Source organism: Lytechinus variegatus, chromosome 15, assembly GCF_018143015.1.
Source record: "Lytechinus variegatus isolate NC3 chromosome 15, Lvar_3.0, whole genome shotgun sequence".
Taxonomy (NCBI): domain Eukaryota; kingdom Metazoa; phylum Echinodermata; class Echinoidea; order Temnopleuroida; family Toxopneustidae; genus Lytechinus; species Lytechinus variegatus.
Genome location: NC_054754.1, coordinates 26,848,855 through 26,920,943, shown reverse-complemented (window position 1 = coordinate 26,920,943; position 72,089 = coordinate 26,848,855). Strand labels below are relative to the sequence as shown.

Below are 72,089 nucleotides of genomic sequence, written 5' to 3'. Positions count from 1 at the left end.
AATTTTTGTAAATTATACTTTGATCAATAAAGATTGAAAGAAAAAAAATGACAGTTAGTAGTTGCAAATTTATAATTTGGCCTTCTAATTCATGATTTGAAGTTGTTGGTATAGAAATGCAGACATGTTTAAGAAAAATACATATTTAGGATGCAGCATTAACGAGCGAACATCTCACTAAAAAGAAAATAGAATAAGATTAGCAGATGAAAATGGAAAAATTACTAACTTCAATTGAAAGCAACATATTTTTCTTACCTTATGCCTGTTGAAATACGCCAGGAACAGTTTCGGCTGCCAATGTGATTAGATTCTAGTTAAGTACTCCGGCAAGTAAGTTGTACAATATCCATTTCCAAAGGACTGTGTGCAATGAATAGCGGAAGTATACCCATATTGCTATTTTCGGCGTCATTGTCATAAAGATATGTTCTTTTCGGGCAAAGGTGAACTGATTTTAAGTGTTTACTCAAATCAGGTCCTTCTTCATCAACCCGATCTATGAAACTGCTGATCCAGCTATTTCTAATTTGGCAAAGTAATCCTATACCTGCTCAAGACCAAGTTTGTTAAGACTCACGATTGTAGTAGCGATGCCATACTGACAACTACCATGGGATTTTTTTTTTAATATTAATTGGGCTGCTGAGCCCAGTCAAGGGGGCGAAAATTTTTCCCCCACCCTGTTCCGAAAGCCAGTATGAATGCCCTGTGTGAGTTGCGTCTTCGGAATAAGAGTACAATATCTTCACAAAATATTTACAAAATTATTTGTGGCCGACGTTCATGGTAACGTTGCCACGAATGAATCAGCACCCTCACATTACCGGTACCCTTATACATCATGTACATAGGCCTCAGGCTTTATCTATACCTAGATCCAATCCGTAAACACTAATTGTCATTACTGACAAGACAAAGTGCTAGGCTATAGGACTATCTCTGACCTGTCTAATGCCATGGACCATGGTTAACTTAGAGCTGGTTACAATTCTGAACTGAACTGAACGTTTACTTACGATAGAGTATATAGATCAATGAGCTTGGTAGCCTGAGTTGGTTTAAAGGTCTAGTCCGTATTATTATTATTATTTACCTTGTCCACAACTTGATGTTCTATTGGTATATTAAACAGCGATCTGACTTCTTCCAGAAATGTAGGGTTATTGTTCTATATTATATCAAATAGTTCCTCTTCTCATTGCTCACTATTCTTTCTAATTCAAGACCTTCCATAGGATATGAGCTGTTCCAAGCAAGCTTGCCTTCTGTATAGTTTCAAAGGACACCTCGACTTCTAAGAACAGCCAGAAAGCTTCTGTGTCTTGTTGTCACAGTTCCTAAGGCTCCAATGACTATTGGTATTACCTTCGCCTTCACCTTCTTTATCCTTCTCAGCTCCCATGCCAGATCTATACTTCTGTATCTTTTCTTCCTCTTTACCCCAAGCTCTGCAGTCTCCTGGAATCGCAATATCTACGATGAGACATTCCTTCTCCTTCAAGAGAACAATGTCTGGTTGTCTAGCTTCAATAACCTTATTGTCTGGATATCAAAATCCCATAAAAGTTTTAAATCATCGTTCGCTACTACAGGCTCCGCCCGATGTTTAATGCCATTTTTCTGCATGGGGTAAATGGTACATTTTGGCCAGAACCCAGTGAACTGCAGCTGCTACTCTACTCTTTCGTGCCTTTCTTTGTACCCACTCTGTGCCATTTTGCTGCATTCACTCACCAGATGAGTTACCGTTTCGTCTTTGTCATGACACATTCTGCATTAGGGAGATGTGTGCTCCTTTTCAACTTTGGCTCTTCGGTAATTTGTTCTAATTGCTTGGTCCCGAGCAGCAAGTAGCATACTTCCCGTCTCCTTTAAACTTCCTCGTTTCCTTTGATCAGTGTTCAGCTATTTCGCTGTCATATCCATAATTCCTTTCCTTTTCGACTGTTTGACTGCTGTCATGACAATATCCATCTGGCCTTTAATATAGCAGTATAGGCTTTGTTCCTCATATCTTACAGCCCCCTCTATTCCAGCCAGACCACGTCCTACCTTCTCTCTTGACACATAGGCCCGAATTCCCAAAGGTGGTTTTTGCAAAAACCATGGTTTGAACCGTAGGTTTTGTTGATTTTGCGATTCACAAAGGTGGTTTCAAACGAAACCACCTTTGTGAATTCGGGCCATAAAGTATATCTGCATCAGACTCTGGGTGTAACATACCGTGCATACTGATAGTCAGCAACTTCCTTTTCTTCCTGTCCAAGTGTTCGAGTTCAAAAGCTTGCTCCATTAAACTATGCCAGTAGCATATCTCGGTAGGGCTACTGCCCAAGTATCAAGAGCCTTCACCATGTTTCCAGCATTTAGTTTGGATTTGAGCACCTTCCGAATTCCCCTGATATACGCTGCCTCAATCTTCTTTTTTTCTTGATGTTTCAACTGATCTGCTTCTAGTAATCCGAGATAGGCTATCTTCCTGAAAGATTCCGCTCTTGATACCAACCTCTTCAAGCACTTCACAATTTCTTTCCATCAACTTACTTCTTTATGCCGTCATACTTGTAATGAGGAACCTTGTGATGTCTGCTACTCCTTACATTTCCATAGACTCGATGATCCAAGAGTGTGGAACCATGTCGTACGCTTTCTTGTAGTAAATCAATGCCATTGCGAGGTTAGTTTTTCTTTTCTTGCTGTCTTTCATAATTCCTTTGTCGATGCAAAGTTGTTCTTTTGTTCCTTTACTTCCTTTTCTACATCCCTTCTGTTCCCATGGTAGTATCTCTTGATCGTACAGGTGTTGATATGTTTCTTCTGATATTATGCCAGTCAGTAACTTCCAGAGAATCCGCAAGCAGGTAATTGGACGGTAGTTTGATGGAATGTTGCCTTTGGTAGGATCCTTTAGAATGAGAACCGTTCTTCCTTTTGTCATCCATTTAGGGGGGTACAATTCACGACAATCTCGTTATTTGCAAGCTCAGCCTTTCATTAATATTTGTGAGCTTTTAACCCAGAAAACTTGCACTCCGTCCGGACTGGCAGCTTTCCATGGCGCCATTTTCCGAATTATATCTTCAAGCTTGCTTTTGTTGATTGTCAGATCATCCTGTGCAACTATAGTTGCACATTCCTCTTTCGATGTTTTCAACCACCTAGCTTCTCGGCTTTGATTATGTGGTTGGCTCCAAATGTTGCTTTAGAAAGCCATTACTGCAGCTAGATCTGGTGGTGGAACTTCGTCTTTCATCTTTCCATTAATTTCTTGTTAGAACCTCTTCCGATTGTTCTCAAGAGATTGTGTCTATACTGTGACACTCGATCGGTGTACCTCTTTACTTTTGCTGTAGTTTTTGTTATTCTTTTTTTAGCTCCTCCACGACATTCTTCATTCCTTTCCTTCTAATACTGTACTTTCTCTCAAGGTACTTAAAATGATTGAGTTCTGCGTTGCTAAGGTGTATCTCTGTCAGTCTTGATAGGTCTGCCCTCCATCCCTTATCCGATTATCAAGCCTCCTTTTCCATGGTGGTAGGCAGTGCTTCCTTGTGTTCTGTTTTCTTTCACCTAACCTCTCTGTTACCAGAACTGCTCCAGCATAAATGAGGTCATCAGTATCCTTAATGCTGTCTGAGCTGATAAACTTCATAACATCGTTGACTTTTCTATCAGTAGTTTCTCTCTTAGTATTTCTTCAGATTAGGAAGGATGGGGTGCTCTCCTTGTGTTAACCCCCCCTTTTTTTTAATATCTCCAAGAACATCTTTATCTCTTTCTACTCTTCATCCAATCTGTCAGTGGTTGGACCCAATCCTCTTTGAAGAGGAGCTATTGTTTCTGTCTGCTCTTCTTCTCTTCCCGGTCTGAGAACTTCCTCCTGCTCATCTCTCACAGGTTCATACACATTTCGTTTGATCCCTTCCCTCTCAACTTCAGTCAGTAACTCATTTCTTTGGATCACACGTACCTGATCTGCAAGTCTTTGCTCTGATGTTGGAAAAAGACCATTCTCTTGCCAGATCTTGTACATTCTCTTGATGCAGCCTCTTTCCTTGTCAGGTCTGCTCTCATAATAGCATTCCATGACATTCATAGTGGCTCTTCTGATCCATTCCCTTCTTGTTTGAGTTTTGGGTCCAGTAGAAGATTGACGACTGGATCCTGTCTGAGCCTCCACATAATCCATACCGGGCGCGAGCGGACTAAACAAGCCAGAACTCTCGTTTTCGCCGTTAACGTATTATTATCATTAATTTGGCCATAAAAACATACAAAAATTTGTACAATGTAAATACAAAAATACAATTTGAAATTGAATAGTTATATAATGATAAGTAGGAAAGAAATAAAAGAGTGAGAAAATGGTTTTTCCATGGGCCAGGGCTCGCAAAAGTAAAACTCAGTACTATTGCCTAGAGGCATGCGAACCCAGAGTATTGCATATTCCGGTATATAAAACTACACATTATTAAAATTCAAATAAAACACATTCAACAAACATTATTAACAAGTATGTAACGCCAGGCAAGATAAGAAATAAAGAGAGGTATTGGGAAGAATTTGAATACCCATGCCGGACTGACTTAAGTAAGAATATGTGTAATGCTTAACATAACACAGCCAAAATAACTTAAATCTGTGTACGGTACTAGAGCCTGAAAAGCAACAATAAAAATAGGAGAAATGTCCTAGACAACAGCAAAAGCATGCCTCCACATTCCTATTAATGACATGTGTCCTCGTCAGGCTCCAGCAATTAACACATAACAAATCATAGAGACAACACATGGTAAAATTACAGGAAACTCGTCCCCTTTGATGAAGAAAAAGAAGAGAAATCAAGAACTGCGTAGTAACAAAAAATAGTACGGGAAGGCGGGGTAAGTTGAGCATAGGGGCAAGTTGAGCCACCAGCCCCAGGCCAATAATGAATGAGTCAGACATTGTGGTGGTGCCTTGTATTGAAGACCCATTGCGTAACCCCTAACCCTACCACATTGTTTTCAACTTTGAAACAAAAAGTACTTTTTTCGAGGGAAGAAAAGAATACAGATTTCAGCCAAAAAAGTAAAAAAAGGGTGTGAAATAGATAATTGCTTTATACACGCACACGTCTTTAAATAAAATAAAGACATAAAAACAACATTGTTAGTCCAGGTATGGATCTTCATTCTTGTCATAGTTTCTTACATGATGTTTGCATAAGAAATGTGTGGATATGAAATTATTGTATTAAAGGGATGGTCCAGGCTGTAAATATTCATATCTCAATAAATAGAGTAAAATTCACAAAGCACAATGCCGAAAATTTGATCAATTCAATTCAAATAAAACATTTATTTTCTTCCATTTCAGTACATTTTTCATAACATAAATTCATACATAAATCAATTTGTTATATAATATATATATATATATATATGTATATATATATATATATATATATATATATATAAATATGTACATATTAGGTTTAAGGAAGAAGGCGTATACCCTAAAAGCTGAGGCTTGTGGCGGGATACGCCTGTAGACAAAAATACAATACACAATACCAAGAAAAAGGGCAGAGAAAAGAAAAAGAAAACAAAGAAAAGGAAAGTGAACAAGAGAGGGAGACGTGAGCGGGGAGGCGGGCATGAATTACGAAATAAAATAGAATGCTCAACAAAATATCAGTGGGGGCAAAGTGTAAATGCCGCAACAACAATTTGTCCATGGTTCATGTTAGAAGTCAAAGGAAACGTAAGAAGGGAAATATTTATATATATAACGACAGAAGCAATTTTTTCATTTTATATTTAAAGCTGATTGTCGACAAAGATTTTTTTATGTAATCCGGAATTTCATTCCATATTTTGGGGCCAGTATAACGAATGTTGTGTTGGAAGATTATTTTTCTATGTTTGGGAATGAATATTTGATTATTTGAACGGGTATCAAAATGATGTATGTTGGAAACATGTGTAAATGAATCACGAAATTTTTGTGGAATTTGAGAATTTAAACATCTGTAGAGAAAATGACATTGTTGAAGTTTGTTGATGTCTTCTAGTTTCAACAATTTTAGGGAATGAAGATCAAGATCGGATAACAAATAACAAAGTTATTGAATTTTAAAGATTTGCATTATTCTGGTGAAACAGTTCCAGGCATGTCTTTATGAATATTCATTAGGTGGACTGATGATGTCTTATCCCCACTTACTCTTTTGTATTGTATTATATGAAATTAAGTTAATTCATTTTTTTTTCTACCAAGAACTAAAACAATGGGATTGACAACTGATTAGTGCATTGGCTATTTATTGCCGTAACTTATTTCATCATAATGGAGACACATCATTTACACATGTATGAAAAAACGAAACATTTATGATTTCATGTAATAACATAAGAAAAATGAAAGTGGAGATGTGACATCATCAGCCCACCTAATGAATATTCATGATGATGTGCATGCAACTGTTTGAAAAAATATTGATAAACTTTAAAATTCAATAACTTTGTTATTTGTTATCCGATTTTGATGAAATTTTAAGCATTTTGCTCTGTGAGTTTGACTAAATCTAAATTTATTTAGATATAAATATTTTCATCCTTGACCATCGCTTTAAGTTAGGACTGGGGTAAGTTGAGCCAGCCAACATGGGGCAAGTTGAGCCAGCCAACATGGGGCAAGTTGAGCCATGGTAATTCTTATGGAAATGTATATATATATATATATATATATATACATACATGTATATATATATAACCTTAAAAAACCATCGATATGCAGGCAGAAAGGAGTTAATTTACATGACTGTTCTTTTCCTCTGAGAGGATGTTAGTATTGATAGAGAATTAGCAAGTGAAAAGACTTTAAATAAAAAGATTGACGTGCTGGTTCTTCCCCCATACATTTTCTACATAGTTTTTTGTGGCTCAACTTACCAGTTGAGCCACTTGATACCTCTTTTTTCAAAGGTGATAGTGACTTTCGGTATGGTGGCAGAAAGTTAAATATGTGTGAAAAATATTTCAGAAGAATCAAATTTTAAGGCAAGGTACTTATTTATACAAGATTATTAATCATATCAGTTCTAACATGCAAAAAGCAAAACGTGTCACAACTTACCCCGACTTCCCCTACTGATATTTAGATTCTTAGATATTATGTGCCCCCAACAGTTTTGCTAAAGAAGGATTTCAACAACAAAAATTAACTGTACCAAATGGATATAACATTATTTATTTATTTGAACATATTTATTCAGGTACAAAAGATCAGCATGAAACTTGTTTTTCATCAATGACCTGATGAAAACAGGTCATACATGAAATACATGAAAATAAAGTCAAAATCTGAGTCAAAGATAACAATACTTAGTAACATGAATAAATAAATATTGTTACTTAAATGATAATATGAATCAAACTAAAATATTTTAAGTTATCAAAAGGGAACAGTTACTAATTATAAAACTACTAATTGTATAATTTATTCACGGATAAAAACACTGAACAATGAAATAATTATGGCATTATAGAATATCGAGTGAAACAATGGCAATCAGTTATAAATGTATGTCAAAAACTATAAAATATCAAAGGGTTAAGATCATTACAAATAATAACAACATGAGAACAATGTTAAAGAGGAGTAAGGGAATTGTGTATTACAACGTACTACTGTGAAGCATTATTCTGAAATATTAATTGAATAAATGTAAGATCTAATTATATACTAAATGCTTACTGACAGATAATTGAATCAAATTTCAATACAGGAAACACAATATTGTTCGATGCACATCATAGATTGAAATATGCAAAGTACATGTAATTACTTAGGATATATGGCAAGCATATCAAATTTCAGGAAAGTATAATGGCAAAAATAAATTTAGTATAAAATTATGTTCTGGAGGTATGGTCCAACTAAAGAGATGAGAAAAGAGGGGGAAAGGATATATGCACTGTATATTGCAGCAGACAAAAATAATTCTTAAAGAAATGTCATTGTTGGTATCATACCACAAATAAAGAGGTGGTGAAAAGGAAAGCATTTGTGAGTTGGACAAGAGTGCTACCTTTAAAGAAGAAAGAAATGAAGAGAGTGAAGTTGAAACAGCACTATCTCTTATTGTTCCAATGGTAAGTTTCACTTTGTAATTTCGCCGGATTTTTTGGATAAATTGAAAATTATACATTTTCGGAAAGCTTATTGTGTAAGGAATCAGAATAAAATTTTTTTCCATTTGCACCGATACCTATATGGCTGCCATCTTGGATCTTTTACAAAATGGCTGCCAAAACAGGGTTTTCGACAATATATCGGCTTCTAGGTACCTAGAATCATGACTCTGGCACCTAAACCACCATTTATGGGGTCAAAGAATCTGTTGGTATCAAAATAATTAATTTTTATCAAGAAAGAAAATAATTTTAATGACATTTTTTTCTTTTCCTATGTATTTCCAGACTCAAACACACATAAAGTCCAAATTAAGTGTTGCAAATGAAGCGACCTGAACATAACTTACAGTAAGGAAAATGTTAAACTTATGTGTCAAACATGCTTTTTATGATTATTAATTATGTGTTTCAGGTCACATTAGAAAGGTCAAAGGTTACTTACGGACGATGAACTTTGACCATGTTTGGGTATCAACTTGAAGTCTTAACCAATGTTTAGTGTTTGAAAGGTCACCATAACCTAGAAAGGAATAAGACAGTATCAACAAAGACAGTATCAATAATCATGTTGCATCAGTTTGTGGTCACATGTACAAGGACAAAGGTCACTTCAGGTTTACGCAATTTCACTATGTTGTTTCACTAATTACCAAAATAAACTTATGCTAGGTTAAGATTTAACTTTCATAATCTCCTCAAAAAGTTTGTAAATCTGACTTTGATCGATAATTCCTCCTCGGTTATAGTAAATATCAATGTGTAATTAATATCAATGAATAGAACATCTAATTTTCTTTAAAATGATACTCTACATGATATGATTATGGTTCACATGGAGGTGCAGTGCCTTGAAATGTAGGGCAAGGTCAAATTTCATAAGTTCACTGTTCTTTTTTCAGTGGTGATGAGTTTCTCAGCGGTTTCTTTTGTTTTCATGCACTTTAACATCAACATGGAATCATACACACCTCTGCACAAGCAAACACATAACAAAAATGCATGGATATTTCAAACCACTTCTCAAACCATGTTATCTCACAGAACCATCACTACAGAAGCAGGGGCTTGATTTGGATGGATTTTCATCTCTATTGACACAGACAAAAGAATCGTGCTCTGTATTGACACTTCATGACTATTTCTCCTCGCCCTGCAGCTTTTCAATTCAGACCTCATCCAACACTTTTGAATCCTGCTATTTTCATGATGTCATGATCATAACAAGCATGGTATCATCTTAAAGATAATGAAATGATCTTTTGAACGATGTAAAACATGTATTGTGCAAAATTGGGATTTGGGAGAAATTAATGGCCAAACACAGATTTCCAAACTTTTTTGAGGGGTTTATAATGGTAATCAAGTAGGCCATCAGTAAAATAATGAATGACTGTCGGGTTACTAGGCGAAGGTCAAAGGTCAATCGGGGTCAACTCAATTAACATATTTAAAAAGGGTTAGGATTTTATTTATTTTTAGACCATTTTTTGAATCAGCCAGGATAAACATCCGGTTATAAGATATAAGAAATGAGATGAGAAAAGAGGAGAATAATTTCATGTTACTGGTACAAGGTAAAAGGTCATGTCCAATCAACTAACTTGGACAAATATTAATATTTTGTTTATAACCTGAAAAATACTTAAAAACAACAAATTTAACCTGTTTGCATAAACAATATATTGAATATCACAAAGGTAATTTAAAGTCAACAAACTTTATTATCAAATAAAGAGATTTTCTTTGTTCTTATAAGAAAATAAATATTTGTAGGGCAGATCTTTTCAAAGCCATTGCTCCTGTCACATGTTTATTGGATTGTGTAGTGCAGGCAATCTGAATTTAACTAAGTTTAAGTTGACAACAATTTATTGACACCAAATGACCATTGACCTTCTCTAAGTAACATAAGTAACCAGACAAGCCAGTCATATTCATGAAATGTGTCCTTGTACTTTCAGAGTTGTGATGACATTTCAAAAAGACAAAAACTAATCCTTAGTTAAGATTGAAATGTTTATACCACAACATGATATGGGTAATGAAGTATCAATGTTTTCCTTTCATGAGTTTCAGGCTGTCACATGATCAAGACCAAAGCCGGGACCAAAGATAATTTCGTTACACTTCGTAATTCCGATGGTTCTTTATTCCGAAGGTTCGTAACTCCGAAACACGTAAATTGCCTATACCTCGATGTTCGTTAATCCGAAAACGAAAAGCGGTTCGTTAATCCGAACATTTGTGGCGTTATTCCGAAAACGAAATAAGGTTCGTTGTTCCGAAGGTTCGTTAATCCGAAAACGAAATAAGGTTCGTTGTTCCGAAGGTTCGTTAATCCGAAAACGAAATAGGGTTCATTATTCCGAAGGTTCGTTAATCCGAAAACGAAATGAGGTTCGTAATTCCGAAGGTTCGTTAGTCCGAAAACAAAATAAGGTTCGTTAGTCCGAAAACGAAATAAGGTTCGTTAATCCGAAAATTAGATAAGGTTCGTATTTCCGAAAATGAAATTAATTCATTTTGGTAACAAGAACGGTGCTGTTCTTGCAAGATAACACTAATATAATATTATGCAATGATAAACTAACGAACCAATCACAGCCAAAAGGGAGTCTGGGTGACTCCCAAATGGGAGTCCAGCAAATGATTGTCTCTATGTCAATATTGACTCCATTTAGGGAGTAATCTGATTCCCCAGGGCAGTCAGATGACTTCCAACATGGAGTCAATTTTGACATAGAGTCAATCGTTTGCTGGACTCCCATTTGGGAGTCACCTCAACTCCCCTGGAGAGTCGTCATGACTCCATTTGGGGGGTCATCCAGACTCCATATGTAGGGTCTAAGAGGGATAAGAAACACATAGGGCGACTATTAATAGGCATGAAGCACCTGACATGTCAAAGATATAGATATTGAAATTTAACATATGCAAATAATAAGGAACATTACACAATGATGTTCTTTAATGGTTCCTGAAGGCAAAGTTTTTAATGGTTTAAAATTCTGCACATTTTCTGGCCCGCATAAAATACAATTGTTGGACAAATTTTGTAAAACAATAAAATACATAATATGCACTGAAATCTTTTAATGGGTATTCAATAAGAATGCAGAAAATGAGTATCTAGATCAAAACTTAGCAGTTTTGGGCCTTTATTTACAAATTAATGGCAAATTAAGTAATTTCAGGCATTAATTAGTATGATTAATTAATTGAAAATCAAGCTGAATAATTGCCAAATAATTACGTATATATAATTCTAAACATTCAAAATCTTTCTGACGTATTCATAAGCCTTTACCGAGTAGAATTGTAATGTGAGTGCAAATGACTTCAGCTCCTCAGAATAAGCAGATGATTTTTTTCCTCTCTATGCACTCAATGATTCTAGTCATCACTTCTTTAGGTATGCCGTCTACAGTCCCTTCAAGTAAGGCTACACAATTTGTAGAAATCAGCTTATCATTCCGTAGCTCATCGACGACACCATTCATGGTCTCTACCTTTCGTTTCAAACGGCGTGTTCTTTGATGGACTACTTTTAGTTTCTTTCTGCATTTTTCCAGTCTGTCTTCGGACAAGTGTAACCTGCACTTCAATTTCCGTGGCGAATCCATTGTAGCATAACTGTGCTCAGCCAGAGGATTAGCTGATGTACTTTGCTGTGGCAGTGGACGAGAATGAACATCTGGTTCCTTCAAAGGTGGTGCAGAAACACGGACAGCAGGAAATTTCCGCTGGGTAACTTTCTAAATATTTGATAAAGAAAAGAGATGAAATACAAAATGTAAAAGGAATATCCCATGCAAAGAGCAATTAAACTATGTTGATTAAAAAAGTCCAATCCATAAATTGTGGTCCTTTAATAGTCGCAAAGAAAGATTCATGCTTGTTTTCTTTTTATATGTAGCAATCATAAATGTGATTTCTGTCAACTGGTGTCCATTAGCCGGTTTTGGTATTCTAAATGTTAAAAAAGAATACATATAATTTCAAATGATAAAATACAAAAAATAAAATTAGTGGTTATACAAACGACAACATCGGCTTGCTCATTGTATATTCATAATGGCATGCATAGAACAGTTACACCAAAAAAGGCAAAGCTTTAAAATGTGTTTACTTTGATAGTCGTTGTCGGATTTTGATTAAATTGTCAATGCTTTGTCTAATTTCACTTTATCACTTCACATCATGCATTTTTCACAGCCTGGGAAGTGTTTAATAGAACTGACTGTGTACACTCACAATGATTATACTTCAATGCAAACCACACATACATGTTACAACATACCTTTTGTAGATGATGAGGTACATGTATGTCAAAGATTGTTGGCACAGCAGAATCAATGAGCTGAACACGTAGTCCAAACCTATGGAAGCTCTCTTGTGTGAAGTGCTTGGAACATGAAAGAGACCTGGCTGTTGGCATCCATCTGTCCCGACGCATGTTTACCACCCATTGTCTCAACAGATCTGGGTTGCAGTGAGGAAATCTACAAAAAAAATGTGATTGCAATTATTCGAAGAAAGGGTGACATGAAAAATCAACATGATCAAGAGAAAGGTAGACTAGGAAAGTCACGTCTAGGCCAAAAGCTTTGGTCTCTGTTATGTTGGTTGTTCTGAACTCCGTTAGCTCCACTCACCAAATATATACAGAGACCGAAGTTCTAGCTCGATATGTACAGGAACTTAATGGCCATGTGTTTACGTATGAAGTTCAGATAAAACTGGAAAGTGAAGTTGCACGACAGCCGAAGACGTGGTATACCATGGTCACATTTGTTCTACGGCGGCCGTACGGCGAGTCGAAAACAGCCGTTTTATTCATTTTTATTCAAACCACCTATATTTAGCTGGCACAAAAATGTTAAAACGGCTGTTTTTGACTCGCCGTACGGCCGCCGTAGAACAAATGTGACCATGGTATAAGTCACTGTTTTTCTGCCTTTTCAGTTTATTTTTCCCTGTCTTGATGGATTTCAGGCCAAAACGGAATAATACTCTTCATTTTGGTAGTTCTTTTTACATATTTTCACGAATTAAAGACATAAATCGATGAGCCTCGTCGGGAGGGGGGTTGCATTGTTAACCCTAATAGTGGCTGCACAATTATAGCAAGCCGTCTCACTGTGTAGGAGTCGAGAATTACAAAAAAAAATGTTTAAAACTCCTCAAAACAAATAGCTACCATCTGTTGAAGTCTCGTGCAAGTTTTATTTTCAATTAAACATTTCTCACCGTCCACACGAGATTTATCAAAATCATAAATACCCACACACAGTTAACACAAAGAATTACGAACCTCATTTCGTTTTCGGAATAACGAACCTTCGAAATTACGAACCTTATTTCGTTTTCGGACTAACGAACCTTCGGAATTACGAAACTTCGGAATAAACGAAGCTTCGGAATTACGAATGTATGCGGATAATTTAGGGTTAATGAACTTTGACCATGTTTGTGGTATCAGCATCAAAGTCTTAACCAATGTGAGGATTTAAAGTGTTAACATAACTTTGAAAGTGGAGGAAAATATTTCATGAAAAGGGTTATCAAATTGACAAGGAAAAAAAAGGGTCTTCAATCGCAAATAACTAGCAATGACTAGCGCAGGCGCGGATCCGGGGGTGGGGTGAAGGTGCGCTAGCCCCCGAAGGATTGATTCTAAATACAGGTTAAAACCTTTTTTCTTTTTGCTTGTTAATTTGCTCGCGGACGAATTGTTGACCTTAATTTTAGGTGAGAACCTTTTTTGGTCTTTTTTTTCTTGTCAAATTTCCAGCGCCCGGGTAAAATGTGCCACCCCCTTTTTTAAATCCTGGATCCTGTAGCACTTCATAAAATTTCAACTCTGAATTCGCGCCTGTAGTGCAATTTAAAAGATTATGATGACAGCTCAGATATCATTTAAAACAGTATTTGCAAGCTAATTAATGATCGCATCAAATTCAGAGAGCGTAAGGAGCCTATTTCCGGATTATAGAGACACTTCATGAAAAATTTGATCATGATAAAGTTATTGGATTATATATTGTATTTAATCACATGACCTGCTTTGAACCAATTATTATCCCCCGCATTCTTTACAAGAAAAAATCCTTATTTACATTTGTGACGTGCACGTATCCAGGTGGATGTGATGGCACAAAAAGGGAAATACCCTTTACTATCATAAGATACCCTAATTTGTTTGTAAGAATGAAGGTTTGGTGTTTGGTATATAAAAATTTTGTCTTTATTAAGGACTAACCCTTAAAAAAATTCAACAACGAAAGTCAGATTTTGGCGGCCGATCTAGGAAAAAAATAATAGAAATATTTTTTTCCAAGCGACGCTCCTGTCTGTATGCATGCATGTATACATAGGGTATGGAGTATCGATCATTTCATTTATTTATCAATCCTTATGTAATACTACTTCTTTCACTAATAAATAAAACAAGTATTTGATAAAACAAATTGTGTAGATTAACTACAAATGTATAACAGATACTGTAAAGTGCAAAGCTGACCTGCGAAGGGAGTAAGGGGCAGAATGAATAACAAAATAATTGTGCTCGCTACCACAATCATACTAACCAGGGACTTATTGTGCCGAGACTGCTTCAAACATTGACATTGTATGAGAGAAAGGGGGGGGGGTGAAAAAACAATATTTGCAAGAGATTAAAGTGCGACCGATTAGACTGAGCAAATAATAATGGAGACTGGCATATTCCTTTCGAGTTAGGATGTTTTCATTCAGATTGTTGCACGCTCATTGTTTTCTCTCATGTACTGAATTAGGACGGTGAATTGCCAAGTAGTCTAATGTTGTCATGTAGTCTAATGCCATTCTTTCTATCCACATTTCGTCTAACAACCATTTGATCCAAGCATTTGGTCCAAATATCACTTGTCTAATCATAGTCTCAGTAATGAATTAGTTAATCCAGTGTCTACAGCTATGAGAACGGACTGGACAAGTATTGGAGAAGTGAACCAGTGAAGTTCAAGTTCGACGCTGACCCACCAGGACATGATCCCGCCAACCTAAATGGGAGAAAGAATTTGGAACTGAATACAGAGTTATAATGACATTGTTCAGTATATTCCCTAAGTATCCTAAGTAGTATCAGTTCGTCTATGACCACTTCGTCTCATATTGGTCTGATACTCATCCATTTTCATTCATTTCACCCAATTAACACCGAGTCCAATTAGACCAACTGGTATATGGACTGAATGGATATTGGACCATCTGGTTATTAGATGAAATGGTGAGTTGACTAAATGGATGTTAGACCAAGAGGGTAGTGAACAAACTGATGGTAGACCAAATGATAGTAGACGAGTTGGTAATTGGACGAATTGGCATTAGACCAATTGAAAATAAACCCTGGATTATGATGGATCGCGGTCCATGGAGGCGGTTTTCCCAATGCCCATATACGTGTGTGAAAGTGTGTGTGTGTGGTGTAAATATACAATAAACAAGTGGAGCACCTCTGGTCGTCTTACCTGCATCAAGCGATTCAATATAACCGCAGTGCTGACTTTGAAACTATAAAATAATTATTCACAAAAAACACCAGTCATGTAATGATACAATAATACGTTCATTGACAATAAAGACATTTGACCTTGATCATGCGACCTAAGACTTGTCATTGATACTTAATTACCCCCATATCCACATTTTATAAACTATATCTATCAACTTTAAAGGGTTGTTACATCAATTTAATAATTAAATGACCTTTGACCGGCGTCATGTGACCTGAAACTCGCACAGGATGTTAAGTGATACTTGATTAGTCTTATGTCCAAGTTTAATGAACTAGACCAATAATCTTTCAGAGTTATGATGGTAATTCAACAAATATCCCAAACTTGGCCAAAGTTCGTTGACCTTAAGTGACCTTTGACTTTGATCATGTGACCCGAAACTCGCACAGGATGTTCAGTGATACTTGATTCCTCTTATGTCCAAGTTTCATGAATCAGATTCATAAACTTATGTTTATGAATCTGATTTATAAAGTTATGATGGTATTTCAACAGATACCCCCAATATGGACAAATTTCACTGACCTTTGACCTCAGTCATGTGACCTGAAACTCGCACAGGATGTTCAGTGAAACTTGATTACTCTTATGTCCAAGTTTCATGAATCAGATTCCTACACTTTTTAAGTTATGATGGTAATTCAACAGATACCCCCAATATGGCCAAAGTTCATTGACCCTAGATAACCTTCAACCTTGCTCATGTGAATTGGAACTCAGGCAAGATGTTTAGTAATACCTGATTAAATTTATCTGTAAGTCTCATGAACTAGGTCCATGTATTTTCTAAGTTATGATGACATTTCAAAAAACCCAACCCTCGGTTAAGATTTGGTATTGATGCCGCCACCGCCGTCGGAAAAGTGGCGCCTATAGTCAGGTTAATATTTTGATGTTGATCGCCCCAACATGGTCTAAGTTCATTGACCCTAAATGACCTTGGACCTTGATCATGGACCTGAAACTCAGGCAGGATGTTTACTAATACTAGTACTTGATTAACCTCATGGAAAAGTTTCACGAACTAGGTCTATACACTTTCTAAGTTATGCTGTTATTTCAAAAACTCAACCCTCGGTTAAGATTTGGTATTGATGCCGCCACCGCCGTCGGAAAAGTGGCGCCTATAGTCTCACTCTGCTATGCAGGTGAGACAAATATACGGGTAAATATATGGTTTGACCCGGAACAAATTGCAACAAATGATTTTTCAACGTTATTTTGTACTATTTGACCTCAGGAATAACATACTAAAAATCTACCAAAATCCGCATCCGGGAAAATGGTTATTTTTAAGATGGCGTCCAAGATGGCCGCCATTCACTAAAAATTGATATAATTCACTCATCATCCACCCTAGAATCCTATTTAGTTTCATATTCCATGGTCCAATGGGTAAAAGAATTTATTTATACAAGTTAGAGTGAACATTAGCACTCCAGGGTACCAGGAAAATCCAAGATGGCGCCCAAAATGGCTGCCGTAGTCTAAAAAATTCATCTATTACTTACTTAAGTGGCTTTAATTTGGTTTCCATTCGATTGTTTTAATGATGAAGTAGTACGATGGGACAAGTTACAAGGACAGCCAGTGGTCTGGTGTGTCCAAAAATACAAGATGGCTTCAAAAATTTTTAAAATAGCTATTAATTCTTAAAATTGATATAGCTCATAACACATCCACTTGAGAGATATAATTTTGGTGTCTAGACCATGGTTTCAATGATCAAATAATACATTGGTACAAGTTGCAAGGACAGTAAGTGGTCCGGTATGTTAAAAAATCCAAGATGGCTTCCAAAAACGGAGTAAGAAATGCTGTTTCTACTAAAAAAAACTCAACATAGTTTGTTCAATATCCGGGAATATTATTTTTCTTTGCCTATACAATGGTTAAATGGGTAAAATAATAAATTGGGATCAGTTACAAGGACGATTGGTAGTCAAGTATGTCCAAAAGTCCACGGTGGCTTAAAAAATAGTATCAATCAGCCGCGATGGTAAAATGCACATGGTTCATGTTTTATTCGTCAAGGGCATATGATTTTGTTGCCAATATAATGGCTTCAAAAGGCAGAAAATTAGTTATACAAGGATAGTCATTGGTCCAGTATGTCGAAAATCTAAGAAAGCTTCCAAAATCGGAGTCTAAAATGACTGTTGTTACTTTAAAAATGGACATAGTTCATTTAAAACCCACCTAGGAGATATGATTTTGGTCTCTAGACCATGGTTTCAATGGTCAAATAATACTTTGGGACAAGTAAAAAAAAAGGGACAGTCAGTGGTCCGGTATGTTCAAAAATCCAAGATGGCTTCCAAAAATGGAGTAAGAAATGCTGTTGCTGCTAAAAAAAAAAAACAAGTGGAATGCCTCTGGCCGTCTCACCTGCATCACGCGGTTCAATATAGCAGCAGTGCTGACTTTGAATACTACTCTGACTTTGAATAATACAACTTGCATAAGATGTTCAGTGATACATGGTTACTCTTATGTCCACTTTTTATGAACTAGACCAATAAACTTACAGAGATATGATGATTATTCAACAAAAAACCCAACATGGCCAAAGTTCATTGACCTTACATGACCTTTGACCTTGATCACGTGACCTGAAACTCGAACAGGATGTTCAGTGATACTTGATTACTCCCATGTACAAGTTTCATGAATCAGATCCATATACTTTCAAAGTTATGATGGTAATTCAACAGATACACCCAATTCGGCCAAAGTTCATTGACCTTTGACCTTGGTCATGTGACCTGAAACGCGCACATGATGTTCAGTGATACTTGATTACTCTAATGTCCAAGTTTAATGAACTAGACCAATAAACTTTCAAAGTTATGATGGTAATTCAACAGATACCCCGATTCGGCCAAAGTTCATTGACCCTAAATGACCTTTGACCTTAATCATGACACCTGAAACTTGCATAAAATGTTCAGTGATGCTTGAATGCTATTATATCCAAGTTTCATGAATCAGATCCATAAACTTTCGAAGTTATGATGGGAATTCAACAGATATCCCCAATTCGGCCAAAGTTCATTGACCCTAAATGACCTTTGACCTTGGTCATGTGACGTGAAACTCATGCAGGATGTTTAGTGATACTTGATTAACCTTATGTCCAAGTTTCATGAACTAGGTCCATATATTTTCTAAGTTATGATGACATTTCAAAAACTTAATCTCAGGTTAAGATTTCGATGTTGATTCCTCCAACATGGTCTAAGTTCATTTACCCTTAAAGACCTTTGACCTTAGTCATGTGACATGAAACTCTAATAGGATGTTCAGTAATACTTGATTAACCTTTTGGCCAAGTTTCATTAACTAGGTCCATATACTTTCTAAGTTATGACGTCATTTCAAAAACTTAACCTCAGGTTAATTTAACCTCAGGTTAAGATTTGATGTTGACGCCGCCGCCGCCGTCGGAAAAGCGGCGCCTATAGTCTCACTCTGCTTCGCAGGTGAGACAAAAACCCAACATAGTTTGTTTAAAGGAGAATGAAACCATTGGAACAAGAAAGCTTGTGTGAAAACAGAAAAAATCAAAGAAACAGATCAACGAAAGTTTGAGAAAAATCGGACAAATAATGAGAAAGTTATGAGCATTTGAATATTGCGATCACTAATGCTATGGAGATAGCAAATTGGCAATGCGACAAAGATGTGTGATGTTACTTGTGAACAACTCTCCCCATTACTTTAGTATATATTTCACTAGAATTGCCTCTTTTATCACATCTATCCATAAATCATGTGTTCTGTCTACATGAGGGCATGTAATACACATATTTAAGAATACATCATGGATAAAGAGTTTGTATCATCATAAGAAAAAGCAAAAAGATATATTTTGAGGGTATTTTATAGTCCACCAAAGGGAAAGTTGTTCACCAGTGACATCACACATCCTTGTCGCATTGCCAATGTGAGGATCTCCATAGCATTAGTGATTGCAATATACAAATGCTCATAATTTTCTCACTATTTGTCCGATTTTTCTCAAACTTCTTTATTCTTATTCTTTGATTTTTCCGTTTCTACGCAAGCCTATTTGTTCCAAAGGTTTCATTCCCCTTTAATATCCGGGAATATGATCCGGTAAAATGACTGTTGTTACTTTAAAAATGGACATAGTTCATATAAAATCCACCTAGGAGATTTCGGTGTCCACACTATGGTGTCATGGTTAAGATAATACGTTAAGACTGGTTACATTTATATGCAGTTGTCCAGTCTGCCTGAGAGGGTTGTTAAAAAGGGAATCTAAAACGACTCATATCATTCAAAAGTGGTCAGAGTTCTACAATATTTATCTGCAAGAAATGTTGGTGTCCAAATTGTGGTATGAAGGGTCAAATAATACATTCGGACAAGTAACAAGGATGGTTAGTACTCCATTTTGTCAAAGAATCCATGATGATGGATTCAAAAATTTCATCAAAATGGGTGCTGTTACCAACTCATGAAGCAATATGATAACTTGTCCCAATGCATTTAAATGTAGGCACCAAGATTGTTTCTAACAGGTAGATATTTTATGGAGCAGTAGTCACTTTACATGCTTTAGAACCCATTTTTAAGCCAACTTGGATTTTAAGGCAAAATGGATAGCTGCATATCATGGTAACCAGTCCCAAAGTATTGTTTGACCCTTGAAACCCTAGTGTAGACACCAAAATAATATCCCCAAGGTGTATTTATAATGTTCTACATCCACTTTTACGTAACAGCAGTCATTTAAGACCCCCATTTTTAAAGGTGCCAGGTAAAAATTGGCAGAGGTAAAAATGGCAGAGGTAATAATGGCAGAGGTAAAAATGGAAAAGGTAAAAATGGCAGAGGTAATAATGCAGTCGACAAGAGTACGGTCATGGATGATAATTATTATGATGTAGCCAATCTTTATCATTTTTACCTCTGCCATTATTACCTTTGCCACTTTTACCTCTGCCATTTTTACCTTTGCCATTTTTACCTTTGCCATTTTTACCTCTGCCATTATTACCTCTGCCATTATTACCTCTGCCATTATTACCTCTGCCATTTTTACACCGAGCCTTTTTAAAGCCATCTTTGATTTTTGGACATACCTGACTCTCATTTCAACTTAACCCAATGTATTGCTTGACCATGTAAACTCTAGTATAGACAGTAAAATCATACCTCCAAGGTGTATTTATAATAAACTATGCAGACTTTTAAGTAGCAACAGTCAATTTAAACCCCATTTTTTGGAAGTAATCTTGGATTTTTTAACATACAGACAACTGACTGGTCTTGTAACTTACTGTAGTGTATTACTTGACCCTTTTAAACCATGTGTTTAACACCAAACTCATATTCCCCAGACAGATATTAAGCAAACTATGTCCTTTTATAAGTATCATCAGACATTTCTCCATTTTTGGAAGCCATCTTGTAATTTTGGACATACTAGACCACTGACTGCCATTGCCTTGTCCTAATGTATGATTTGAACCTTGAAACCATAGTTTAGACACCGAAATCATGTCTCACAGGAGGATTTAAAATGACCTATGCCCTTTTAAGTATCAACAGCCATTTCAGAATCAAGTTTTGGAAGTCATATTGGATTTTTGGTCATACCAGACCACTGACTGGCCTTAAAACCTGTCCTAATGTATTATTTTGGCCCTTTAACCAGTGGTTAAGACACCAAAATCGCATCTCCCATGCCGATATGAAATAAGCTATCTCCGCTGTCAATTCTTGGAAATTGATTTAGGCTAGAATGATTCTAATTCTCTTTAAAGCATGCACATGCTCTGTATACTTTATTCTGTCTCAAAAATTGTGTTCTTCATACTAATCAGTCGCTGATGAGCCGGTTACAGCCCGATAGACCGCGGGTCCGATAGACCGCGGGTCCGTTAGACCGCGGGTCCGATAGACCGCGGGTCCGTTAGACCGCGGGTCCGATAGACCGCGGGTCCGATAGACCGCGGGCCCGATAGACCGCGGGTCCGATAGTCCGCGGTGTGTGTAAAATTATGATCAGGACAATATAGTGAAATCCATGTCATCAAGAGGTCAATGATACGAGTCCATGGGGTTCTATAACGATGACCCACAGGACAATCGCCCCCTGACATCTACTTCAAGGAAAATATTATCCCCATATTTTTATCGGCGGGGACTGTTACCCCCCCCCCCCCCGAAATTTACCCTAGCTAGACGCCATACGGAGCCTCTAAAATGCCATCGACTTGACGACATGGCGAGATACTTTATCTTGCCATGTCAACTAAATAAGCTTATTATGTCCGCATGGCGAGATCCATACGTTATCCTGCCAAGTCAGTCCACTTATAAAAAGTTATATGTCAACATGGCGAGATATTTTATCTTGCCAAGTCGACTTAAATAATTATGTTACATGTCAACATGGCGATATATCGGGATTCTTACCGGGAATTGTACACTTCATATCTCGCCATGTGGACATATCGACTTGACAAGATAGAACATATGATGTCGAAATAATAACCTTATTAATTACTTAGGCGGCGGAAGCAGGGGGGGGGGACCTTTCCTCCCTAAATTTGAGGTGGGGGGACGGTCCCCCCTAAATTTTTAGTTGAGAACCTTTTTATTTGCTTGTCAATTTGTTTTCTACGTCCCCCCGTAAATTGAGGTAGACCCCTCTAAAATATTTTTGTCCCCCCCTAATTTTGGTTGATAACCTTCTTTTTTTTCCTTGTCAAAAAATTTTGGTGGTCCCTCCTAAAATTTTGGTTGATTTGCTCGTCACATTTTTACCTGTGTCCATCCCAAAATTTCAGGTGGATCCCCCTAAATGTTTTGCCTTCCGCCGCCAATGATTAATTAAGACATGGTAAGATAAAATACCACGCCATGTCGTCACGTTGATGGCATTTTCACAGCTCCGTACTAGGGGTAATTATCTGGGGTAATTGTCTGGAGAGTAAATTTCCGGGGGGGGGGGTAACAGTCCCCGGCGGTAAATAATATGGGGATAATATTTTCCTTGAAGTAGTTTTCAGGGGGTGATTGCCCTAATTGGGTTGTTATAGAACCCAGGCGCGGATCCAGGATTTCGTGGGGAGGGAGGGGGGTCAAATTTGACCTGATGTTTGGCGCTTATGTGTTCTTTTCGAAAAATTGCACCCACTCCCATTTGTGGCGGAAGCCATAAAATTTAGGGGGTGTCCACCTGAAATTTTGGGATGGACACGGGTAAAAAATTGGACAAGCGCCACCAAAATTTTTTGACAAGAAAAAAAAAAAAAAGTCATCAACCTAAATTTTAAGGGGCCACAACACACGTTTCAGGGGGGACACGTGAATTTAGGGGGGGACGCTTGAAAAAAAAATTGACAAGCAAAAAAAAAAAAAAAGGTTATCCAAAAAAAATTAGGGGGGACCGCCCCCACCTAAAATTTAGGGGGGACACGTCCCCCCCCCGTCCCTCCCGGTTCCGCCGCCTATGCCCACTCCCTCCCGGCCAGGCTAACTTAAATTATCTTATAATCACATTAAAAAAAAAAATAAGACCATTTTTTTATGTGTTCTTGAAAAAAATCCATGAATACATAAATACCAAAAGGTAGGGGGGACACAGGGGCGGTTCCAGCTTTCGCCAATGGGGGGGGGGGAGGGTGGGCGGAAATTTGTTTCAGCCATATTTTCCCCGATCGGCAGCTTGAAGATAATTTTTGTTTGTTTCTTTGACGGGGTAGTCCTCATTAGTCACTTTTTGGCTTTATTCTTATAAATTAATATATAATATCATAATCCTCATTTATATGATGCCAGCGCGAAGCGCGAGCTGAACATTTTTGAACTTTTTTAAAGAAAGCATGGAAAATTTCAATCAGTTTTTGTAATCGTGAACAGGATAGCCATGTAATTTAACGATTGATGCGAGCGCGAAGCGTGAGCAGAAAAAATCGAGATTTAGACCTAAAAGTGGGCCACTCTGTTCATGTTTTGTAAATCATCAAAAGGATGGGGTCTTCCCACATTAATAATGCGAGCACAAAGCGCGAGCAGAAAATTTTTGATATTGTGAACTGAAACTGGATAATGATTTAAATTAGAGAACAAGTTGGGTATCTGAATAAACATGCGCGAGCGTGTTTCATATTTAGACCTAGAATCTAGGCAATCTAAATACAACTTTAATCGTAAAAATTTTGAAACTTTGATCGTCCGATCTGAAAAACAGAGTCAATTTCAGCTTTATATTTCAAGCACTTTGTAGAAAAATTGTAAGCTGGATATTGATCGCACTTAAAAAAGAGCTGATATTATTATTACTTTGAGTTTTGACATAGGACCGGGACATCCTTATGACATGCCATCATATGAAAATGATGACTATCTTCCTATTCCTCTTGCTAAGCGCGATATGATACAAAAGGGACAATTTAATTATTAAATTTATATCATGGCATAAAAACTGGACATTTCACTTTTGTGATTATGAATAGGATGCATCAGTTAATATATTTTAACCATTAATGCGAGCGCAAATCGCGAGCTATAATTTTTGATAAACTGTCATGAAAGGGGGATTTTAAGTAGTTTGTTGTATAAACAATATTGAAACATTTATATAACTCGCCAATCAAAATGCGAGCGTGCAGCGCGCTAGCTGATGCGACTTAACAATCAGACCAGAAAAGGGATATTTTGCAAAACTTTATGGAATACACGAAAATAGGCAGCAAATGTTAACATTCAAACCATAAAACTTACATTTTTACAGAGCACTTTTTAAAAACCAATTTGTAAATTACACAAAATAATGAAAGTTCGATTTCCGAGGTGAAATATGTGTTGTATATTGACTTCCAAACTTGATATTCGAACTCCATATTGAACAAAATATGTAAATCACCTAACAATGACAATGCGAGCGCGAAGCGCGAGCAGAAATGTTAAATATTCGTTATGGCCTGGTCGAAAAGGGACCTGTTAAGGATATTTTGCAGTTAGCCATAAAGACGATACATATTTCAACGATTAAACCGAAGATTTTTGATATTCCAACCCCCCAATGGGACATTCGATTCATGTTTGTCAATCATGAAAAAGGATGGGTAATTTTTGGTATCTTCCTAAAATAATAATGCGAGCGCAAAGCGCGAGAAGAAAATCTTTGATATTCTGATCTGAAACTGGATAATTTTAGCCCCTTTTTCTTTTCTTTTTTCCCATCTTCCTTTTATTTTCAATATTATTCTCTTCCTATTTTTTCTTCTTCTTTTCCCCTTTTCCTTTCTTTTCCCTTTTCCTCTTTTTTTCTCTTTCCCCTTTACTTCTCCCTTTTTCTTTTTCTTTCCTTTCCCCTTTTTTCTCTTTTAATCTTTTTTTTCTTCTCTCCCCCTTCCACTCTCTCTCTTTTCTTCTTTTCCCCTCTTCCTCTATCTCTCTTTTTTCTTATCTTTCTTCCCATCTTCCTCTCTACTTAAACATTCTTCTCTTCCTTCCTCTTTTTTTCTTCTTCTTTTCGTCCTTTTCCTTTCTCCTTTCTTTTCTTCTTTCCCCTCTTCCTCTATCTCTCTTTTTTCTTATCTTTCTTCCCATCTTCCTCTCTACTTAAACATTCGTCTCTTCCTTCCTCTTTTTTCTTCTTCTTTTCCTCCTTTTCCTTTCTCCTTTCTTTTCTTCTCTTCCTTTTCCCTCCTCTCTTTTTTTCTCTTCTTTCCCCCTGTTCTTCTCCCTTTTCTTTGTCTTTTCTTCCCCCCTCTTACTCTCTTTTCTATTATCTTCTTTTCCCATCTTCCTCTCTCTTTTTATTCTCTCCTTTTCCCTTCTCCCCCTCTTTTTTTTGAGCTGGGGGTGGGGGTGGGGCAGTTCCCCCTCGGCCCCCATGGAACCGCACCTGATAGAATCCCATGGTCTCGTATCATTTGACCTTTGGACCTCTAGATGACATTTGATATATCTGATCATAATTTTACACGCACTGCGGACTATCGGACCCGCGGTCTAACGGACCCGCGGTCTATCGGACCCGCGGACTATCGGACCCGCGGTCTATCGGACCCGCGGTCTATCGGGATGTCCCCGATGAGCCTTAGGGTGAAACAGTCTGTAACTAGCTCAGTTAAGCAATCCATATATACAGTATATATATATATATATATAAATATATATATATATATATATATATATATATATATATATATATATATATATATATATATATATATATATATATGTGTGTGTGTGTGTGTGTGTGTGTGTGCATATAGGCATATGTACCGTATGAGTAAAAGAAATGACACCTCACGAACAAAGGAAAATATCTTGAACACATATTAAATATAAAGTATAGTGTCTGCAAGATTATCTTCTCCCAAATAATTTGATACAATGTTTATTTGGTATGTAGACAAGGTACTTATTTCTACAACATTCTAATGTATGTTATATATAAGTAAAATTATGAGAGCAATTACATTCATTTATTTAGTTATTTCCCCTTTAAGGATACTCGTAGCATAGAATGATTAAGAATGTTCCAGAAAGCTCTATAGTACAGCTTTGTTAGACATGAGTAATCTCTGGTATGTCAAAAGAGAGACAATACAAACTGCTAAACAATAGACTGCCTGCAGTGAAAATGACAATAGGATTAGCTATTTTATTTACAATTGTTAATTTCAATGAGGTCATTCAAGAGTCTTCTAGAATCTGACTGCTCCTGAAAGAAGGAGAATATTCTTTTTATAATGAATACTAGAAACTTCCCGAATAGTTGAGATTTCAGGCGCGGATCCAGGAGGGGGCCGAGCCGGCCCCGGCCCCACTATTTTTTGACAACCTGCAGAAAAAAAGTGTACTCTTTATCTTGATAGAAACTGCGAAAAACAGAAAGAAAAGTAAGAAAGAGGTATTATACCCATGATGTGTAATTTATGGCCTCGTAATGGCCGGTCCGAACCCGAAAGGAAACAAGAAAAAGGTGAGGGGAAGAATTGGAAAATAGACTTTATTAAAAAAATTTCGCTCGCGCTTCGCGCTCGCATTGCCTGTGTAATGAATCCTATTCAAGAGGATTAAATGACACTTCATATATCCAGTTCTGAAATCAATTTGCACACAATATTTTAGCTCCCATATCAAGCTTTCGTTATTTTGTTTGATGTACACAAATTGTTATATCAAAAATCGTTGTGCGCTCGCATTGTTTGATTTGCGAGATACCTATCCTCTTTGGAATATTCTTTCAAAAATTCGTCCAAATGCTCCTTTATCATGTCAGTATATCAAAAAATTAAGCTCGTGCTTCGCGCTCGCATTAATGGTTTGAGACACTCAGCTTGTTCTTTATTTAAATATAAACACGCTTAGACTGTCCAGTTTTCAGGTCGGAATATCAAACATTTTGAGCTCGCACTTCGCACTCTCATTATTTAATTGGTGATACTTGTATCCTCTTCATTAATCACTAAAACAGTCCTAATTGAGTCCCTTTTCACGTAACTGTAATAAAATTTCGGCTCGCGCTTGCATTGTTTAGTTGGATACTTATCTTTGTTCATGATTATAAAAACTCCTCAGAATCTTCAGTTCTTAAGGTCATAAAATATCAAAGAATTTTAGCTCGCGCTTCGCGCTCGCATTATATATTAAGACCACATAAGATACCTTATCTTGTTTATAACAATAAAAACTAACATATTATTAAAACTTGAGTCTTTAGTTAGGACTACCCCCTAAAAAAAAAAGATTATAGCGGCCAATCGAGAAAAACTTTGATGAAAATATTTTTCGGCCCCCCCCCCCTATCGGCGAAAGCTGGATCCGCCCCTGGATTGATATATACATGTATATAAGCTGGCAGTTTCTGGCAATCACATCACATCATCACATCAGAGTTTCATGCCGGACATTATGTCAGAGCATATTTTATTTCCACCTGGAATACAACATTTATTTTCTTTGGAATTATTTGCACGCCATCAATGAACTGTTTGCAGTTACTTTGAAAGAGGAATTCTAGGCGGATCCAGCTTTTGGCGAAAGGGGGGGGGCGCACTGCCGAGCGGAGCACATATTTTGGCACTTCACCGGCGCCATAAAAGAAAATTTTGGAAAAGGGGTAAAGTCTGGCCCTGTCAAATACTCTTTTCAAAATGTAGGATAATATTTCCGGTGGGCAAGACTCGAACATATTATTGAAAAAAAATAAAAACGATAGAGTAAACGGACCGACCTATAAAAGTATTTGGTGCACATCTCACATTTGTACATTTTCATAGTTTTCATGAAATGTTAAGGAAAAATGCGTTTTCATAACAGCTGATCAGGAATTTGCCCCCCCCCCCCCTTCCCCCTTGCTGTGTACGACCATTCCCTGAAGTCCACTTAAACATATCTCATTATAACAGAAAATATGCATCAATTTAAACATATAATCTTTCTAAAACATATAGAGACAGAGATTGAAAAACTTATTAAAGAAAGGAAAAAGCAAAAAGTAACACAAATTATGCATGTTATGTGCGATTTCAAAACCTCGTGTACTAACCCTTTTATTGCAATGAGGCCAACATTTTTATATATTAATTGAGATACAATTTTTTAAAACGATACTGACCTGAAAACAGGAAAAAGGTGCCTGTTTAGGACTGTTTGTAGTAACTCATGAGGAGGATACATATCACACTACACAGATAATGCTAGTGCCGAGGGTGAGCTGAAATTTCTTTATATTCTGACCAGAAAGCTTAATATTCTAAGCATTTTTGGTATCAATGATTAAGATGGGTATCTAAAAAAAAATAGATGCGAGCGCGAGCTTAAAAGTTTGATATTTCGATCTGAAAAAATGACAGTTTAATGGACGTTTCTAATAAAGAACAAGATTATATCCAACAAAAGATTATTGCAAATCGAAGCGGTAGTTCTTTTGAGGTTCAGAACTGAAAACGTGACATTCTATTCACCTATTTAATCATGAAAAGTATGGGGTTCTGCTACAGAAATGATGCGAGCGCGAAGCGTGAGCTGAAAATGTTTATATTCCAATCTGAAAAGCGGACAATTTGAACACGATTTCAAATAAAGAACGAGTTGTTTAGTTCAACCTCGTTTGCTGATTTCTGTGTAACATTACCATCTTATTGTATTTTTGCACATGCGGAATTATTGGGGAGGGCAAAACGATATGTTTCCCCCCCCCCCAATATTTTCATTGGTGGGGCGATCCCCCCCCCCCGATCGACGCCTTTGCGTATACAATGATGCTACATCATGAATCATTTGGAATACATCACCAATCCAGGTTTAGGTGTAGTAGTAGAGTAGTGGTAGTAGTAGTTGAAAAATTTTATATTCCAATCTGAAAAGCGGACAATTTGAACACGATTTCAAATAAAGAGCGAGTTGTTTAGCTCAATCTCGTTTGCTGATTTCTGTGTAACATTACCATCTTATTGTATTTTTGCACATGCGGAATTATTGGGGAGGGCAAAACGATATGTTTGCCCCCCCCCCCATATTTTCATTGGTGGGGCGATCGCCCCCCCCCCCCCCGATCGACGCCTCTGCATATACAATGATGCTACATCATGAATCATTTGGAATACATCACCAATCCACGTTTATATATTATCATTCAATTTTCATGTACATAATGTATAGGCCTATATAAAATTTGGTATTTATATATATTGTGGTGCTAAATGATGAGTAATTTTTATCTAATAACTTTGATGAAACTGGATATAATGCTTATGACCTTATTTATGGTCTAACGAATATACGTCTGGTTGCGTAATACACTCCCGGTATAAGCAACGGGTTTTAGCAAAGGTTTGGACTAAAATATCGAATCATCTTCACATAACACTATAGTAGCTGTCTTACACAAAAAGCCAAAGAGGTGGCACAGTGTGGAATGTTAAAAGAAGAAAGGTGACTGAACTTTTCTTACTAAAGCATTGGAAAATAAGATCAAAATTAAAGGATTGCTCTATACTTTTGTATGATTCTGGGATTTTTTAAATAACGAATTAAACATTTCATGACATCTATTGGCAACTGTCCCGCCCGCGGGGGAGCGAATATTTTTTCCGTACATGGGAACGCTATGGTGCATGAATTATTCATAAATTGAGCTAAAAAAAACTGAAGTGCGCAGGCGCTTTGACTTTGCGATCGTTCTAAAGCTTCATTAATTTGTACATGAACGAATTAACGAGCACTCTCCCCCTGACGCTTTCTCAAGTTTTGATTTCTCTCTTCGCCTATCTCTTACAATCTCCCTTCCCCTCTCTGTCTTCACCCCGTCTTCACATACGCTCTCTGTTTCTTTATGAATCATGAATGACTTGACTCACCGTAATGTCCAAGTCACCCCATCCATCTAAATCTGTTTCTTTCTCTATGATGGTCAAGTTCTTTCCCCCCTCACTCTTTCTTGCACTCTCTGTTTATTTATGAAACATGAATGGACTCGCATAATAAATAATCTGAATAAATTACTCCAAAAAGAATTTACCACGATATGTAACTGGGTAGAATCTAATAACTTAGAATTGAATTTAAAGAAATACAAAAGTATGTTGATTGGGTCAAAAAGGAAAGTTAAAATGCTAATTTGATTATAAAATATAAAAAAGAAATTATCGAGCAGGTTCATGAATTCAAGTATTTAGGTGTTGTTCTTGATGATTGTTTTTCATGGAACAAACATATTGAAAAAGTATTTACGAAGATTTCAAGAATAATTGGTTGTATCAGACAGATAACGCACAATATTCCGCAAAATACTTTAATCATGCTATACAGTGCGTATCAAAAAAAGTTTACACTTAGAAAAAATCATGTAAAATTATAAATTTGTAATATCCTGAAGATTTTTCCACATTTTCACATTGGTACAGATCCATTTAAGCAAATGACGATGTAGCTGTCCAAAAATATTTCCGCTTGAACGGGCACCAATTACTTTTGAAAAGTTAGTGAAAAATAATTTGCGCAGAACTTTGAAACAGTTATGCGAATAAAAGTAGACCTTAATCATGAAGAACACGTGCAATTTAGCTAGTAAAGTTGATTTGAAGATATCTTTTTACCTTTTTAAACTTTTTTCTTGCCCAACACACTTCGAAGAGGCCATCGTGATGATATTTGCTTTACACTGAGGTGTAATTTACATGAAATGGCTAAGGCTTGATTTTCATTTGGTTAATCATTGTCAAGCTTGGGATAGTGTGGAGAAACAAATATTAAATGAAAAATGAAATGTAACCCACTTTAAATGATGAAAATTTAAGTGAAAAAATGCTGGAGATGTCTGATATAAACTTTTGTTCAGATGCAGTTATGTCCTCAGATCCAGCTGGCACGAAAAGGGTAAAGGTTGCCAAGGTTGTGCTTACTACGAGTTGAAATTTCAATCTGTGTGGCAAAATTGTTTCAAAGTGCTTGAATGTATTCATTTTATTTCAATTGACTAAAAGTGCAAGGGAAATGTATGAGAAATGTGTCGCAGGGTAAGTGTGATTTGAAACCTTTACACAGCGTGAAAATGAGCATTTCTGCGCAAACAGATTTCTGCGAGCTTTACAAAAATCGACAGTGCTCACTCAAGTATAACATTCTGTCAAAACTTTTACTTTCATCGGATAGATAAGACCCAAACCCAAGATTATATGTTGAAAAGATACACAGCAAAAACGGTGGTGTTGACCGGTGTACATAGAGGACCACACCAGTTATTTTACACCGGTGTTAAATTGGTGGTGTTGGTTTCACACCTATAGGTGTTATTACAACACCTTGTGTTGTTACATTTACACTCTTTAGTGTTATGTTTAATCTCTAGGGTGTAATTTTAACACCTCAGGGTGTGGTCCTCTATTAACACCAATCGGTGTCAGTTTTAACACCGCAGTTTTTACAGTGTATGTATTTGTCTTATTTATTGTGCAAAGCCCCTTGGTAGAGCAGTTTTGTAACTGAAAAGGCTACCCTGCTGAAATAAAACGGAAATAATAAAAAATAATGTCCTCACCAATCCCCCTCCTCCATCTCAATCTCTGTTCCTTTTTCTGTAGTGTCACCCCCCCCCTTACTCTTTTTTTCTCTCAACCTCCCTCTCGCAATCTCTCCCCTTCTATTCCAACTCACCTTTTCCCTCCATCCAACCTCGCTCCCCGCTCAAATTTGTCGATCTAAATATTCGCATAGCTGAAGTTTTCCTCAACTGTCAAGAAAACCACGAGTCTCAAATGTAAATTTCTCACTCTGAATATCATTTTCCATTGCTATATTGATTTACAGAATCACGTTAGGTTTATTTCTGAATAAAAAGGTTTTTGTCCTAATCTAAACCTAAACAATATAGATAATATTATACGCTACTTACATGCAGTTTAAGTCGTGTAATCTTCCAGGTTTGAACCCCTTCATTCACTTCGCTTTTACCAGACGTAGTTGATTAATTTGTCGACCGCTAGGGTCAAAGTGATTTCTATTTTGTCTTTTTGAAAACTCACAATATTTTTCTATAGGCCTATTTTCTTTTTGTTGTATTGTTCTGTTTTTGTTTCCTTTGCTTATACACATGTAACAGGGCCCCAGCCTGGGAGAACAGTCCGCAGGCTATTCCCTGTATAAACAGGACTTGATAATAATAATAATTATTATAATGATAATGATAAAAATAATGACAATAATAATAATATAATTATTAATTGAATCAAAAGTTCAAAACATCAAAGTAGAGAAGGTAAGTAATAGCAAAATACTGCATAAGATACACCGTTCCTATATTTACACAACATGCCAAAACTGTTATCCTTGCTAAATAATCAATGTATTCGAAATATGCATTTATTTAATAAACACTCTATTAGATGAAGCACGCATCACGAAGTAATTAATGATATGCAGGGCAGCAGATGTAAACAACTTAAAAAATAGATTGAAAACACTAAGTAAGAGCAACATCATGGACAAAAAAAATAATTGAAGAAGATCAAGTTTTGAAAATGCTGTAAACGCCCCAGGTATGGCGCTCTCTAATGGAGAGTAGTTTAAATATGCCCTGGCATAAATAACTATATTTATAGCATTGTTTTATAAGATAATGTTTGCGATGCAATTGTTTCACTGAGTGTTGCCAAGTAATTGCCAAGCAATGACCCGTTTTGCATCGCTGAAATAAGTTCACCCTGAAGAAAAGTCTGGTTCAAAACACACACAAAAAAATGGTGAAAAGATGACAAGATGTTATCTAAAATGCAAATATTTCAAGAATTCATGATGATTAATCTTTTTTTCGGGAGTAAAATGATTTGCCTGTAGATATACGGAAGGCACAATCAAAACTATTTGATTTCTTTTAACATTACATTTCATTGATATATTATTTTTCTGTTATTTTCATGACATTTTTTGTCAGTTTAGCGTTTTAATGAATCTTTTAGGGTTTATTTTTCAGCTCCCTCAATTTAGTTGATATTGTCACGAAATGGATTTTATTTCGTGTTAGGAAATTATCTTTGGTTGATTTATAATGATTTTGTCGTAGCTGGCGATATTACATGCATGTTTCTACAGTAATAATGACGTAGAGAAGACATTGAAAATTATACATGTTTTGAACCGTTTTTGTGGAATAACAATTTCCTGGAGATGCTTAACTGATTATTATGGTTATCACTAGCTTGATCTAAATGAAAGCTTTAATTTGATATGTCATTCATGCATATCCGGTTTTGGAGACCAAAGTTATAGCTGTTTTAAGATTGTAACAGAGGTTAACTATAACAGATATTGTATAATTAATGCATAAGTACAGTAAGTTGTTGTACTCGTGAGGCTTCGCCGGTTAGCTTTTGGGAAAGGGCACTTCCAAACAACAAGGTCCAATCTGGACTAAGTCTGGAGCAGACGGGTTGGTCTGAAGCGGATGGTTGCTGGTCTGGAAGCAGACGGTCGGAGGTCCGGAGCAGACAACGGGAAAAACTACAAGTAGAGCAGAGCCAATGGGTGTGGTCGTGGGAACCTGACTGCAGAAGGACCCATACATATGGTCGAAGAACCAGACGTCGTTTCCGGTACTGAACAGAGGTCCCTGGTTGCAGTACGGTAACAGACGAGGTTGCGGTACTGACGTGGTTGCAGTACGGAATCAGACGTGCGTGGTTGCAGTACGGAATCAGACGTGCTTGGTTGCAGTACTGAACAGATGTCAGTGGTTGCAGTACTGAACAGACGTTGTTGCAGTACGGTATCAGACGTGGTCGTGTACTGAACAGATGTCAGTGGTTGCAGTACTGAACAGACGTTGTTGCAGTACGGTATCAGACGTGGTCGTGTACTGAACAGACGTGGTTGCAGTACGGAATTCAGACGTGGTTGCAGTACGGAGCAGACGTGGTTGCTGTACTGAACAGACGTAGTAGCTGGTCGTAAGCAGACGACGGAGGAAATTAACAGAGTCCATGGGTATGGTCGTAGGAGTTTAACTACAGAGAAACCCATACCTATGGTCGAGAGAGCTTAACTACAGGAATCAGATGCATATGGTCGTAGGAGCTTAACTACAGGAATCAGATGCATATGGTCGGGTGAGCTTTTGGAGCTGATAACAAAGAGTGTAGCCGTCTGGAGGTTGCCTGGTGGTGGTACTGACAGGATCGAGGCGTGTGCAAGTGTCAACTGCGGCAGTATATCTCTGCCAAACGGATCCACGACTAAAAGTTTGGAAATCGACGCGGCGACACACCCGCCGGCGGCAGGCATCCTGACAAGAGCGAGCTGCCGGCGGACCGAACCCACGCCGCCGCCCAGCGGTTCCGTCACAATACGTTAAATTAAGGTTAAGTGCATTTCAAGAGACAAAGTTGATGAAAGGTCTTTTCTTGGAGAAGAGATTTTCAAAATTGAGGCCGAATGACAGAAACTCCTTTAATACTTCAAACAAAGTTTCAGTCTGTTTGTTAATTTAAGTTCATGCTAGAACTTCATTGAAATCGAATGAAAAGAAACAGAGATGGTGCGAGAGAGGCTGGGTAGGGGGAGAGAGATTGTTTGCTAGAGGGGGTTTTGGGATTTAATTTCAACCTCTATGGTTGATTACGTTTGTTGGGCCTGAACTTGGTAAAGAGGACTTCGTGAAACAGCGGACAAGTAGCTCACTATCTCCGATTCAGTCAAGAAGTTAGACTTATAACTGTGTTGAGAAACGGGCCCCATGATGTCTAATCTACGATGACCGGCGTGAAGTTGGTTGGATATTCGATATTCAAACTGTGAAGTTGGTTGGATATTCAGGTTCGATATTCAAACGCGTGTGAAGTTGGACAGATATTCAATATTCGATATTAAAAAATTAGGGGTTTTGAAAGCTAGCTAGGGGGTTTAAAAGGTGGAACACGTCTCGGGCAACCATAAAATAGCTGGCTTGCCCTAATACGAGGATTTTTTAGGGGACAAAAGTCAGTGAATAAAAGGGTTGGAAATTTCTAATTTAATTGTTTTTTCAAGGGGCCCCCAGGGATATCCCGACGGCCTAGCCAGGGTAACCACCTATCCTAACTTGTAGAACTCGATTCGGGTAACAAGATAAACACCTGCTTGACCCGGCGTATGTACATTAAGGGGCTCAAATTAACAAAATTAAAGGGAATAAAGGGCTATTTAGACCATTTTTTAATTAAAAAAAGTATTTTTTCAAGGGGCCCCCAGGGATATCCCGACGGCCTAGCCAGGGTAACCACCTATCCTAACTTGTAGAACTCGATTCGGGTAACAAGATAAACACCTGCTTGACCCGGCGCATGTACATTAAGGGGGCTCAAATTAACAAAATTAAAGGGAATAAAGGGCTATTTAGACCATTTAAAAAAAAAAAAAAATATTTTTTTCAAGTTGCCCCCAGGGATATCCCGACGGCCTAGCCAGGGTAACCACCTATCCTAACTTGTAGAACTCGATTCGGGTAACACGATAAACACCTGCTTGACCCGGCGCATGTACATTAAGGGGGCTCAAATTAACAAAATTAAAGTGAATAAAGGGCTATTTAGACCATTTTTTAATTAAAAAAAGTATTTTTTTCAAGGGGCCCCCAGGGATATCCCGACGGCCTAGCCAGGGTAACCACCTATCCTAACTTGTAGAACTCGATTCGGGTAACAAGATAAACACCTGCTCGACCCGGCGCATGTACATTAAGGGGGCTCAAATTAACAAAATTAAAGGGAATAAAGGGCTATTTAGACCATTTTTTAATTTAAAAAAGTATTTTTTTCAAGGGGCCCCCAGGGATATCCCGACGGCCTAGCCAGGGTAACCACCTATCCTAACTTGTAGAAATCGATTCGGGTAACACGATAAACACCTGCTTGACCCGGCGCATGTACATTAAGGGGGCTCAAATTAACAAAATTAAAGTGAATAAAGGGCTATTTAGAGCATTGGGAACTACTGCCCCGACTTCCTCCCTATCTCTTAGTGCCGGCAATGGGAAGAGTAGAAAAAAAAAACAATAAGAAAAGGGAGAAAATGAAATAGAAGATATCATTTATTCTACTCTTTTATATTGTATTAATTATATTTGATTTTTTATACAAAATTATGAAAAAACAATAAAAACTTTAAAAGATAAAAAAATAGAAGAGAGAGAAGGGAAAGGGACTCGGAGAGAGAGCAAAGAAAAGGAGGGGGGAATATAAAGAAAAATAGGGAGAACGGAGAGGTCATAATAGTATGAACAGGATACTTTAGGATTGTGCCCCGAGCAACTTTGAGATTGTTTTAGACATGCATGGTGTGCAGAAAATGAACATCATATATCTTTCATCTTCCTTTCCTTTCTTTCCTTTTGTCATTTCTTTTTTTGTTCCCAGTTTCAGAACTTTTTGGGGGGCTTGGGGCAGTGTTATCGGATGGGGTCCGGAACAATAATGGCACAAGGGTTTTTATCCTATAAGGAGGCAAAATAACATTCTCGGTGGGGGGGGGGGGTGACACACAATTTCTTTAAATCGAGCGAGAAGTGCGAGCTAATTTTATTTCAAAAATAATGGTGTCCCTCCTGACTTGAAAAGCGACCTGTTAAGGACTAGCTGTTTGCATTAATTGGGTCATGAAGATGATATCTCACCAAATAAATAGTGTGAGCGCGAAGGGATGATACCTGGACGTTCTAAGCACCTTTTTTGTCATCATGAACTGAATGGGTATCTAATTCGCTGAAAATATTTCAGTTATGAAAATTGTGGACACGCAGGATATGTATCTCGCTAAAACAAATAATGAAAACTCTAATGACATTGGATTTTTAAGACCCATGTAAATAGATAATTTACTTATTTCAATTATTAGTTACTGCGAGCGCGTAGCGCGAGCGACATCGTGAATTTTATATAATGACCTGAAAGATCTATGTTAGTGACCAAAATTGTCGGGAGCTAAATGCTAACGGTGAATGGATGAGAAAATTTTCAAAATTTTAAGAACAAAAAAAAAAGTCTTGGAGAATTATGACAATGCTTACTAAACATTTTTTTCTTCAAAATTTCGGGGGGTTGGGCAACTCACTGGGCCTCATCCTTTGGTGCCACCACTGGTCTGGGGCGGAGCCCCCGGAACCTCGTGATATTTTAAAACTTTGCAGATGGCCAACATTTTTTTATCATATCGCGGGTATATACACCACATATTATATTAAAGGGATGGTCCGGGCTGAAAGTATTATAGCTTAATAAATAGAGTAAAATTCACTTAGCAAAATGCCAAAAATTTCATCAAAATCGGATAACAAATTAAGAAGTTTAAATTTTAGCAATGTTTTGTGAAAACAGTATGGTCATGATATTCATTAGGTGGGCTGATGATGTCACATCTCCACTTGTTCTTTTGTATTTTACTATATGAAATTAGGTCTATTCAAATTTTTTTCCTCCAAGAGCTAGAAAAATTGGATTGTCCATTGATTTATTGCATTTGATATTATTTTATTGCTGCAACTTATTTCACTATAAGGGAGACATTATTCACACAAGTATGAAATAACGGGGAAAAAATTATGTATTAACACGTTAAGAAAAATGAAAGTTGAGATGTAACATCCACAGCCCATCTAATAAATATTCATGATGATTGTTTTCACAAAATATTGCTAAACTTTAAACTTGTTTGTTTGTTTTATTTCATAACAATATAGATACAATAACGGAGGATCGCCCAATTCAGCTGTATTTGCAAAATACTGCTGTTCTTCCTTGGGGTTCTACATTTACCAAACAAAGTAATATACACCAATAAAAATACTAAAAGAAAAACATTTCCAAGTAAAGTACATTGACAGAAAAGTGTTCAAAAAAAGCTTACTAAAACTATGAAAACAAAAAGAAAGAAGTAAAAATACAAATGCTCAATCTAAATAATCATAATAGAGTATGAAAGCAACTTAAAGTTGGTACATTATGAATTTCATTGAGCAATCGATTATAAATTGATATCCCCGATAGAAAAATGTCCTTTTACAATTGTTAGAATTTGGCTTGGGTAAATTAATAACAAATACTTTAGTATTTGTTTTCCGATTTTAATGAAATTTTTGGCATTTTGCTCAGTGAATACCACTCTATGTATCAAAATATAAATATTTTCACCCCGGACTATCCCTTTAAGTTCAAAGCAGTTCAGTGCGGATAATAAACGAAATATATTAAAGCAGCAAAACATAGCAAAAGTGGAAAATTTGTATAAGTCACCAGCGAGCGAAGCGAGCTAGAAAATCTTGGCCTTTTAAAAAGATTTTAAATATAAATTCAAATTATGTGATGGTCGCATTGGCAATTTAGCCGATCAATCAATCAATAATTAGTCACGCGATATCGTATAAAAGAGACATGTTAATTCATAATACAATTATTTTTTAGGGGTATAACTCCGTCCTTGTTGATTAATTGAATTGAAGGCTACACGTGCCATAGAAAATGTTTCCTGAGAATTATTTGAAGATTAGAAGAACGTTAAACTCATATTTTCAACAAGACGTTTTGTATCGATATACGGCCCCATATTTTTTCGGTATGCCTATTTTCTGCAAGAGCATGCAGAGACAGCCGATCTACAACAAAAGGCTAAAGATAATCATTCGACCCAACCCATTCTCATTTTTCTTACTTTGTAATCTGATTACAAAAAAGTAAGTATGTATAATGATTAGACTGATTCGAGAAGAAAAATATGGTTAACATCTCAACAAACTTTGTGCGAATAAAACAAAATACATGTATCACTCGGTTTTCGGAACTATGTTAGTGGCGGAGGAATTAGGACTGAGTGTCATTAATGAATAAAATCTGCTGATGAGATGCTTTACCGAGTTGCCCCTAAATGTGCATGCGCCGGGTCAAGCAGGTGTTTATCTTGTTACCCGAATCGAGTTCTACGAGTTAGGATAGGTGGTTACCCTGGCTAGGCCGTCGGGATATCCCTGGGGGCCCCTTGAAAAAAATACTTTTTTTAATTAAAAAATGGTCTAAATAGCCCTTTATTCCCTTTAATTTTGTTAATTTGAGCCCCCTTAATGTACATGCGCCGGGTCAAGCAGGTGTTTATCTTGTTACCCGAATCGAGTTCTACAAGTTAGGATAGGTGGTTACCCTGGCTAGGCCGTCGGGATATCCCTGGGGGCCCCTTGAAAAAATACTTTTTTTAATTAAAAAATGGTCTAAATAGCCCTTTATTCCCTTTAATTTTGTTAATTTGAGCCCCTTAATGTACATACGCCGGGTCAAGCAGGTGTTTATCTTGTTACCCGAATCGAGTTCTACAAGTTAGGATAGGTGGTTACCCTGGCTAGGCCGTCGGGATATCCCTGGGGGCCCCTTGAAAAAACAATTAAATTAGAAATTTCCAACCCTTTTATTCACTGACTTTTGTCCCCTAAAAAATCCTCGTATTAGGGCAAGCCAGCTATTTTATGGTTGCCCGAGACGTGTTCCACCTTTTAAACCCCCTAGCTAGCTTTCAAAACCCCTAATTTTTTAATATCGAATATTGAATATCTGTCCAACTTCACACGCGTTTGAATATCGAACCTGAATATCCAACCAACTTCACAGTTTGAATATCGAATATCCAACCAACTTCACGCCGGTCATCGTAGATTAGACATCATGGGGCCCGTTTCTCAACACCGTTATAAGTCTAACTTCTTGACTGAATCGGAGATAGTGAGCTACTTGTCCGCTGTTTCACGAAGTCCTCTTTACCAAGTTCAGGCCCAACAAACGTAATCAACCATAGAGGTTGAAATTAAATCCCAAAACAAGTGGGATAATGTAATACAAAATACCGGTAACGATGAAAACCATAGCACATGCTCGATCGCATTCGTCGCATGCATGCATCATACACGTGCGTGGTGGTAGTACGCCCTCTATTGCCCTCTCATTTCCAGTATGTTTGACGTGCTGTACTTTTATTTCTCAGCTCTACAGAATTTCTGTGCTCTCCAGAATTTCTGCAGTCTCCATTTTCGACGAGGTAGCGCTATTTGCGATGGACTATAATTCAGTCGTTTTGTTTAATTTTGCGGTTGTCTGTATTTCTGAGGTTGCCTCTATTTCTGTTGTTGTTTATGTTTCTGAAGTTTTTGTGTTCTGAGGTTGTCTATATTTCTGTTGTTTATGTTTCTGAAGTTTTCTTAAATTCTGAGATTGTCTATATTTATTAGGTTGTCTACAATTCTCTGGCTGTCTATATTTTTGAAAATGTCTTTATTTCTGACGTCTCTATTATTCCTGTAGTTCTCTTCAATTCTGCGGTTGTCTATATTTCTGAAGTTGTATTTAATTCTATGAATGTCTTTACATTTCTCAGTCTTTCTCTATTCCTGCATGAACCTATATTTCTGTGATTGTGTTCAATTATATGGTTATCTACGTATTTTTTTTATCATTTATTATTCTTTGCGATTGTCTTGTTTTTGTGTTTGTCCTTATTTCTGCACTAATGTTTGATTCTGTGAATTTCTATTTTTTAGTTATCTTAATTATTTTGAAAATTTCTTTATTTTTAGATATATTTCTGCATTTTAGTTTATTTTCAACGGTACATATATATTTCTCAAATCGGTAATTTTGGCACTTATGGCCGCCCATAGAAGCTTGTGGGATTTTATCTAAATAAATAGAGTAAAATTCACAGAGATGCTGAAAAATTCATCAATATCGGATAACAAATAACAAAGTTATTGAATTTTAAAGTTAATGACTATTTTGTGAAAACAGTCATATGAACATCGTCATGAATATTCATTAGTTAGGCCGATGATGTCATATCCCCACTTTCCTTTTTCTTATGTTATTACATAAAATCATAATTATTTCATTTTTTCATACATGTGTAAATGATGTGTCTCCATTATGATGAAATAAGTTGTGGCAATAATAACTAATGCTCTAAATCATTTGTAATCCAATTGTTTTAGTTCTTGGTAGAACATTTTTAAATAAATTTGGTCATTTTGCCTCCGACGAAGATTCTGCTAGGATCGAAAGCTTAGGCCCCTTTTGACTCTCTTAAATAAATTTCGTGTAATAAAATACACAAGAACAAGTGGGGATATGACATCATCAGCCCACCTAATCAATATTCATGAAGACAACTGTTTCACCGAAATAATGTTTACAATTCAATAACTTCGTTATTGATATCCAATTTTGATCAAATTTTCAGTATTTTGCTCTGTGAATTTTGCTCTATTTATTAAGATACAAATATCTTCAGCCTGGACCATCCCTTTAAATTCGGGATTTGTGAGGTGTCAATTTCCTTTACTCACAGGGTAGATCTGCGACTCACCTTGAACAATCCTTTCTTCTCAAGGATTGATAGTACCCCAGTCTTCACCTCTCTTCCTGCTGATGCAAGTATTGAGCTGGATACATCTCCCTTCGACAGCGCCATGGCCTAGATCGTGACACAGGGTCTACAAGGTAAGCAACATATTGTATACTAAATTTCATTATGAACAGGATTCGACACAATCTTTGTGAAACTTTTATCCATTATGTGGCAGTTGGAACTAAACTGAAAATTACTCAGTTACTTAATACAAAATGAATTGATGTATTACTACGCCTTAGGGTTGATAATAAAGGGGGGGGGGGGTAATCACGTACTTATAATTTTTTAAGGTGATTCAGAACAGAAGGATTTGAGAGTTTCAGAATAGTGTCATTTATTGATAGTCACCATTACAATCAATAAGGGTCACACTGTGTTTATGGTTCTTAATTTCTCCAAGGCATTCTAAACGGTAAATCATAAAATTCTCCTACACAAACTTTAATCTAGGTACAGACCCTCAGCTTTCGCATATTGCACAATACGGAGTCTGAAGTTGTGAGACTAGATTCACTCTGTACTATGACTGGCTCTTATTTTGACAAAGACTAATATGCTTTTCACACTGCACATTTTGTCCTTAACCCCGGGAAATTGGTGGGGCTAAGGGGGGTCTTAGCCCCACCAATTTCCCAGGGTTAAGCTAAGCCCACTTTGTTTTCACACTACGTTTTATAACTTCTGAAGGTTTCCATGGCGAAGAACAATAGTGTAGTAGATTTCACGGTACACCATGTATCTTTCTTGGGCAAATGTTGGTCCTGAAAAGGACCACCCAATCTCGACGTTTCGACAAGTGTGTTCTTGTCGTCCTCAGGAGAATGAGCAAAGTTTGTAAAAGCAGGCCTTATATACTCTGTCGAAGTGCCGTCTGCACGGTATCTCGCAGGGTACATGTGTCTGATTGGCTAGATAAGTCACATGACATCCACATATGCGGACGTGGGTGACAACACACAAATTGGGCGCGCAAAACCAGCTACGACCGGAAATGCCGTCATTTATCGTTCCCGCTAGGATTAGCATGAATGACAAAGGCCACCACTTCCGCCCGTGCGCTGCAGTGCTCACACGTGTGTGTGGAAACTCCCGGTAGGCTAATTAGGCAAATTAGCCCCTTTGTCTAGAACGGTAAGCCAGATATTGCTAAGTTGGAGGCCGCTGTCTTGAGGGACAGTGTTATGTTCCTCAATCTCCAACGCTTCTCTGACTCTCCGCTGATGCCAGTAGGGGACACGGGTGACTAGTCTACTTTCATCCCAGAGGATCCGGTGATCATGCGTATGAGCATGATCGATGATTGCAGACTTGTCCCTCTCGTCTCTCCTACAATGGGCCCTATGTTCCTTAATCCGAGTGTTAAAGGAACGACCCGTCTCTCCGATGTGAACTTTACCGCATTCACAAGGAATTCGGTAAACTCCAGGGAGGTCCTTGGAGTTGCGTTTGTCCTTATGGCTGGTGAGGGCAGATTGAAGCTTATTTGAGGAACTATGACGAACCTCAATGTCGGCTTCTCTCAAAATCCTCTGAATCTTGTGAGAGGCTGCTCCCAGATATGGAAGAATAACTCTCGCCTTGGGTTGTCTAACATGAGGGTTCCGCGAAGGGGGAAGCTCAGTGCAGATCTTATGTGAGGGGTAGTTGTTACATTTCAAAACACGTTTGATATGTACAAGCTCACCTCTCAGGTGGATCTGGTCACTAACCTCATGTGCTCGTTTGACTAAGGTCTTGTTGATGGATCTCAACACTACGTTTTAGCAAAGTGGGCTAGCGCGGTAAATAGTACGGTACTATCTGGCCCTGCAAAAAAGCAGGGTTAGCCGGCATTGTGGTGCATGCTAGCACCACAATTACGGTGCTAAGAGCTGCAGTGTGAAACGAAACAGGGCTAAGGAAACGTGGGGCTTAGCATTAGCCAATCACAGAAGTCGAAATTGCACGTTAATCGCGCTCTGAATGGTAAAATCATCAATATTTATGAGCAAAAACCCCGGTTGAGCGGATAGTATTTGGTTAAGAAAGACAGTGTGAATCGAAAAAAATGATAGTATGGGGTTAAGGATAGTATGGGGTTAAGGAAATGCAGTGTGAAAAGCATAATAGAGTTTGGCCTGTAGTCTTCATTCTAGACATGGTATTGGTTAAAGTGTCAAATATGAGTCTGTGCTTGCAGACTACACAGACTTTGCCGTTGTGGAGTTAGAGGAAAGGCCTCGGAGTGTTTCAGGAGCTACCCCACTAGGTGGTTTCAGACTGCCTCGAAGTTCGTCAGTTCCAGGTATTCTCTGATCGGGAAATTTACCCCGATCAGAAAATACCAGGTATTTTGGTAATGTGAAAGCAAACTACGCGTAATCTCCCCGAAAGAAAATACCCGCTAAATAGTAGGTACTTGGCGAAATTACGAGAACTTTCGCGGGGATTTTTCCAAGGTCGCAGGTATTTTGGCGATGTGAAAGCAAATTACGGGAACTTTTAGCCCAGCGTGTCGTTTGGCGTCGTTGGGCGCGGGAGCTGTGGGTGGCTGCTGGGCTAGTGATTTTGAATATCGCGCCTTGCCTGCTTATCAGACCATACTATGCGCATGCTCGTAACTTCAGGAACTTATCCCGAAGGGTATGTTTCGGGGCGGTGTGAATGCAAGAATAATTAATGGGTATTTTTTAGCCGAAAACAGTTCCCGTAATTTAACGGGGATTCTTGTGATCGAGGCGGTTTGAAACCACTGGAAACACTCAGTTTGTATCAGTTTCAGTCCGATCCTTCTATATATGATTCCAATTACTTGTGGTGTGCCACATGGTTTCCTACTTGGCCCTAATCTGATTTTTACTTATATAAACGATATCCACCATATATATACATGTATATATATGATTTCAACCATCAGAAAAGGAACGAAAGGGAAAAAATGTATAATTTATAGCAGAGCTTAACTAATAGTTAATGATTACAATAGTAATAAATATTAGGCAGGAGTTTTTTTTTTCTTTTATTTATTTTCGTCAACAACATATTTGTCAAGAACTTGTCATCTTATCTTTTTGTCTCAAACAAGTGTACTTTTTTGTACATAAGGTATACCATTTCTCCACTCCTCGGTAGGGTTCCAAATAGAATTTCAAAACTAAATTGCTATGCATTTTCGTTTTCACTCCGTTTTCATTTATGTACTGTTCAACAAAATACCAATCAAGTAACTTGATACAATCATAACAAGCCAATGTCATAACAATATATAATGGGCATTAAATCGACTTAAAACAGACATACTAAAACAAGCATACTACGTAGGCTTTCGCATCGGGTATCCATTTAACACCTGTGTGGAGAGTTGATAAAATCACTAACTTCCTTTAAAACATTAAATTAGCTTACCTTCTATAAATTAAATCTCTAGAAAGATACCAGGAAATAATCCATGTCAGTTGCCTATGTTAAAAATGGTTCAAGTGAACTTCGAACTATAATTTCAGTCACAGCTGCAAAATCGACGCCAGTTCGACCAATATAATTCCGTTATGTTCATTGTACCATCGACGGGTTAGGAGTTGGCTCCTTTAGTGTGGCCGTATAGCAGATTCGACTGGATAAAAAATACCCGTTTTGCTATTTTTCGGTGCAATTGTCAGGCAGACAATAACCGTGGTATTTCAATGTCACCATCAAGTTGTTTACGAATGTTTTTTTTTTCTCAGTGTCTTTCTTCACCAACCTGAGTTATCAAACCATGAAGCTATATCTAATCTCGCAAAGAAAGCCTTACATGTTTAGTTCGTAATTCAGTTCAATGCAATTTCATTTACTTAACATATGTATAAAAAAATAAAATACAATGCAAATTAACATATTAAATGCATACATTTATCAACGCATAAATACAACAACAAAATAAACATAATTTATACTTTCATATATAAAAAATCAATATATGGTTAGAGGCAACCAAAAAGAATAAAATCTTGTAGGCAGGTACCCCTTTATAATTACACAAATATTAGATTTTACATAAACAATCCAATTCACTTAGACGTATATACATTCATACATCAAACACAGGATCACCCACACCCAGCACACATCCATGATCTATTACACTCAAAAGAGAGAGAGAGATGGAGAGATTTCAGGGCCCTGGGAATGATTTTTTTGGGGGCGGGGGGGAGGGGGTGTACTGATGTAAATTTGAAAATCTTTAAGATTTACGATTGTGATAACTATTCCATGGAAATCTTGATTTCAATTGGCTGCTCAGCTAGTCCTGTTACCAAAGCGAGCATCATCGTCAGTTCTTAATAAAACCAGACCATATCGCCCCAAGATGGGCAATGGAAGGAAACCATTGTAGACTCGGCCAAAAAAAATGTCCTCGACTATAAAAATCATATAAACCTGTCAATGCATGAGAATTATTATTATGGTAAATTTACCACACGATGGTGACTTGCACGGAATCCTTGATTCTGATTGGCGGATAAGCATCGTTACCATGGCAGTGAACCTACCCAAAAATAGTAGGGGGCACAATATCAAATGTCCCCCTACTATTTTTGGTATTTTATGATGGAAAGAAATACATCATTCAAAATCGAAATAAAACGTGTATTTTGGACGAGATGACCTTGCTTTTTTGAGTGATATAACCCCTTTTTTGGCTTGTCGAATTTATTTTGGTCGAAATAACCTTACATTTGTGGTGATAACCTTTTTTTCCAACACCTGGTCCCCTACCTTTGGGGAGATATTTCCGCCCTTGATCATTGTATAATTTTTGTTCATATCCGTGATTTTCATGCATACATACATACATCTCAAAATAGATGCAAACTCTTTGATGATTGCATTACCTATGTAGCGCGCGAGTAGCTGCGCAAAAAACGGGCCTACTTCGGGATCATAGAGACCCTTCTTGAAAATGTGCTCAGATGCATGAAGGTTTTGAATTGTGTGCTGCATTTGATTATTCACATGATCTGTGCATCTACCAGATTATGACGAATAAGTGAGTGTGATGACACAAAGGACCATCCTCTGCACCGTCGCCCCTGCCTCACGAAGAGGTTAATTGCTCGAACATGTGTCAGTGTAAAGGACCTCAATTACAAATTCAAGTTAATTTACTTTGATGTGCAGTGCTAAATACAACCCATATCAGGGGATAAGTTGCCAATCCGTCCACTGCCAACTCGTCCACTGACCACATGGTCTACCTTAATTTAGTTCAATGCCATTCTGTTCATCAACACTTCACCTAACAACCATTATAGTTCAATAACCATTTGCTCCAAAAGCATTTGGTCCAAGTGCACAATCATCATGTTTGTCTATGACCATTCGTCTCGTAACCAGTTGGTCAAATATTCGTTTTTATTTTCATTCATTTTGCCCATAGTCATGAAAGTGGTAACTTTCAGCAAACAACTTCAATTCAGCCTTTCACCTTCCTTGGGGTAAAATGTGTTCAGTGAGGGCGCCGTAACACAAAGGTTAGCGATTGATCACTAAATGAAATGACCAATCAAGATCCTCGTTGCATGTGCATTTTGCTAAGTAGACTTGCTATGAACCAATCAGAATTGCTCTTTGAAATTAGCGATCAATCGTTAACCTTTGTGTTACGGGACCCTGATCATGCTGATGACAAAGTCCCACCAACGAAACCGACCTCAGACCGATTAAAGCCATACGTTATTACCAACTAGAGATGCTCGGCGGGTCGCGCGGCCGAGCACAGTCAAAATTTGACAAATAAATAAAAATATCATAGCGACAATTACCCTGCCCACATTTTGCCTGTGGGTACCAAATTTGATGACAATAATATGACGCAGCAGCGCGACTCTGCAGAACCTAAAGTATTGTCCAGTATCACCTGTTGGGGAATACAATTAGAGAGTTATCTGGATATATTTTGTAAACCTAACCCTAAAACACCCACCAAAAATGATAGGCATCTTCGCTTCACCTTCTGATATTGCATTTGTGTGCCAACTGTTATGACAACCTGGAAAAAGCCAAGATACAGGTTTTACCAAATTTTCCACAATATGGTTACTATAGCAACCATGTCTCCACCCACTCCAAAATCAATAGGCGGCTTTGCTTAATGGACCTTCATGCCACATTCAAAGATGATCGGGGAAGAAATGCAGCTGATAGAGCGCTCACAAGGAAATCTCTGCGGCGGACGCGTCGGCAGCGGCGCACGAGGCCAAATCAAAAGTATATCCTCCGAACTCTGGTGATACAATGACTTACCATCGGTCGGTTTGGAGTCAGTTTCATTGGTGTGACTGTAACTTCATGCATTTATGTGTAAAGAAACACGGAAAGAAACCAAATGAGCGAGAAAGAATAGGAATTTTGGAAGCCTTTATGTTCAAGATGAAATGTCTGGATCTCCCGAGGGATTGCATTGAATGACTTCACTGAAGCTCGTAGCATTGTCTCTGGCGAGCATTGCAGAAATTTTCCATGAGCTTTTAAAAAAATTATGGGATTCCCCTATTACACATTGCGAAACGAATTTACCCATATAATACAATATTAATTTATATTTATGAACATGAACTCTAAAGTAATAAATTGTTAAACGTATTTTAACAAGTTATATTGAAATAGTAAAAATCTTTGAAGAAATGTGTATATTCCAGTCAAGAATCGATCTTATGAATTTTATCTTCATAAACCCTAAACCCAATTTTCCATTCTTCACATTTTAAACGCAAAACTATCGAATTATCAAAACCAAGGTATTATGTTTAAAATGATTATTTTTATTGCAGTACCTAGACCCAACCTCTCTAACTAAGCAATTTGTTTATTTTACTAAAGAAATAGGTCTTGTGACGGCTCATATACCCTATCCATTATCTAAAGCCATGCAGGGTTACACCAAAGCCGAATTCTTCCGAATGAAAACACACCCTTCCCCACCGACACCCCCCCCCCTACACACACACATACAATTATATAGAAGGGAAACAAGCTGAGAGAGGCGAGAGATATCATAAATAGAAGAAGAAAGAACGAGAAACGATACAGGAATTAATCGAGATTGTGAATAGAAAATGAGAGAGAAAAAGGGGAGAGAAGTAAGAGAGAGAGAAGAGGAAATAATATGTTATATTAGATAGCCAAGACAGATAGCCAAGCGCGATTGGTCAATTGCGCGTCACGTGATATGATCGAAATCCGTGTATTTCCCCAGCCGGTCCACCTTCGATGAATATATTGACCAACCGGTCCGTGAATATATTTTTCTACGTGATGGCGCCCTCTTGTGGATTAGATGTTACCATGCTTTATCGGCCTGCCTTGGGTCCTGGACCTGGACTGGGCTCGAATTTAGAGTTAGATCTAGGGCTAGGCCTAAACAAAATTGATTTGATTAGAAAAGGGTCATTCACTGCGTTAGACTAACGTTACTTAGATATCTATAGATCAAGATCTAACGTTAGATCTATACCAGTTCAATCAATCACTGTGAATATCATAAACATGCCGCACGCATGAGGCCTAACTATATTTTCATCATTAAAGGCTATCTAATATAACAGATATTGACTGATGGGATGTGTAAAAAAAAACATTCTTTGGACCACCTAAAGGATTAATATTTTCCCTCGTGATCATATTTTCCCTCAGCGCTGCGCGCTTCGGGAAAATATAACCCCTCGGGAAAATACAAATCCGGCGGTCCAAAGAATGTTTATATTACACACCCCATCAGTCAATATCTGTATAATATATGAGAGAGGGAGAGAGAGAGAAGAGTCATATATTATCGTAAATCTATAAATCTACTAGGACTTTGTGTATTTTTTCTGAAATAACACTCCTGAACTAGGAAAGTGCCCGGGAAAAGGGTTGAGCTTTATTGCTAAGTACTTTAATCCGGGACTTTGATATCTGGGATATTCCACAACTTGATATAAACACGGAATAAATTTATAGCCATGAAAGAGGAAAACTGGGGTTGAAGAATAATTTACATTGACGAGTGTTGTAATTATGTACGGTTAAAGGACAAGTCCACCCAGAAAAATGTTGATTTTATAGAGAAAAATCAATAGCATACCACTGAGAATTTCATCAAAATCAGACGTAAAATAAGAAAGTTGTGACATTTTAAAGTTTCGTTTTATTTTTCACAAAAACATTGATATGCACAACTCTGTGACATGCAAATGAGACAGTTGATGATGTCCCTCACTCACAATTTCTTCTGTTTTTTATTGTTTGAATAATATAATATTTATTTTTTTACAGATTTGACAATAATGACCGATTTGACTGAACCATAAAGTATTTAACAATGCTTATACATGTTCAGGGGTAATAAATCGTTGTTTCACTTGACAATCAGGAGAAAATTAGAATATTTCTTATTTCATACAATGAAAGACAAAAGAAATACTAGTAGAGAGTGGATGACGTCATCAGTCTCCTCATCTTATACCAATCAGGATGTGCATAATAACTGTTTCATGAAATAAAAAAATTAAATGTCATAACTTTCTTATTTTACAACCGATTTTGATGAAATTTTCAATGTTATATTTGTAAGAATTTTCTTTTTTATTCAAATCAGTATTTTGTTGGGGTGGACTTGTCCTATTTTTTTATCTTTTCATTCTTTTTGGCAAGATTCCAGATTTGTATTTGTATGAGAGTCCATAGAAATCAGATCAAGTATGGGTAAAATATTCTTGTTTTGTCTTCAAAAATGGCATACTTGGAGACCTATATGGAAATTACGAAACAAGTCTAAGTATGCTAAAAAAAATATGTACGCATAAACTTTATTTCATTTTTCAAATGAAGTTATACAATCAACATAAAACTGACAACAGTACTGTTCGATTCGTAAAATATACATTTCCAGTATATATTTCGGATATTATAAGCATGACAAAAGATAAAATATATCTCGATTCAATTCGATTCGTGTTAGTTTCATTCACCTCGACACAAAAGATACAAAACAATTCACAAAAATGTAGTATTTTCTCTATAGGTAAAATCCACTGTATATAAGGAAAAGTCATTATAGCAAAAGCCCATGACAACATTAAACACTAATTATGAATCCAGAACTATCAGTCTGCATCACTGGCGTAAATCCCGGGGGGGATGGTCTGTACAAACATCCCCCCCCCCCCCACTTTTTACGGAAGAAATGAAAAAAATCACAAGAGATAATTGTTTTGTTGGTGAAAATTCTTCCTAAAATACCGCTTAACAAATAAAACAATATCATTGGATCATAAAATGCAAATAAAGAGCCAGTTCACCATTTGCAAATGAAATACTTTTGTCCTTATTATAACATTGAAAAGAAACCCTGTGTCTTCCAATTCATCAAAGTTGGGGTTTTGGGGAGGGATTAAGATGGAATGTCAAAACATTTTGAATGTAACCTCTAATAATACCATTAAACCATCATGGGGTAAAAAATGATTACAATATCGGAGGGGTATTTGCCATATGGACATACAGTGGTGTAACTACCGGGGGGGGGCATGGGGGAAAGGAGAAATTAGGGAGAGAAGAAGAGAAACGTAGTGGGAAAGAAGAAACTATAATTCATTACAGTGTTATATTATAATTATTTATGTTACATTACATAAACATTTTCATAATAACTTTATGAAACACAATTTGCCCAGGGCCTACGACTTCATTGTTCCTGGTGCTCGCATTGTCTGTTTAACAAGATATATAATCCTGTTGTACTAAAACATCACGTTTTCAAGTCAATATAAACCAAACATATTTTCTAGCACTTGAGTTATCATATATTGACATATGCTTATTTTACATGACTCAAAAAGTGATTGCCCCATGTTAAGGTCTCCGTATATAAACATTTTCTGTCCGTGATTACGTTCGCATAAGTGGATTGGTGAAATATGTCTGCTCTTCGTGAATTCCTAAAATCAGTCCTTAGAATGCCCCACTTCAGGTCTGAATTATCTAAATTTTCAGCTCGCGCTTCGCGCTCGCAATATTTGATTGGTGAGATGCGTATGATAATCATGATTGCAATGACTACAAAGAGTGTTTCATGTGTTCAGATGTAATTCTAATAAAATCAGCAAGCGCTTGGCACTCGCATTAGATGACTAGGGTGAGATATGCATACTCTTAATGGATTCCTAAAATATATTCCTTAAAATCTCGCTGTTTGTGGTCAAAATATACGAAAATTTCAGCTCGCGCTTCGCGCTCGCATTGTTTAGCAAGACAGGTACCTATCTTGATTACAAAAATTTGATTATAATGTCCCTTTTTAGTTGTGAATATAAAAAATCGACTCGCGCTTCGCGCGCTCACTCAGTGATTAAATTTTTTTTTGCTGGTGCCCCCACAATGACGTGACCCACGGAATGCCAGTGTGGACATATCAATGACAATTCCTTGCATATCTAAAAACATGACTGCAAAAAAATGCCAAAATATTTCAGTCATCCCCCCCACCCATCAACACGGATTTACGCCAGTGGTCTGCATTAACTTTGGTGGCGTTTCATAATAGTGTTTTTATAGTTTGAAATTAATACTACAATAGATAAATTCGACTTCGAAGCTCTGTAACTTCTGACCGCCATAACGGGGGGTGGGGGGCTTCCAAAGAACAACAAAGGTACCTTCAATGAATTATGCAATTAGCCAAGTGCGTTGCTATATCAGTTATAAAATTATCTTTCAAGTCCCCAATTTAGAAATTACCATGAAAAACAGCACCCAAACCGAATTGGTGTATATAGGTCTACGAACAAACAAATTGGCATGTGAAGTGTAAAAAAAAATCCAACTGACTATTTTATAACGGTTTGATAAAGTATGAATACACTTCGAAGAATATCATATAAATATTGTGACAAAATGACATTTCCAGTTTTTACACTAAACTGCTAAAAGGTATTTAAAGCAAATCGTAAAATTTGTGAAGTTGAACTAGGCACGGATCAAGGGGAATGTTAGGGGGTGCGCAATAAGGTTCGGGCGCACACCTTATACGATTGGTCAGCGACCCAAATTCATTGAAATAAAACGTAAGATTTAATGCTAATATTGAGTCATAAAATATCTTACTGTGCAATATTCTTAATTATATAGTACGAATACCTATTTTCAAATCTGTGACTGATGTGCTATTATCCTTATCAGAACAAAAACGAATTTAATATCTAGTCGTAATAACGTCATACCGATCGTACGATTGCCTTTAACAATTTGAAACTTATTTGGCCTTTACTCCAAAATAATCACTTGCAATCATCCAAAATTTTATATTAGTATTCCTTCAGTTGATTTGAATCTCATGTTAAAATATACTTATCATTTGCATATTCGAAAACTGAGCGAAGTGCGATTTATTCTAAAATCAGATTGTGGACAAGCCGTAATGTGTGTGTGGTGGTTACACTTCGTAGTTCCGAAGGTTCTTTATTCCAAATGTTCGTAATTCTGAAACACGTAAATAGCATATACCTCGATGTTCGTTAATCCAAAAACGTAAAATGGTTCGTTAATCCGAACATTTGTGGCGTTATTCCGAAGGTTCGATAATCCGAAAACGAAATAAGGTTCGATGTTCAAAGGTTCGTTTGTCCGAAAACAAAATAAGGTTCGTTAATCCGAAAACGAAATAAGGTTCGTTAATCATTACGTTTTCGGACTAACCTTCGGAATTACGAACCTCATTTCGTTTTCGGATTAACGAACCTCACTTTGTTTTCGGACTAACGAACCTTTGGAACATCGAACCTTATTTCGTTTTCGATATAATCAACTGGGTCTATATTACAAGACTACACTGATCAGAATGTTGCATTATGGGTAAGAAACCTGTCTAGATTTGAGGAGTTGATGACTTGAGTTGGGGCTATTAAGGCTTCTGGTTGGTATAATCTTTAAACGACTACTGTAAGGACATGCAGTTAGGTTATAGTAGACAGCGTTGTACATGTATAAAACTTTAAAGAGCATTTTTACTGTAAGTTTTCCTTTCATACTTTTACACCTAATTTGGCAGGAGGCAGTTGTCCGACTGACGGACTGAGGAATCGTATTTTCCATTTTCTTCATTTTTTTCCACACGTTTGGGTTTATCCAGGCCCAGCTAGGGTGTCTGTGTTCTCTGAAATAAAGTCGCGAATCGTCTATTTACATGCCCTCTTCTTCAGATGTACTCTGATCAGTTATGGATTCACACATTTTGTCTCTAAACATGTAGACAATATCAACTGGAATGAACACAAGAACTAGCTCGCATCCTGATCGCCTAATCTGGTCCAGAACCTATTAAAAACGAATAACATATGATATTTATGATTATATAAAAGGGGTAATAATAAATCATGTTATTATCATGTCATGTTAAATCATTACTTTTATCAATACCAACATTATTACTCGACCTTATTGTTATTATCATCATTAATTCTACTATTTTGTTGTTGTTATTATTATTATTAATATTATTATTATCATCATCATCATCAGCAACAGCAGCAGTAGTAGTAGTAGTATCATTACCCTTATTCTGATATTCATCATTCTCAATTAGGCCTACATTATTATTTTTCAAAATCTTTATTGATTCAATAAAGCAAAAATATGTACAATATTCATCGTGTACAACTAAACGGTTACACTTTGTAATTCCGAAGGTTCTTAATTCCGAAACACGTAAATTGCTTATACCTCGATGTTCGTTAACCAGAAAACGAAAAAGGGTTCGTTATTGTCCGAACATTTGTGGCGTTATTACGACGGTTCGTTATTCCGAAGGTTCGATAATCCGAAAACGAAATAAGGTTCGTTGTTCCGAAGGTTCGTTAATCCGAAAACAAAATAAGGTTCGTTGTTCCGAAGGTTCGATAATCCGAAAAATGAAAACCGGGAAAGCAGAGGCAGAGGCAAGTGGGGGGGGGGGGACACCGTTGCTGTTCAATTGTTGTGAGGATGGGAAGGCAAGGGCGGCCGAACGAATTTTCGTATGGGGGCTAAGCCCAAAATGTCAGAATTGTCATTTTGGTGATATTTTCACCTTGAGATTGTCATCTGCGTGAATTCATTGTGTGTATTATAGTAATAGAGAAAAGCCTTTTTGAAGTGACTTCTGATTATGGAAAAGATGTATACAGTTCGTCCCAGAAAAAACGAAACCGAGATTTGCGATGATTTATCATAACTTAATCATAAATACAATAGACAAATGACCTACAAATGGAAAGCTTAGAATCTCCTCTCTCATCTGGTATTACTTAGATTATTCCTCATTCACGCATGAGTGAGTAAAAACAATTCGAAGAAAGGATACCAAAAACTCATTTGGCGGGGGGTATCTGAATGTCAAAAAGAAAATCACATGACTAAAAAGTTCAATATCTGCTCTTTTCTTTGATACCTTAATCACAGAAAATGGTCAAGGAATTAAAAAGTTATGATCCCTCGAAACAATGCTTGTATTTCTATAATTTCATTAAATAAACGTGTTTTCACCGGTTTCCCACAGAAGCTATCGCACGGTAACAAAAGACTTAATGCATGGCTGATCGTCAACAAAACGGAGTGTCGAGTGAGTTTGAACGCTAGCCTGTAAAACCTCTTCATTTTATGAAATTATTGAAATTCAAGCCTTATTTCAAATAACCAGAACTTTCTTATTTCTTGACCATTTTCTGTAATTGAGGTATCAAATAAAAGAGCAGATATTGAGCTTTTTAAAAATAAGGTTTTCTGTTTAAAACCCAGATAAGGCCCGCCAAGTAACTTTTTGGTATCCCCTTTTCTAATTGTTTTTGCTCACTCATGCGTAAATGAGAAATAATTTTAGTAATTGCAGTTGAAAGAAGAGATTCTAAGCTTTCCATTAGTAGGTCATTTGTCTATTTTATATATGATTAAGTTATGATAAATCCTCGCTAAATCTCGCTTTCGTTTTTTCTGGGACGCACTGTATATAGGCTTTATTTTTCGTGAGAGAGTATAATGATCGAGCGGCTTCGAAAAACAAATTTAAAGCTGAAGTTGTAAAACTCGGTTTTTTTGGGGGGTCAATTATTCTTAAAATGGCATTATTGCGAGGTATTGCGAGCGTGAATCACAAGCTTAAACTTTTGGGCATTTCAATAAGAAATGAAAATAAAAAAATCCGAGGTTTCTTTTTTTTTTAAGGGAATTTCCCCATTTTGGATAAAAAGCATTTCCCTTTCTTTTTGCTTTTTGGGGTATAAGTGCCCCCTGCCCCCCTCCCCGGCGGATCCAACTTTCGCCAATAGGGGGGGGGGGCGAAAAATATTCACCCATATTTTCCCTGATCGGCAGCTCAAAGTAGATTTTTGTTTGTTTCTTTGAAAGGGTCGTCCTTACAGTCAATAATTAGCTTTATTCTAATAAAATAAAGCAAATATGTAATAACATCATAAGCCCTTTTTAAATAAAGCGAGCGCGAAGCGCGAACTACATTTTTTCATATGATGGGCAGTATGTTTGTGATCTTCAAAACGAGATGCCTATGTAAGTAGATAATAACTGCGAGCAAGGAGCGCAAACAGAAATTTTAAATATAAGCTCTGACCTTATCTAAAAGGGACTTTTTGCAGTTAGCCATGAAGACGATGCACGTTTCAACCAGCAGCGGCGGAACGTATTTTCCTTGGGGGGGGGCAAAGCCAAATAAGGCACTTATATGCCAAAAGGGGCATTTTGGTGCAAACAGATATTTTCCCCATGAGATTATCATCTGTGTAAAAAGGTTGTGCGTTTTGTAGTAATTAAGTTGAGCAAAGTTTTTTTAAGTGATCTCTGATTGATAAGATATATATTGAGGTTATATTTTTGCGAGCGTAGCGAGCGAGCGGTTTGAAAAAAAATCAAATCTGAAGTTGTAAAATTCGCCTTTTTGGTCAATTACTGTTAAAAGGGCATTCTTGTGAGATGTTGCGAAAGAATCACGTGCTCAAACTTTTGGAAATTTCATGTAGGCAAATAATGATGATTATAATAATATAGATATTTACCCAGGGAAGCCACTTCAGTTCTGTTCTCCCAGCTATTATTATTACCCCGGAGCTTGAATGTTCAAGTTCTTGTCTTGTTACATGAAATGTCTAATAGTTTGAGCTCGCGATTCGCGCTTTCAACATCTCACAAGGCTGTCCTTTTAACAGAAATTAGCGCCATGATTGACCAAAAGCGAGTTTTACAACTTCAGATTTGATTCTTTCCTAAATACATGTATATGTTATCAATCAGAAATCACTTCAAAATGGCTTTGCTCAATGGCTTTACTACAAAACACACAACTACTTCACGCAGATGATAATCTCAGGTGAAAATATCCGTTTCCACTAAAACGCCAATTTTGACATTATAAGTGCCCTTTTTTACTTTGCCCCCCTAACGAAAATACTCCCCACCGACCTGCCTCCATTTTTAGTAACAAAAAATTGCCCTCTTCATAATGTTAAACAGTCCTTATAATGATCAATTCGATTTCACACTTGCATTGATTTGTTTCTTTAGATACACGACTCGTTGTTTTTTCTCTGGGAAAATGTAAGGAAAATCCCCCCCCCCTCCGCATTGGGGAAAGCTGGATCAGCCCTGGGAGGTAACGGAAGTGAACTACAAAGGTTTCACTCTTTTTTTTTTTAATTCGGAACCCCTAATAGAAAATCATGGCTTTGGCCCTGATATGCACGAACACATAAAACCCATATATGAGCATCCCTCATACACACACATAGGCCTACTGTTCGTTGGTACGAATTGAAATGCATTCCATTTTTAAATTTCACATGGATTATGATAAAAAAACGAACATTAAATGTTAAGCTGTTATCATTTTTTATCGTCTTTAACATTGTCAACACTACGCGTAACGATCAATACAATTTTATCAACATTTATATTCTTTATTACCATTTTTATTATGATTATCTTTTGTATTATTATGATCATCATTAGTATTATTTTTATTACCAGCAGAAGCTGTTATTAAAAATGACATCCCCTCCAATACAAATCCTATTATCTGGGGGTTACTCGAACGCGACCAATAAACTTAATCCCTGCATCCTTAAATAAAACATTTGCTTAGGCAGCAATTGCTCAGATAAAATCGAAATTAAGCCTATGCTTGATCCGAGCGATTGGCCACAACACATGCATCACGATCGTTATTACTATTATTGCCTAATATTGTGTTATCTTGTAATAGAAACACCGTTTTTGTTACCAAAATGAATAAATTTCATTTTCGGAAATACGAACCTTATTTAATGTTCGGATTAACGAACCTTATTTCGTTTTCGGACTAACGAACCTTCGGAATTAGGAACCTCATTTCGTTTTCGGATTAACGAACCTTCGGAATTACGAACCTCATTTCGTTTTCGGATTGACGAACCTTTGGAATTACGAACCTCATTTCGTTTTCGGACTGAAGAACCTTCGAAATTACGAACCTTATTTCGCTTTCGGATTAACGAACCTTCGGAATTACGAACCTTCGGAATCACGAAGCTTCAGAATTACGAATGTATGCGCAACAGGACACATCAAGATACATCAACATTCATCGTAATCATTAAATACATAACAACTAAAACTAAGTCTTAGTTTAGTTCAAGATTTATAGTAAAAGGTCTCAATTTTTGTATAATGATACATATCCTTGCCCTTTTTAAACGCAATAAACTTTTCAACATTTTCAACAAATTTCAATTCATTTATGAATAAAGCTTATGAAAGTTGTCGTTCTTGATATTTTGTTCTGAAAATAGAGTATTTTACAAATAAAATCATTGTGTTTGAAAGATGTTGAAACTTACTTGGGAAACCAAAACACATATCAATATTTTAAAGTTTGTGACAACTTATATTCAACCAAGTTCAACCAAGTATTTACATCCATCCAAAATTTAGAAACAATAGGGCATAAACAGAATAAGTGCATCATCGTTTGTGGTTCATTTTTACAAAAATTACACAATGGTGAATTCTTCACACCTATCTTAAATAAATATTCATTTGTGAATAGACTTATAGTGGAACATTCTGATTTTTTAATCTAAAGTAACCCAATAAATAGTAAAAAAAAATATATTTTGCCATTGGATCAAAAGACTTAGATCTACACTTAAATCATTAGACCAATTTTCACACTGCTTAGTTTCTGATATATCTAAACAATGTTTTTTTAATAAGTTTTGAATAGCAGGATTTAGTCAACTTCTTATAACTTATGTTTATTTACTATCTATTTACATCGTCAGATTCATTATTTCTATCACTTGTTCTTAAAGTATTTCCCATTCTTTTTTAAACAAGAAATCAATGAAAAATATTGTAAATAATACTTTTTAGGCAGATTAAAGTCGTCTTGAAGTTTATGAAAAGTTTTAAACAATCCATTATTCTTTATCATATCTTTTACACATAAAATACCTGCTTCAAACCATTGTTTAAAAAAATATTGTTTTACCGTCTATTTTAATATGAGTTATTCCACAATGATTGATTTAAAATATCTTTATATTTGACTGGGTTGAAGTATCTGTAATGAGACAATGAATTTATAAACATCTTATTCATGCGTTTATCCAAGTCTTTACTTGTAAAATTACACTATGATATATAATCCCCGTCTATCTTATTCATAATTATACAAAAAATAATGTCTTCCAGTTACCTTCGTTTTCTTTGTCTAAAATTCTTTTTACCTAAGCTATTTTCAGTGCCTGACAAAACATTTCTGTATGAATCATTTTCAATCCACCATCACATATTTTTCTTTTTATACGATCTTTCTTATCCCTCAAATAAATCGAAAAAGTTTCCTTTGGAGAGAATTAAAAAAAAACTGTTTTGGTGGATTTGGAATAATACTTAATACTTCGGAATTATTAGAGATTTGATGACAGTTATCTTCCAAGCTAATGATAACGTTCTCATATTCCATACTTTCAGTAGATTGTCAGCCTGTTGTATTTTATCATCGAAACTTAAATGATATAATGTCAAATTCATCAGAAACATGTATCTTTATTCATAGATAAGAGAATGCGTCTTTTACACATTTACATTTACCTTCTTTGAAATTATTATTTTTAACATTATCTAGCCGTATTACGTTACTCTTCTCAATGTTTATGTTTAAACCTGATATATTTCCAAAAGAAGCTAAGATGGAAAATTTTTCAAGATTTTTCTTCGTAGCTGATAAGTATATATATGATTGTATCATCTGCGTATCGACTGAATCGTATTTCTTTATTTCTAACGTATATCCCTTGTATCTCTGTAGATTGTCTTATCAGACCCTATGAGAAAAATATATGGGGAGAGTGAATTAGGCCTACATTAATAATTTCAATGAACCTACTTCTTCTGGCGAGCTATCCAAAGAGACTGGTGACCTGTTTATCTCAACTAAGCTCCAATTTACGAGCATTCCACCGTTGACTACACTTTGTGCTTGAGGCCGAGAAGGGTTACCACTCTTTGCCACCAGACCATCACAATCCATGGATGTAACCTGAAAGAGTTCAGTATATATTCGTGGAGATGCATCTGACCTACATTTTCATTTTCTATTTTCATATAAGTTCGCATTCAATCTTATAAAAAAAAACTTTTCATGTGAGATTCACCCTGGTAATAAATTGGTTTTATCGAAAGCAGAATAATCAGAAAAAAAAATCATGATTAGCACAGGTTTTATGGAAATCCGTCAAGGCAATACGGAGTTTTGATATTTGTGACGAAAAATCCCTAACTTGCCATTAAAACAAAACAAGTGGAATGCTTCTGACAGTCTTGCCTGCACTAAGCAATTCGATATAGCAGCAGTGCTGACTTTGAAAACGGCTATTGAATAATTATTCACAAAAACCACATATGATGATAAAATATGTCCATTGACCCAAAATGACCTTTGACTATGATCATTGTGACCTAAGACGTGTGCAAAACAATCATTCATACTTGATTACCCTTATGTCTATGTCATTAACTACTAGACACTGTGTAGATCCATAAAATTTCTAATAAGTTATATGCTAATTCAACAAATACCCAAAACACGGCCAAAGTTCATTTACCTTAAATGAACTTCGATCTTGGTCATGTGACGTGAAACGCGCACAGGATATTTAGGGATAATGGTTACTTTTATGATTAAGTTTCCTGAACACTCTAAAAAATATTGGGTAAAAATGCTCCATGAGGGTAATTATGTGTCCAACCAACATTGGGCATTTTGGGGGGCATTTTTATTTGTCCAGTGTGATGAAAATTTTGCCCGTTCTGAAGTAATTGCTGCTTATTTTAAAATCTTACTGGACAATATACTTCCCGCCTTTGGTAAAATACTGCCCACAATAGGTTGGACACATAATTACCCTCGAGGTGGTAAAAATTTTACCCAATATTTTTTTTACAGTGAAATAGATGACAATTCTACAAATAACCCCAACACTATCAAAGTTCGTTGACCCTAAATGACCCTTGACCTTGTAACCTGAAACTAACACAAGATATATGGGAATACTTAATTGCTCTTATGTCTAATTTCAAAGTTATGACGACAATTCCACAAATACCTCCAACATGGCCAAAGTTCGTTGACCCTAAGTAACCTGTGACCTTGGTCATGTGACCTGAAACTCAGGCAGAATCTTCAGTGATATACTGTTATCCTTATGTCTAAATTCAATGAACTAGGTCCATACACTTTCTTTCAAAATCTTAACTTTGGTTACGATTTTGATATTGATTCCCCCAACATGGTCTAAGTTCATTAACTCTATGACCTTGGCCATGTGACCTGAAGCTCAGGCAGGATGTTCAGTCCATGGACCCTACCACAAAGTCATACTTGATTACTTTTTATGTCCAAGTTTCATAAACTAGGTCTATATTCTTTTTAAGTTATGATGACATTTCAAAAACTTAATCTTGGTTAAGATTTCAATGTTGACGACGCCGCGGCGTCGGAAAAGCGGCGCCTTTGGTCTCGTTCTGTTATTGCAGGCGAGACAAAAATGGAAGGGTATTTTGTGCGGTGGCTATATCATCAGACACATCATTTCATACCCTCTTCTTTGAGAAAATATATTAATTCATATTCCATTGAAAAATATAATTTATGGGGTTTACAATAACTTTCTTATTCTTTCATTGATTTTTATCAAACCTTCACCATGTTTTTCTTTGTTTCTGCTTTAATCAAAACCAACTTATCCCTTATAGTTAACTTCCTCTATTAAAGGAATAACATTCAGTTTAAAAAATAGCTATAAATGACCCACGGGAAGTCTTACCTCATTGCCTTGACTGTGGTTCCCGAATTCGAGACCCAGAGAATCGACATCCCCATTGGCTGACATGGTCACGTGACACGTGATTCCATGCATGACCCTCTTGATATGAAGCTGCACCTATAATATAAGTCAGAAGAGCGATGTTTAACCTTGCATTGATTTCTTGTGTTGAAATCAATCATGAATAAAATCAATCGATGATGAAACATTGCGGATTTATTATGATTGTATTTATTTTGTTAGGTTACGTCATTATTATTTCATTATAATTAGATTGTGGATGAACACTTGTAAAAGCTAAAATAACTCACTCGATTTATTGTCATAAATTTTTTTATTTATTTATTTGTTTATTTATTTATTTATTCATTTATTTATTTATTTATTTATTAATCTATTTATTCACGGCTAACAAAACAACAAGAACAAGTGAATTGCGATTTGTCGTGGCTTTAATGAAAATAGAGATGAATGTGCATCTTTACCAATTCTGCTTTTTGTGTACAGTGTATGAATATCATCACATATACATATACCGATAATGTCTGTAACCAACCGATACCTTGTTTAATAAGCTCCTCGGAGAGGGGTTAAACCCCCGGCTAGAAGGCCCCCCTCGTAAGTTCTTCAATGTTTAAAATTCATGGCTGTTTTCCCACTGGTTCCCTGCTAGCCGGACCGGAATCCCAGCACAGCTATTAATTATGAGCTATCGGTGGATTACAGATGACATAAATATAGCATATAGAGATATATGAATGCCCATGACTATAGACCAGCCTGCCCGCCTTTAAGATCAGGTCAGGCTAAGATTAAACTTTAAGCATGACACAATTATTTCAGTTTAACAGCGTTCTCAAACATTTGTATGTACAAATAGGTCCCCCTCACCTAGGTAACGAGTGGGGACCTGCAACTTACATAATAACATAACATAATTGATTAAAATCCACATGCCTGCCCTGGCATGGAAAGGAAAAAAGGAGGTACTTTAATAATGCGCCTCTTACTGAAATCATGCCCCCAGAACTTCAACTGCTTGTTTTTCAACAACACACAAGGCGTCAACACTCCTCCCAAAAACGAGTAAGGGCGAAAACCCGCCTGCCCACTGGCCAAAATAGGACAGGAGGATAAAATTCCCTTACGGCCCACTTATGCACGACGATCGTTGTTAGGATTGGTGTGCGACCAGGTCAAACACCCTCGAATTTGGATTCGTGTTACGCTCTTCTATCAGCCTAGGCTCTGCCTAGATTCTGAAATTAACCATGAAAAGTATACCATCACCCTCCAACTACTTCATACACCATTCATTATAGAGTATCATATAGATTCAACAAATACAACTTCCCTGGAAAATATAAATGCAAAAGTACTTGTACCCCCCCCCCCCCCCCTAATCACACTTTGCCAAGATCAACTACTGCTGGTATTCAAGCCAACTATAGGTATCCAATTTTCATCCCACTGAAAATATTGAGCCCCTTAAAGGAACTTTAATAAAGGAAATTGAATTCAGAAAGAAATTTGTTTCACCAAACGAAATTCACTAATATGGCCATACTCTGGCAAAGGGAAGCAAGGTACGAAAGTATCACTCGTTGTAAATGACCAATGCGTGTTCGTCATTAACATATACATCAATGCAATTAAACTAAATAATATTTTCTTCAATATCTTTCCCCAAAACGATCATTTCTTCACAATTTCTGCCTGAACGGGCAGCACACAACAGATATTTAAAAACCATAACTCAAATCTGACTGATGCGTGAGCTGCTTCCTATACCAAAGGTGGGCAGTATTAATAATAAATACACCATGACAAAATTACCATACAAATTCACATAAGTATACCAACATACTACGCCTAAAGACCTGAACATTCGGCTGAACTTGAAGAAGCCTAAAAATTGGGACAATACTTCCGTCTAATTCCTAAGGAGTCCGATGCAGACCCGAGAAATAACTTTATCTGAAATGAAGCCTATGCAATCTTATCAAACATTTCTTCATATATAATGCTCATGGTAGAGGAAAATAAAACATACATAGAAATTATGAATTCATAAACATTTCTTCTCAAATGACCTGAGAAAATTATAATTTCAATCCCCAGATTTTTTCTATAACCATCCATAACTTGGATTTTTATGACAACTCACATGAACGTTTGAGGCATAACCTGCTTCATAGTAATTTCGAATTGACTTCTTCCTTGCAAACAAAAACTAAATAAACAAAATAACATTAAGAATGCACAAGGACAATAAATACACAACCATATCCATAATATGCAAGAATCCCCCCACGATATATATGTCAACATCCCCCTTAATTATAACTAGAGGATGGTAATGGGGAGGAGGTGGGAATTTTGTAAGCACGCTTTACACATGCACCGTCATCTCTCTTCATTGAAAGCCAAAACGAAAATGAAGCATTCCCCGCACTTTTATCCGCGCATAGCTCAACCGCGGCAAATGTCTGGCATTGTGCCCAAATTCTTTGGCGCGGGCGCCAAAAAGCGCTGCCCCGCCCTTTACGGGTCGGGTCACGAGCCCTTTCTCGGGCAACCACGCCCCCTTTCAAAATCAAAACAAACTAAAATGTGTATTTTGCTAGCCCGCTAATAAATCATTTTAAATCGTCAAGCCGTCTTTAAAATCCATTATTCACGGCTAACAAAACAACAAGAACAAGTGAATTGCGATTTGTCGTGGCTTTAATGAAAATAGAGATGAATGTGCATCTTTACCAATTCTGCTTTTTGTGTACAGTGTATGAATATCATCACATATACATATACCGATAATGTCTGTAACCAACCGATACCCTTGTTTAATAAGCTCCTCGGAGAGGGGTTAAACCCCCGGCTAGAAGGCCCCCCTCGTAAGTTCTTCAATGTTTAAAATTCATGGCTGTTTTCCCACTGGTTCCCTGCTAGCCGGACCGGAATCCCAGCACAGCTATTAATTATGAGCTATCGGTGGATTACAGATGACATAAATATAGCATATAGAGATATATGAATGCCCATGACTATAGACCAGCCTGCCCGCCTTTAAGATCAGGTCAGGCTAAGATTAAACTTTAAGCATGACACAATTATTTCAGTTTAACAGCGTTCTCAAACATTTGTATGTACAAATAGGTCCCCCTCACCTAGGTAACGAGTGGGGACCTGCAACTTACATAATAACATAACATAATTGATTAAAATCCACATGCCTGCCCTGGCATGACCAGAAATACCCAATTATTCTTGGAAAATACGTGTTTCAGGTGGCCTAATTGCCAAATTACCGCCAAACGAGAATATATAATTTATTTATATATGATCGACCGCCAACAAACACGTCAAAATTTTACTCGTATCTACCAAGATATTCAATAAATCTTAGCAACCATTACAGGATCATTCTACTAGTATTCACCAACGTTATCATCCTTAGTGCTTTTACCAGGGGGGGGGGGGGTACCAGGGAACATTGCTCATTCCTCCATTACAATGTATATCTAGGTTATCCATAACTGACCCCAACATGATTTAATGCATGCATACATTGAACGTAAATGCATGAGCAGCTAAATAACAACAAATGATACATTATGAAAGCATAGACACACTGGTGAAACCGGCTCCAGACCAGCCAAAACCCTTATTCATACTATCGGATCGGACGGTCTGGAGTCGGTCACGCCGGAGCGACTAAGGTAAAATGTATAAATACATACTCAACGAAGATATGAAAGACCAACTTTTAACTCACTGATAAATCTGTCCAACCCTTCATCGGCCAGATGTAGGCCATCAGTTCTGTACAGCGAAATGTCATTATGGGATATTGATGGATGCGGTATGGCTTTACCATGAAATCTTGCAGCTAAAGCCTTGGCGTACCTATTGGCCGCCCTTCTCTTTAAGTCCAATTTACCTTGATCTCCTGTACAGCCAGCGGGGTACCAAACCCTCTCCAAAATGTCCGACCACACTATTTGAAATTTGTCCTTATTGGCGTCAAAAAGTCTATACGTCAAACTAGCCAGCTTCTTCTTGGACAGTGCCTCAATGTCATTCGTTCCTACATGCAATACTACTACTGAAGGCTTTGGTTCACTCCGACCCATCTTATCTAACCAATCGCTTACCCCTTCAATTCGTAGCCCCCTTTTCCCCAACCAGCGGACCGACGTTCCAAGCCCAAGGTCAGCCTCGCCGGTGTTCTTCGCCCTGCGATGTGCCCAAAACACTATCGAGTCCCCTATGATCCACACCACAGGTCCTGTAATAGAAAACAAGAAAAGAGGGCTGGGCAGAATTTTGAAGTATGAAAATTTTCCCCTGAAAGGTCTGCTACCCTTCACCACCCCTTCATCACGGGGTTTTCCCCTCCAAGATACAATGTATGTAATCACATTTTTGACCCCTCCCCTTAATCCTGAAAGCATTGATATTAAACACGTCATTATACCGTTGTAACATTCTCTCTAAAAAGCAGAATGCTCGTAATTGTGTGATATCATTAAACCCGCACTTACTCATTCAATATTAAGCCCAGAGTTATTTTGATGATACATGTATATTGATATCAACATGTACAGGGGGGGGGGGGGGGGGTCGTTATGATCAATCTGATGTTCCAAACACCTTCCAATCAATATAGTACTATCCCTTTCTTCCTTTTGTATAATGTAATAATGTATAATGTATAAACACATTCCAACCAATATATAATAATGTATAATGTATAATGTCTGAGCACATTCCAATCAATTTATAATAATGTATAATGTATAATGTAAAATGTATAAGGTATAATGTATAATGTAAAATGTATAAGGTATAATGTATAATGTATAACGTATAAACACATTCCCATCAATATAGTACCATCTCTTTCTTCATTTTGTATAAAGAATGTAATAAAGTATAATGTATAATGTATAATATATGATGCATAATGTATAATGTATAATGTATACTGTAACAAGGGCTCCTTTGTAAACAAGCCTCTTGGCACTGAACATACCACCCTGCTTCTGAATAGGGCTGAATAAAATAAAACAATACCATGTAAGCAGATATATTGAGAATTATACACCCAAATATCCAACAACCCATCGGCCACGGCTTTGATTAAAGCACATGTCCTCGTGTAAAGTAAACGCGTTGTGACATTATTGGAAGATAACTTACACCTGATTTTGGTCAAAATGTCAAATAACCTAAAATCATCATTTCATATATATTTTCGTTCTTTTTTTTTTTTTTTTTTTTTATTTTTTTACTTAACCATGTCGAGTCTTATATATCTCCGATGTGCACTCGAAACCCAACGCCCCATGCGTTGGATTTCCTCATCCGAGCAACCGGCCATGGCAGCGGTCGTAGCCGCCCCAATACGAAAGGAATGCGATGAAAACATTGCCGCCGGCATATCCCCGTATGTCAAACATCGTTTTATCATGTTTCCAAATTCACGCCTAGTTAGCGGGAGAGCACCATATGAACAAAAGAAGGCTCCACCATTCTTTGGGCGGATTTCTAAATAACGAATAACCGCCATCACAGGGCAGCTAACTGTCCCCAACTCTGGTATCGAAATGGTGCACCCATTTCCCCGCTGGTCAGTCTTTGACTTCCTTAGGAATAATTCCACCCTGCGATGCGGTGCATCGCCAGTGACCCTAACATCTGTGTGCTGCAGAATAGACTCACATCTATGCCTGGACTCTACTGTCAACTCACTAACTCTCAACAAACCATAAAATGCCACTGAAAAAGCAGCAGAGTACATCAAAACATCGTAATGACTACCACAAACATGCCTCAAGTAGGCGAGCATTCTATTTAACACAGACAATGTGATTGGATGCCTAGCATCTCTTCTCAAAGTACTTCGCCTACACCCTTCAATTAACCTTGTAATCACAAAACTCTTGGTCACATCCTTTAGCCCAGATGAACTCATATAAAATGCCAACCCAGATATGTATGTTTGAATAGTAGACCCTGCATATCCCATAAAGGATAAATAAGAAATGAACTGCGCCACCCATTCTACATTAGGGGGTAGCTGGGGGTCGTATCCGTACACTTTACAAAATTTCACGTATGCCCCCAAGGCAATAGAGTAAGTTGTGTGTGTTCGAGCTGCCCTAGAAGCCATCAGCAGTCGACTTCTCTCGATAGCCAGCTCTTCCAAAGACGGACTGGAACCTCCACGCCCTCCCGGGCGGCCCCCGGTGCTAACGCATGGAACCTCGGCATCTGAAATCGAGATAGTGCATCAGCTATACCATTATCACATCCATGTACATGCCTAGCCCTCAACACTATATTATTGCTTAAACATATAATCACCACCTTCCTCACCAAAACCATAATATCAGGGCATAGCGCCGACTGCTTGTTAAGTACTGCCACCACGGCCTGATTATCACAATTAAACAATATATTCTTGTCCTTTAGCTCCATGCCCCAAATCTCCAAGCCTACCCAAATAGGGAATAGCTCTAAAAAAGCTATAGACCTCCTACCGGCCTGGAAATCAGCAGGCCACCTGGATTGAGCCCACCTGCCTCCAAAGAAAATTCCAAAACCAATGCCAGCCGCCGCATCAGTGAAAAACTGAATTTCCTCGCTTCCAAACCAGCCTGGAGCCCGGAAGAAAACTTGACCATTAAAATGTGCCAAGAACTCCAACCAAACCCGCAAGTCAGCCTTAGCCCCTCTCGTCAACCTAACCATGTGAAAAGGACGCTTAACGCTCTTAGTTAAGTCAATGAGCCGTCTCATGAATGCTCGCCCTGGAGCAATTGCCTTACATACAAAGTTTAGACTACCTACAATCGACTGAATGTCTCTTAGGGAAATTTTTTGTTTCTGTACCGCCCAATTTAATTTCCCTACTAATTTCTCAATTTTGTCCTCCGGTACCCGAACCTGCTGAGAAACGCTATCTATTACCAGCCCAAGATATGACAACTGTGTGGTCGGGCCTTCCGTTTTTTCTCGCGCTATGGGCACCCCAAATCGTTCGCAAATTGCTTCAAAACAATGCATTGCCCGCCTGCAATCCTCCGAGGCAGGGCCGCCTGCAAAAAAGAAATCATCCAAATAATGGACAATATTTTGCGACTTCGCAACTTTTCTCGCGCAAAACTCTAAAAAAGTACTAAAACATTCAAAAGTGGAACAAGAAACTGCGCAGCCCATCGGCAAACAACGATCAAAATAGTAACGACCATCTATATACATCCCAAGCAACTCAAAATCTTTTGGGTGAACAGGCAAGAGCCTGAAAGCTGACTTAATGTCAGTCTTTCCCATAAGGGCACCCCGCCCCAATTGCGTCACAATATCTACCGCCGAATCAAAGGACGAATATGTTACTGTACACTGCCCCTCCGGTATGCCATCATTAACTGAATTTCCCCTGGGTGCCGATAAATGTTGAATCATACGGAACTCCCCTGGGGCCTTTTTGGGCACCAACCCCACTGGTGAACACCTCATATTCTCGAAGGGAGGAACAACAAAAGGCCCAACTATCCTACCTAAGTCTATTTCATCCCTCAATTTCTTTTTCAACGTATCCATGTGTTCGAATGCTGATTTCAGGTTTTTAACAACCAATGGGACCCTGTCCCCTTCAAAATGTAATGAAAAACCAAACTTAAAACCATTATACAAGCACTGAGCATGCTCCTGATTAGGATAAGTAGCTAACATGGGCACCAAACGTGCTAACTTAATAGGGGTCGGAGCAATAGACGACACCGCACTAGCCGTAGACCTATTTACTGCCAGCGGGACTGGAACCGGCCCGCCCTTGGCTACACTGCTTAGCCCCATGACCTGTCGCCTGGCAGCGGGAACACTTGTGCTCATAGATGCCAGCTTTGCCTCGCATGCACTTGCCTCTATTAAAGGCAAAGCACACGCCTCGGCTGGGTGTGCCATTGGCTCCGGGTCCCTTTCCTCCGAAGGGAAAAGATTTTCTCGCGCCGTACTCCCCTCTGTAGAACTGATGGCGAGGGGCATGGGGTAAATTGTGGCGCTGCCGCGGACCATTAGAGGCCACCAGCATCAACCACAACTCGGCGTCGACGCTCGCCCAGGATCGCCCGGGTAAACGCGCCTGCTTGCTCCTAAACTGAGTGTCATAGTCACGCCAGCCATAACCTGCAAACGCACGGGCTGCATGCCTTATCAAATCCATATATTTCATGAGCTCCCTGCTCCTTTCAATGTGCTTCTCAGCGTAAATTGAGGCAAATACTAGAAACACCGAAGTCCACTGCTCTACCGACATGATTTTCTTAGCCTTTGATTGAGGTTGAAGTTGCAAACCAAGACCAGATCCCGATTGACACAAACTCAAAGTGGTGTCACCTACACTCAAGGCCCCAAACTCATCACGTGCATTATTATGCTTAAGGAGCACTCCCAAATCTATATATTCACTTGCCCAAATTTTTTCCTTCAGTGAGATAGCCACTTCCACACCTAGTGGGTCGCATGCGCTAATAAATGGTTCCGGTGCCCCCAACACGGCAGAAAGCCTAGGCGCCTGGGGCTCAGATCTCTCAACACCGACCTCCACTAGATCTAGGCCTAGATCTTCGGCTACCCCTGCCGACCGCGCCGGCACTGAAACTGCTGGCTGAGCCTGCCCCGAGCTACCGGTATCCGACTCCTGAGCTACTATCTCATGCCAAGCAATAGATCTGCCCACGGGCGCCTGGCCTTCCCGCCCCACTAGATCTAGATCTAGCTCTGCCATTTTATCACCAACTTTAGACCTAGGCCTACCACTTTTTTCATCAACATCGACAACTTGAGACTGAGAGGGATTTAACTCACCGCTCCTTCCTGGCCCGTTGTTGCCGCCTCCCAGCCCCAGATCCACACTTGCGGGGGTTGACGTCGCCCGTGGACCTCTCGGCCGACCCGGCCTCCTCTTCGGTGTGTCATCTCCCTTCCTCGCACCTGCGGTCGTTATTTTCTTGGCCTTAACCTTTGGCATGATCAACTCGCGAAACTAGAGTTAGACTCGAAGCTCCGTCACTCAGCCCAAGTCCAATGAATCCTGGATGCAATCACCTCCAAAGTTCAATCAAGCGAACCGCCAAGAAAAAATTCAATCCTGAAGTTGCAAACTGAATCTTTTAGGTCCACAAATCGGCACAGCTAACTTAGTCTTAGTTCTACGGCAACAATTCCTGAGGCTGAAGTCTGAAGACAGTAAAAAACTGAAATCAGCGTCTGTATAATCCAATAAAAGTATGAATCCTTTGTGTAGATATCCGGTATAGGTAGCTAGACAAATGTCGAAATATCTGCCACCTAGGCCTAGTTGCCAGTGCCGAAAGAAAATTTTCAAAAAATTTTGTAAGCACGCTTTACACATGCACCGTCATCTCTCTTCATTGAAAGCCAAAACGAAAATGAAGCATTCCCCGCACTTTTATCCGCGCATAGCTCAACCGCGGCAAATGTCTGGCATTGTGCCCAAATTCTTTGGCGCGGGCGCCAAAAAGCGCTGCCCCGCCCTTTACGGGTCGGGTCACGAGCCCTTTCTCGGGCAACCACGCCCCCTTTCAAAATCAAAACAAACTAAAATGTGTATTTTGCTAGCCCGCTAATAAATCATTTTAAATCGTCAAGCCGTCTTTAAAATCCATTATTATCAATATAATTAATAGTATTATCATTATTATCATCACCATCATCATCATCATCTATACTCAAATCGAACGAGCATTCCTCAGAGAAGAAACCTACCGAGTTTGTTCGCGTTTAAATTACAACAGGAAAATCAAAACTAATATATTAATCGTGAAACTGACCTTGTTTTCATCTGTAGTTCTGAAGAGTTTGTAGCAGAAGTTTATGGAGGTGAGGGTTTGTCGATTCACTTTCACAATGACGTCATCAACGTGCAACAAGGGATGTAGTTTGGTACTCGGAAGGGCAGCGATGCTTTGATTACAACCAAAAACAACAACATAAATGAAAAGAATAACAAGGCCTGATCAAGGTTTGATCCATGATATTAGCATTCGTTTGCAGAAGATAAGAAT

The 72,089-nt window shown here is 37.5% G+C and overlaps 3 protein-coding genes across 3 annotated transcripts; all 3 read right to left on the bottom strand.

Annotated features, from left to right (window-relative positions):
• Positions 1 to 11,411: 11,411 nt before the first annotated feature.
• Positions 11,412 to 12,680, bottom strand: LOC121429326 (THAP domain-containing protein 1-like). The gene is made up of 2 exons (XM_041626334.1): positions 12,484 to 12,680; positions 11,412 to 11,938 (listed from the first exon to the last, which is right to left on the bottom strand). Exons 1-2 carry the CDS (start codon positions 12,637 to 12,639, stop codon positions 11,531 to 11,533), a joined length of 564 nt encoding a protein of 187 aa, XP_041482268.1. The 5' UTR covers positions 12,640 to 12,680; the 3' UTR covers positions 11,412 to 11,530.
• Positions 12,681 to 42,744: 30,064 nt separating this feature from the next.
• On the bottom strand, positions 42,745 to 44,454 carry LOC121428424. The gene is made up of 2 exons (XM_041625024.1): positions 44,439 to 44,454; positions 42,745 to 43,400 (listed from the first exon to the last, which is right to left on the bottom strand). The coding sequence occupies exons 1-2, from the start codon at positions 44,452 to 44,454 to the stop codon at positions 42,745 to 42,747; spliced, it is 672 nt and encodes a 223-aa protein (XP_041480958.1).
• A 17,542-nt stretch (positions 44,455 to 61,996) lies between these two features.
• Positions 61,997 to 71,382, bottom strand: LOC121428423. Its single transcript, XM_041625023.1, has 3 exons — positions 70,870 to 71,382; positions 65,870 to 66,283; positions 61,997 to 62,112 (listed from the first exon to the last, which is right to left on the bottom strand). The coding sequence occupies exons 1-3, from the start codon at positions 71,030 to 71,032 to the stop codon at positions 61,997 to 61,999; spliced, it is 693 nt and encodes a 230-aa protein (XP_041480957.1). The 5' UTR covers positions 71,033 to 71,382.
• Between the last annotated feature and the right edge of the window lie 707 nt (positions 71,383 to 72,089).

Coding starts and splice junctions, on each gene's coding strand:
- LOC121429326 (XM_041626334.1), bottom strand. CDS start 12,639: ATGCGTCGGGACAGATGGATGCCAACAGCCAGGTCTCTTTCATGTTCC. Junction 11,939..12,483: donor TACCTCATCATCTACAAAAG/GTATGTTGTAAC, acceptor TCAAATATTTAG/AAAGTTACCCAGCGGAAATT.
- LOC121428423 (XM_041625023.1), bottom strand. CDS start 71,032: ATGCCAAAGGTTAAGGCCAAGAAAATAACGACCGCAGGTGCGAGGAAG. Junction 66,284..70,869: donor CAACGGGCCAGGAAGGAGCG/GTGAGTTAAATC, acceptor TTTCTATTACAG/GACCTGTGGTGTGGATCATA. Junction 62,113..65,869: donor TTTAGCTGCAAGATTTCATG/GTAAAGCCATAC, acceptor CTTATATTATAG/GTGCAGCTTCATATCAAGAG.